At 44.3% G+C, this 63,555-nt stretch overlaps 4 protein-coding genes across 9 annotated transcripts; 3 read left to right on the top strand and 1 right to left on the bottom strand.

Annotated features, from left to right (window-relative positions):
- Positions 1-7,998: 7,998 nt before the first annotated feature.
- On the top strand, positions 7,999-40,261 carry LOC115168119 (FERM domain-containing protein 4B). 3 transcript variants are annotated; one of them, XM_029723053.1, is made up of 23 exons: positions 7,999-8,169; positions 27,416-27,481; positions 27,631-27,725; positions 27,866-27,961; positions 28,185-28,269; positions 28,627-28,683; positions 28,778-28,800; positions 29,970-30,053; positions 30,219-30,284; positions 30,785-30,842; positions 30,960-31,046; positions 32,781-32,857; positions 32,978-33,116; positions 33,338-33,479; positions 33,669-33,802; positions 34,123-34,239; positions 35,099-35,327; positions 35,428-35,484; positions 35,584-35,857; positions 36,063-36,835; positions 37,128-37,266; positions 38,124-38,248; positions 39,303-40,261. In XM_029723053.1, the coding sequence occupies exons 2-22, from the start codon at positions 27,416-27,418 to the stop codon at positions 38,224-38,226; spliced, it is 2,901 nt and encodes a 966-aa protein (XP_029578913.1). In that variant the 5' UTR covers positions 7,999-8,169; the 3' UTR covers positions 38,227-38,248; positions 39,303-40,261. The 3 variants fall into 3 exon arrangements, with proteins under 3 accessions (XP_029578913.1, XP_029578915.1, XP_029578916.1); XM_029723055.1 differs by lacking the exons at positions 38,124-38,248; positions 39,303-40,261 and adding an exon at positions 37,711-38,116; XM_029723056.1 differs by lacking the exon at positions 38,124-38,248 and having other exon boundaries at positions 8,000-8,169.
- Positions 40,262-40,976: 715 nt separating this feature from the next.
- Positions 40,977-47,795, top strand: lmod3 (leiomodin 3 (fetal)). Its single transcript, XM_029723046.1, has 3 exons — positions 40,977-41,844; positions 41,977-43,683; positions 47,192-47,795. Exons 1-3 carry the CDS (start codon positions 41,392-41,394, stop codon positions 47,243-47,245), a joined length of 2,214 nt encoding a protein of 737 aa, XP_029578906.1. The 5' UTR covers positions 40,977-41,391; the 3' UTR covers positions 47,246-47,795.
- A 468-nt stretch (positions 47,796-48,263) lies between these two features.
- Positions 48,264-51,439, bottom strand: LOC115168118 (PRA1 family protein 3). Its single transcript, XM_029723052.1, has 3 exons — positions 51,176-51,439; positions 50,167-50,384; positions 48,264-49,345 (listed from the first exon to the last, which is right to left on the bottom strand). The coding sequence occupies exons 1-3, from the start codon at positions 51,352-51,354 to the stop codon at positions 49,167-49,169; spliced, it is 576 nt and encodes a 191-aa protein (XP_029578912.1). The 5' UTR covers positions 51,355-51,439; the 3' UTR covers positions 48,264-49,166.
- Positions 51,440-51,484: 45 nt separating this feature from the next.
- LOC115168117 (NEDD8-activating enzyme E1 catalytic subunit) lies at positions 51,485-63,242 on the top strand. Of its 4 annotated transcripts, XM_029723048.1 has the most exons (19): positions 51,485-51,572; positions 52,569-52,618; positions 53,082-53,133; positions 53,230-53,268; positions 53,766-53,886; positions 53,970-54,050; positions 54,162-54,244; positions 54,446-54,526; positions 54,660-54,703; positions 54,798-54,862; positions 54,938-55,093; positions 55,275-55,377; positions 55,572-55,685; positions 55,952-56,005; positions 61,951-61,987; positions 62,098-62,179; positions 62,350-62,450; positions 62,592-62,710; positions 62,820-63,242. In XM_029723048.1, exons 3-19 carry the CDS (start codon positions 53,114-53,116, stop codon positions 62,906-62,908), a joined length of 1,389 nt encoding a protein of 462 aa, XP_029578908.1. In that variant the 5' UTR covers positions 51,485-51,572; positions 52,569-52,618; positions 53,082-53,113; the 3' UTR covers positions 62,909-63,242. The 4 variants fall into 4 exon arrangements, with proteins under 4 accessions (XP_029578908.1, XP_029578907.1, XP_029578910.1 ...); XM_029723047.1 differs by lacking the exons at positions 51,485-51,572; positions 52,569-52,618 and having other exon boundaries at positions 52,889-53,133; XM_029723050.1 differs by lacking the exons at positions 51,485-51,572; positions 52,569-52,618; positions 53,230-53,268 and having other exon boundaries at positions 52,889-53,133.
- Positions 63,243-63,555: the final 313 nt, after the last annotated feature.

Here is a 63,555-nt window from a genome sequence, read left to right as displayed (position 1 = left end):
GTAATGTGGTGCGTACTGGTGGCAGAGAAGTCAGGCGCAGGAGAGCGAAAACTGATTTACAACGGTGACGTTTTAATTAACATAAATCACCGTCAACAGAACAATACATGAAATGGGTCAAACAAAACCTGATAAATACCAGCATACCGTGCACAAGCACTACAAGAAACAATTACGGACAAGGACATGGGGTGGAACAGAGGGTTAAATACACAACATGTAATTGATGGAATTGGAACCAGGTGTGATGGAAGACAAAACAAAACCAATGGAAAATAAAAAGTGGATCGGCGATGGCTAGAAGGTCGGTGACGTCGACCGCTGAACGCCACCCACACAAGGAGAGGGACCAACTTCGGCTGAAGTCGTGACAGTACCCCCCACTTGACGCGCGGCTCCAGCAGCGCGTCGACACCGGCCTCGGGGACAACCCGGAGGGCGAGGCGCAGGGCTATCCAGACGAAGACGGTGGAGTTCCCGCAGCATTAAAGGGTCCAACACATCCTCGAACGGAACCCAGCACCTCTCCTCCGGACCGTACCCCTCCCACTCCACGAGATACTGAAGGCCTCTCGCCCGAAGCCTCGGATTCAGTATGGAGCGAACGGAGTACGCCGGGGCCCCCCGATGTCCAGAGGGGGCGGAGGAACCTCCCGCACCTCAGACTCCTGGAGCGGGCCAGCCACCACCGGCCTGAGGAGAGACACATGGAACGAGGGGTTAATATGGTAATCGGGTGGAAGCTGTAACCTATAACAAACCTTGTCCACTTTCCTCAGGACTTTAAATGGCCCTAAAACTGCGGACCCAGCTTCCGGCAGGGCAGGCAGAGGGGCAGGTTTCGGTTCGAGAGCCAGACCCGGTCCCCCGATGCTAACACTGGGGTCTCACTGTGGTGGCGATCTGCATTCTCCTTTTGGCGCATCACGGCCTGCTGAAGGTGAACACGGACAGCTTCCCATGTCTCCTCCGCGCGCCTGAACCAGTCGTCCACCGCAGGAGCCTCGGTCTGACTCTGATGCCAAGGCGCCAGAACCGGCTGGTACCCCAGTACGCACTGGAAGGGAGAGAGGTTAGTGGAGGAGTGGCGGAGCGAGTTCTGTGCCATCTCGGCCCAGGGCACAAACGGCGCCCACTCCCCGGCAGAAACCTACCCACATCCTGGTTCACTCTCTCCACCTGCCCATTACTCTCGGGGTGAAACCCTGAAGTAAGGCTGATCGAGACCCCCAGACGTTCCATGAACGCCTTCCAAACCTTAGACGTGAACTGGGGACCCCTATCAGACACTAAATCCTCAGGCACCCCGTAGTGCCGGAAGACGTGTGTAAACAAGGCCTCCGCAGTCTGTAGGGCCGTAGGGAGACCGGGCAGAGGGAGAAACGATCCACAATGACCAGGATCGCGGTGTTACCCTGTGAGGGTGGAAGATCACTCAGAAAATCCACCAACAGGTGCAAGCAAGGCCGCTGTGGAACGGGTAAGGGGTGTAGCTTACCTCTGGGCAGGTGCCTAGGAGCCTTCCACTGGGTGCACATCGAGCAGGAGGAAACATAAACCCTCACATCCTTAGCCAAGGTAGGCCACCAGTACCTCCCGCTCAAACAGCGCACTGTCCGACCGATCCCAGGATGACCAGAGGAGGATGACGTGTGGGCACAATACATCAACAGGTCACGAACAGCAGACGGGACGTACAGACGCCCAGCGGGACACTGGACGGGAACGGGCTCTGCACGTAACGCCTGCTCTATGTCCATGTCCAGCTCCCACACTACCGGGGCCACCAGGCAGGAAGCGGGGAGTATGGGAGTGGGATCCATGGGCCGCTCCTCTGTGTCATACAGCCGGGACAATGCGTCTGCCTTCACGTTCTGGGAGCCTGGTCTGTAGGAAAAGGTCAACACAAAACGGGTGAAAAACATGGCCTACCTTGCATGGTGAGGGTTCAGTCTCCTCGCTGCCCAGATGTACTCCAGATTGCGGTGGTCAGTCCAAATGAGAAAAGGGTGTCTAGCCCCCTCAAGCCAATGTCTCCACGCCTTCAAGGCCTTGACGACAGCCAACAGCTCCCGGTCCCCCACGTCATAGTTTCGCTCCGCCGGGCTGAGCTTCTTCGAGAAGAAGGCACAGAGGTGGAGCTTCGGTAGCGTACCCGAGCGCTGAGAGAGCACAGCTCCTATCCCAGCCTCGGATGCGTCCACCTCCACTATGAACACCAAAGAGGAATCCGGATGGGCCAGCACAGGAGCCGAGGTAAACAGCCCTCAGGTGACTAAAAGCCCTGTCTGCCTCAGCCGACCACTGCAAACGCACCGGGCCCCCCTTCAGCAGTGAGGTAATGGGAGCCGCTACCTGACCAAAACCTCGGATAAACCTCCGGTAGTAGTTGGCAAACCCTAAGAACCGCTGCACCTCCTTTACCGGGGTGGGAGTTGGCCAATTACGCATGGCTGAAATGCGGTCACTCTCCATCTCCACCCCTGAGGTGGAAATGCGATACCTTAGGAAGGAGACGGACTGCTGGAAAAACAAGCATTTCTCAGCCTTGACGTACAGGTCATGCACCAACAGGTGACCAAGCACCCTGTGCACCAGGGACACATGCTCGGCGCGTGTAGCGGAGTATATCAGAATGTCATCAATATACACCACTACACCCTGCCCGTGCAGGTCCCTGAAAATCTCGTCTACAAAGGCTTGGAAGACTGATGGCGCATTCACCAACCCGTACGGCATGACGAGGTACTCATAGTGCCCTGAGGTGGTACTGAAAGCCGTCTTCCACTCGTCTCCCTCTCGGATACGCACCAGGTTGTAAGCGCTCCTGAGATCTAGTTTCGTGAAGAAGCGCGCCCCGTGCATTGACTCAATCGCTGTGGCTATGAGTGGTAGCGGGTAACTATACCTCACAGTGATCTGGTTCAGACCCCAATAGTCATTACACGGGCGCAGACCTCCCTCCTTCTTCTTCACAAAAGATAAACTTGAGGAGACGGGTGAAGTGGAGGACCGAATGTACCCCTCACGCAGGGATTCGGAGACATATGTTTCCATAGCCTCCGTCTCCGCCTGTGAGAGGGGATACATGTGACTCCTGGGAAGTGCAGCGTCTACCAGGAGATTTATCGCACAATCGCCCCATCGATTGGGTGGTAATTGAGTCGCCTTCTTTTTAGAGAAGGCGAGAGCCAAATCGGAATATTCAGGGGGAATACGCACGGTGGAGACCTGGTCTGGACTTTCCACCATAGTAGCACCAACGGAAACCCCTAAACACCTCCCCGAGCGCTCTCGCGACCACCCCGTGAGAGCCCTCTGTGGACAAGAAACAGTGGGGTCATGACAAACTAACCAGGGTAGGCCTAGCACCACGGGAAACGCAGGAGAGTCAATAAGGAAGAGACTAATTCTCTCCATGTGCCCGCTCTGCGTCACCGTGCCCGCTCTGCGTCAGCATGCCCAGAGGAGCGGTGGCCTCCCTGATCAAACCTGACCCTAATGGTCTACTATCTAAGGCGTGAACGGGGAAGGGCACAGCCACGGGAACAATGGGGATCCCTAAACTATGGGCGAACGATCTATCTATAAAATTCCCAGCCGCGCCTGAATCGACGAGCGCCTTATGCTGGGAATGCGGGGAAAACTCAGAAAAAGTGACATGAGACAAACATATGAGCAACAGAGGGCTCTGGGTGAGAATGGTGCCGGCTCACCTGGGGTGACACCAGAGCGTCCTGCTTGCTGCCTCGATCCCCAGAGGAACCAACCCGGCAACAACCAGCAGTGTGACCTCTGCGGCCACAGATGGTGCACGAGCTGGAACCCCCTCCGGTCTCCCTGCGCACCGCTCCTCCCAGCTCCATGGGTATCGGAGAGGGGGTGATGGAACCACCAGACCCCGATCTGAACGTCTGCAGGTAGCCAGCAGGTTGTCCAGCCGGATGGACAGGTCCACCAGCTGGTCAAACGTGAGGGTGGTGTCTCTGCAGGCCAACTCCCGATGGACGTCCTCGCGCAGACTGCAGCGGTAATGGTCGATCAGGGCCCTGTCATTCCATCCCACGCCGGCAGCCAGGGTCCTAAACTCCAGGGAAAACTCCTGGGCACTCCTCGTCTCCTGCCTCAGATGGAACAGGCGCTCACCCGCCGCTCTACCCTCTGGCAGGTGGTCGAAGACTGCCCGGAAACAGCGGGTGAACTCCTCAAACTGGTCCAACGCCGCATCTCCCTCTCTCCACACGGCGTTGGCCCACTCCAGGGCTTTCCCGGTGAGGCACGAGACGAGGGCAGACACCCTCTCATGGCCCGATGGAGCCGGGTGGATGGTGGCCAGGTAGAGGTCCAGTTGTAAAAGGAACCCCTGGCAGTTCGCAGCCTTCCCATCGTATTCCTGGGGCAGGGAGAGACGAATCCCACTGGGACCAGGAGGAAGAGGGACGCTCAGGGGAGACCCCGGTTGTGCTGGTGGAGGCGCTGGAAGAATTCCCTGTCTCTCCCAGCGGTCCATTGTCTGGACAACGCGGTCCATGGCGGTGCCAAGATGGTGTAGCATTGCTGCGTGCTCCCGGACGTGCTCCTCCACCCCTATACCCGGGGTACCTGCTCCTGCTGACTCCATAGAAGGGTCGGCAATTCTGTAATGTGGTGCGTACTGGCGGCAGAGAAGTCAGGCGCAGGAAAGCGAAAACTGATTTACAACGGTGTCGTTTTAATAAACATAAATCACCGTCAACAGAACAATACATGAAATGGGTCAAACAAAACCCGGTAAATACCAGCATACCGTGCACAAGCACTACAAGAAACAATTACGGACAAGGACATGGGGTGGAACAGAGGGTTAAATACACAACATGTAATTGATGGAATTGGAACCAGGTGTGATGGAAGACAAGACAAAAGCAATGGAAAGTGGATTGGCGATGGCTAGAAGGTTGGTGACGTCGACCGCCGAACGCCACCCGAACAAGGAGAGGGACCAACTTCGGCGGAAGTCGTGACACTGATTTAAGATGAAATCATCAACATTGTTATAGTCAACCTTGTTATGGTCATCCCTGTTTCTTAATTTGCCACTTAATAGGCACTTACTATAGTATTTGTTTTTATTTAACCTCTTGAGATGGAAAAACATGTTTTTTTATTAAGTTGAACATGTACTCTTCATGACAGAATGTTAAAATAAGGTGAACTTGTTCAGTAAGTTACACCACCAAAATGGACTCATTTCGTGGAACAACCCTACTAATACAGTTAAAGGTCTAATGCATACGTTTTTACCTTACTGTGATTGTTTTCAATTAAAATTGTAAAATATATACAGTACCAGTCAAAAGTTTGGACACACCTACTCATTCAAAGGGTTTTCTTTTATTTTTACTATTTTCTACATTGCAGAATAATAGTGAAGATATCAAAACTATGAAATAGCACATATGGAATCATGTAGAAACCAAAAAAGTGTTAAACAAATCAACATATATTTTGGGGTTGAGGTTGGGTGATTGTGGAGGCCAGGTCCTCTGATGCAGCACTAGAGCACTCTCCTTCTTGGTCAAATAGCCCTTACACAGCCTCGAGGTGTGTTGGGTCATTGTCCTGTTGAAAAACAAATGATAGTCCCACTAAGTGTAAACCAGAGGGGATGGCGTATCGATGCAGATTGCTGTGGTAGCCATGCTGGTTAATTGTGCCTTGAATTCTAAATAAATCACTGACAGTGTCACCAGCAAAGCACCCCCACACCATCACACCTCCTTTTCCATGCTTCATGGTGGGAACCACACATGCGGAGATTATCCCTTCACTTTCTCTACGTCTCACAAAGACACAGTTGGTTGGAACCAAAAATCTCAAATTTGGACTCATCACGCCAAAGGACAGATTTCCAGCCATCTAATGTCCATTTTTTGTGTTTCTTGGCCCAAGCAAGTCTCTTCTTATTATTGGTTTCCTTTAGTAGTGGTTTCTTTGCAGCAATTCGCCAATTAAGGCCTGATTCACGTAGTCTCCTCTGAACAGTTGATGTTGAGATGTGTCTGTTTCTTGAACTCTGTGAAGCATTTATTTGGGCTGCAATTTCTGAGATTGGTAACTAATAACCTTATCCTCTGCAGCAGAAGTAACTCTGGGTCTTCCTTTTCTGTGGCGGTCCTCATGAGAGCCAGTTTCATCATAGCACTTGAAGGTTTTTGTGATTCCACTTGAAGGAACGTTCAAAGTTCTTGAAATGTTCCGTATTGACTGACCTTCATGTCTTAAAGTAATGATGGACTGTCATTTATCTTTGCTTATTTGAGCTGTTCTTGCCATAATATGGACTTGGTCTTTTACCAAATAGGGCTGTCTTCTGTATACCACCCCTACCTTGTCACAACACAACACAACTGATTGGCTCGAACGTATTAAGAAGGAAAAAATTCAACACATTAACTTTAAACAAGGCACACCTGTTAATTGAAATGCATTCCAGGTGACTACATCATGAAGCTAGTTGAGAGAATGCCAAGAGTGTGCAAAGCTGTCATCAAGGCAAAAGGTGGCTACTTTGAAGAATCTCAAATATAAAATATATATTGATTTGTTTAACACCTTTTTGGTTACTGTATGTTTCCATATGTGTTATTTTATAGTTGTGATGTCTTCATTATTATTCTACAATGTAGAAAATAGTAAAAAAAATAAAGAAAAACCCTTGAATGAGTAGGTGTCTCCAAACTGTTGACTGGTACTGTATATAAAACACAGGAAACTGCACAGGGCCTTTCACAGGGTGTTTATAGGGTATCCCCCCCAAAAACACAAACTAAACTGCAATCTGTTTGTATAGTTTATGCAGCATAAATATCTAAACAACTCAGATGGTTGGCTCTTGGCTGTGAGAAGGAGATATCCAGAGGACAGATGGTTTTGGGGAATGCTAATGAGATGCTTATTCATGTCTGATGACAGAGACCCTAGAGGGGGGTTTGGGGGGATGGGATGAGGGTTGGAGGGTCACTAGGGGATGAGTGTCCCCGGGGTAAATCGTTTACAGTAGGCTTGGTGAGAATGGTAACAAACCAGCATCTTGGTTCATCAATCAGCAGTTTGAAAAAGTATCTAGGCTAGTTACAATTAACCTGCAGAATATTTTCAGCACAACATTTTTAAATAAGACAACTGTTTGTAAATATTACTTAGGAGGAGACTTAAATTGTGCTTTTGTTCATATACAGTGAAGTTACAGGCCATTGTTTCTTTCGCTGTGTCCTTATGAATCATGAATCCTTCCCTGTAGCTTGGTTATATTCCATATGGTAGCTACATATGTTTTGCCTGTGTTAAGGCAACAATAAATATTTCAGGACCAGGCGCAGTCCTGATCATGGATGAATATTACATATGAAATATACACCAATATTGTTGTCCATTAACTGTATTGTAAATGTCAGTCATGGGATTCAATCCAATTAAGCTCTCAAATGTTCAGTTGCATTTGTTCAAAATAGACAGTGAGATTAATAGATTATATCTGTTTTTTCTTGACAGCATGTTATATCAATACCACTTCACAAACGACCTCAGGTTCACACTTACATGTGATATTTTCTGCAATATTGAGCAGCTTTTGTATGCCACTTTTGTTCAATCTTATTCATTTCTGACTTCTCACTTTTTTTTAAGGTGGTGGGAAGGTGGGGTACATGTCACATGGAAATGCATTAATTTACACAATGTTCAATGCTTACAATTATTATAATTTTTAACACCCTGATAGGCTTGATAGGTTTCCATAATAATACCAGGGTAAAATACAAAATAGGTATTACGAATAGGTCTGCATCATGTCTAAAACACGAACGTTTATCACCAGCAATGAGCAGATTGTGACCCATTGTGTGTACAGTTCAGTACAGTGGCAGTAGCTAAGAGGAGAGCGAGCGCTAGAAGCCCCTGTCACGTAAATGCCCGCGGGGCGAAGGCGTGGTGAGCGTGGATGAAAGCAAGCGTGCACGAATACTGGAGAAGGCTACGAATCGTGGACAGCGATACAGCTCACCGACTCTCTCCTCTGCTGAAAACGAAAGAGGGATGCATTAAATGGGGTTCCAATATGCCAGGGGAGACCTATTTTAGAATCAAGAATCCAACCAGCTGAAATACAAGGAAACGCCCAAACCGAAGGTAAGATTGTCAGGTTACGATGTGACAATAAACGATATGGGTGTATTCTTTGAACTGTGCGGGGGAAAAAGTAGACGGGTTCATTCACGCATCTTTGGGAGTGATACATTAACCGGCTTTATCATATCGTTGTTTTAGGCTTGGCTGTGCCATTGTCGTTTTATTATCAATATCGGCATCAGTGTTTTCTCTTTCAACAAAATAATCGTACGGATTCCATCCATCCATGGGCTTTTTTTTGCTCTAATTGGGGACTCAGGTTTGTCATTTAACAGAAAATAAACCACCATTAGCCATACATGTTCATTGTTCCTCCCTCATTTTGAAAAACGTGTAACTAATAGCATACAACGTTTTAATTTATCATTATCCTACTGTATCAAAATGGTAAATACCATTCTTTATGTGAATGGAAGAAAACAAAAACGAGTTTATAGATGATCAGATAAGATACACAATACATTTGCGTTCTGCCTGACACACCTTGATTGCTATATCCAGTCTAGTCTGCACTGAACAGCAATGTATAGAGAGATAGGGAGGGATAGGGACCTGGGTTTGGTCAGCTGTTACCATACAGTGCAAAAAGAAGGCATCCTTACAGTAATTGGGCTGGGTAGACCTAAAGTAAATAGGCAATGATTATCTAGATTTATTGATGTAGAAAGGTTGTCTTCAGGATTAGAACTGTTCATCTATTAGAATCAGAAACTCAGGGGCCTCAGTTCAGTTGATTCATTCATAGAAACATCAATTTACTCTACAAGTATAAAGTCTCTCCGTTTTGCTGATCTATTTTTGTCCATGCAGAGTACTTAGGCTACATGTAAATAAGATAGTGATGAAGAGTTGTGGATGATTTGCATAATTTATTTTACATTTAGCAGAAGCTCTTCCAGACTTATAGGAGCAATTCGTTTTAAGTGCCTTGCTCAAGGGCACATCAACAGATTTTTCACTGAGTTAGCTCAGGGGTTTGAAGCAGCAACCTTTCGGTTACTGGCCTAACACTTTTAACTGCTAGGCTATCTGCTGGCCATTTTTTGCATTGTATGTTGTTAGTGGCTGCTCTAAAGCAGCTGGCTCACTCCATAATTTCCATAAAAAAATGTCACCTGTGTACTAGCAGCCAAAGCAACAGCAGGACACAGTGGGAGGTCCTTGTTGTACAGGTGGCAGTGCCAGTAGCTAGTGGTTGAAGCAGTGCAAATGTAGGATCTTAATTTGATCACAATGTTTGAGGAGAACTTTCCTGCAATGCAGGAAATTTAAAGCTTGGAGGTTTAAAATGGCTTCTGAAGTTTGTAATTTCCACTTAGAAATTTCAGACCTGATTTTCCCTTTACGAAAAATGTATCAACCCCTACAAAAATCTCAATTAATTGTAATCCACATAATAATTAAAATGTCCTGTTGCTGCAGGATTATTTCCTGCTGTAGCAAACTTGCTCAAATTAAAATCCTACATCTGTAGTGGTAAGAAATAATAATGTTTAATGTCAGTTGTTTTGGCCAGCTCTGGCCTAATGTTACCATTTGCATAGGTTATGTAGTTAACTCATTAAACACTTGTAAAAAAAAGTACACTCATGTCTCAAAACTGCATTATTATTTTTTTTTTTACACTTCTAGATTTAGCAGTGAACAGAACAAAGAAAGAACAGAAACACTACCACTGAATGTTCCACCGACTTTGTCACAAGTGGTCACTATTTGTCATGTTCTCAGTGAGATTCAGAAAAAGACACTGGGTCCTGACATAGTTTCAGGCAGCTGGCATGCTAAACAGGAATGGCCTGTTTTTCAGATATGGAAGTGAACAAACTTCACTATCCTGAGATTTATCCCGTTGTGATGGCCCCTGCAGTTGTTGGTCAGGATATCCTGTTGAAAACAGTGTTGTGACTAATGTGATGTTGCACCACTGGAGATTGTTTAAAACCGAAGTAAAGTAATGACTGACCCCTTGAAAAAGAAAGAGGGGTCGTTACAGACAAGTGTTGTTTAAGTGGGTAACTAAATATATAGTAATTTGAAATAGTAAATCATAGCTATCAAATCAATCAAATGTTATTTGTCACATGCTTCGTAAACAACGGGTGTAGACTAACAGTAAAATGCTTTCTTACGGGCCCTTCCCAACAATGCAGAGAGAAATATATAGAAACAAAGATTAACATGAGGAATAAATACACAATGAGTAACTTGGCTATATACACAGAGTACCAGTACCGAGTCGATGTGCAGGGCTACGAGGTAATTGAGGTAGATATGTACAAATAGGTAGTGGTAAAGTGGGTAGGCAACAGGATAGATAATAAACAGCAGCAGTGTATGTGAAGAGTCAAAAGAGTTAGTGCAAAGACAGACAATGCAGATAGTCCAGGTAGCTATTTGGTTAACTAAATCAAATCAGTTTGATAAATCAAATCAAGCTTATTGGTCACGTATGTTGAATACAACAGGTGAAATGCTTACTTACAGGCCCTAACCAACAGTGCAATTATTAAGTAAAAAATAGGTGAAAAATAACAGTAGTGACACTATATACAGTAGCGAGGCTATATACAGGCACCGGTTAGTCAGGCTAATTGAGGTAGTATGTACAGTTGAACTCTGAAGTTTACATACACTTAGGTTGGAGTCATTAAAACTCGTTTTTCAACCGCTCCACAAATTTCTTGTTAACAAACTATAGTTTTGGCAAGTCAGTTAGGACATCTACTTTGAGCATGACACAAGTCATTTTGTTTACAGATGTTTACAGACAGATTATTTCACTTATAATTCACTGTATCACAATTCCAGTGGGTCAGAAGTTTACATACACTAAGTTGACTGTGCCTTTAAACAGCTTGGAAAATTCCAGAAAATGATGTCATGGCTTTAGAAGCTTCTGATAGGCTAATTGACATCATTTGAGTTAATTTGAGGTGTACCTGTGGATGTATTTCAAGACCTAGCTTCAAACTCAGTGCCTCTTTGCTTGACATCATGGGAGAATCAAAAGAAATCAGCCAAGACCTCAGAAAAAACATTGTAGACCTCCACAAGTCTGGTTCATCCTTGGGAGCAATTTCCAATCGCTGGAACAGACCACGTTCATCTTTACAAACAATTGTATGCAAGTAGAATGTCACGTTCGTCGTAATGATTGGACCAAGGCGCAGCATGAGTAGCATTCCACATCTTTATTATAACGTGAAACTTCAGCAAAATACAAAAACAATAAATTATCAAACGAAATGTGAAGACAGTGGTGCAAATGGGCACCTACATAAAAACAAGATCCCACAAAACACAGTGGGGAAATGGCTGCCTAAATATGATCCTCAATCAGAGACAACGCTAAACAGCTGCCTCTGATTGGGAACCATACCAAGCACACCAACATAGAAATAAACAACATAGAACACCCCCAGTCACGCCCTGACCTACTATACCATAGAGAACCAAGGGCTCTCTATGGTCAGGGCGTGACATAAACACCATGGGACCACACAGCCGTCATACCACTCAGGAAGGAGACGCGTTCTGTCTCTTAGAGATGAACTTACTTTGGTGTGAAAAGTGCAAATCAATCCCAGAACAACAGCAAAGCACCTTGTGAAGATGCTGGAGGAAACAAGACCAAAGACCTCTCCAAGGATGTCAGGGACAAGATTGTAGACCTACACAAGGCTGGAATGGGCTACAAGACCATCGCCAAGCAGCTTGGTGAGAAGGTGACAACATTTGGTGCGATTATTCGTAAATGGAAGAAACACAAAAGAACTGGTAGTATCCCTCGGCCTGGGGCTCCATGCAAGATCTCACCTCGTGGGGTTGCAATGATCATGAGAACGGTGAGGAATCATCCCAGAACTACACGGGAGGATCTTGTCAATGATCTCAAGACAGCTGGGACCATAGTCACCAAGAAAACAATTGGTAACACACTACGCCGTGAAGGACTGAAATCCTGCAGCGCCCGCAAGGTCCCCCTGCTCAAGAATACATATACATGCCCGTCTGAAGTTTGCCAATGAACATCTGAATGATTCAGAGGACAACTGGTGAAAGTGTTATGGTCAGATGAGACCAAAATGGAGCTCTTTGGCATCAACTCAACTCGCCGTGTTTGGAGGAGGAGGAATGCTGCCTCTGACCCCAAGAACACCATCTCCACCGTCAAACATGGAGGTGGAAACATTATGCTTTGGGGGTGTTTTTCTGCTAAGGGGACAGGACAACTTCACCGCATCAAAGGGACGATGGACGGGGCCATGTACCGTCAAATCTTGGGTGAGAACCTCCTTCCCTCAGCCAGGGCATTGAAAATGAGTCGTGGATTGGTATTCCAGCATGACAATGACCCAAAACACACGGCCAAGGCAACAAAGGAGTGGCTCAAGAAGAAGCACATTAAGGTCCTGGAGTGGCCTAGCCAGTCTCCAGACCTTAATCCCATAGAAAATCTGTGGAGGGAGCTGAAGGTTCGAGTTGCCAAACGTCAGCCTCGAAACCTTAATGACTTGGAGAAGATCTGCAAAGAGGAGTGGGACAAAATCCCTCCTGAGATGTGTGCAAACCTGGTGGCCAACTACAAGAAGCGTCTGACCTTTGTGATTGCCAACAAGGGTTTTTCCACCAAGTACTAAGTCATGTTTTGCAGAGGGGTCAAATACTTATTTCCCTCATTAAAATGCAAATCATTTTATAACATTTTTGACATGCATTTTCTTGATTTTTTTGTTGTTATTTTGTCTCTCACTGTTCAAATAAACCTACCATTAAAATTATAGACTGATCATTTCTTTGTAAGTGGGCAAACGTACAAAATCAGCAGGGGATCAAATACTTTCCCCCCCACTGTAGGTATGGTTGAATGACTATGCATATATGATAAACAGAGAGTAGCAGTAGTGTTAAAGAGGGGTTGGCGGATGGTGGGTGGCGGGACACAATGCAGATAGTCCAGGTAGCCAATGTGCGGTGCACCGGTTAGTCGGACTAATTGAGGTAGTATCCTGAATTCTTGAGGTCCTGGATGGCAGGCAGCTTAGCTCCAGTGATGTACTGAGCCGTACGCACTACCCTCTGTAGTGCCTTGCGGTCGGAGCCCGAGCAGTTGCCATACCAGGCAGTGATGCAACCAGTAAGAATGCTCTCGATGTTTCAGCTGTAGAACCTTTTGAGGATCTGAGGACCCATGCCAAATATTTTTTTTTCCTGAGGGGGAATAGGCTTTGTCGTGCCTTCTTCACAACTGTCTTGGTGTGTTTGGACCATTCTAGTTTGTTGGTGATGTGGACACAAAAGAACTTGAAGCTCTCAACCTGCTCCACTACAGCCCCGTCGATGAGATTGGGGGCGTGCTCGGTCCTCTTTTCCTGTAGTCCACAATCATCAGGGAGTACAGGAGGGGACTGAGCATGCACCCCTGAGGGGCTCCAGTGTTGAGGATCAGCATGGCGGATGTGTTGCTACCTACCCTCACTATCTGGGGGCGGCCCGTCAAGAAGTCCAGGATCCAGTTGCAGAGGGAGGTGTTTAGTCCCAGGATCCTTAGCTTAGTGATGAGCTTTGAGGGTACTATGGTGTTGAACGCTGAGCTGTTGTCAATGAATAGCATTCTCACGTAGGTGTTCCTTTTGTCCAGGTGGGAAAGGGCAGTGTGGAGTGCAATAGAGATCTGTTTGGGCGGTATGCATATTGGAGTGGGTCTAGGGTTTCCGGGATAATGGTGTTAATGTGAGCCATTACTAGCCTTTCAAAGCACTTCATTGCTACGGACGTGAGTGCTACAGGTCTGTAGTCATTTAGGCAGGTTGCCTTAGTGTTCTTGGGCACAGGGACTATGGTGGTCTGCTTGAAACATGTTGGTATTACAGACTCAATCAAGGATATGTTGAAAATGTCAGTGAAGACAATTGCCAGTTGGTCAGCACATCTCCGGAGCACACATCCTGGTAATCCGCTTGGCCCCGCGGCCTTGTGAATGTTGACCTGTTTAAAGGTCTTACTCACGTCGGCTACGGAGAGAGTGATCACACAGTCGTCCGGAACAGCTGATGCTCTCATGCATGCCTCAGTGTTGCTTGCCTCGAAGCGAGCATAGAAGTGATTTAGCTCATCTGGTAGGCTCGTATCACTGGGCAGCTCGCAGCTGTGCTTCCCTTTGTAGTCTGTAATAGTTTGCAAGCCCTGCCACATAAGACGAGCGTTGGAGCCGGTGTAGTACGATTCAATCTTAGCCCAGTGTTGGCGCTTTGCCTGTTTGATGGTTCGTCGAAGGGCATAGCAGGATTTCTTATAAGCTTCCGGGTTAGAGTCCCGCACCTTGAAAGCGGCAGCTCTACCCTTTAGCTCAATGCAAATGTTGCCTGTAATCCATGGCTTCTGGTTGGGGTATGTACGTACAGTCACTGTGGGGACGACGTCCTTGATGCACTTATTGATAAAGCCAGTGACTGATGTGGTGTACTCCTCAATGCCATTGGAAGAATCCCGGCCTCTGGGTGAGCGGTTTCCTGTTTGCTTATTTCCTTATACAGCTGCCTGAGTGCAGTCTTAGTGCCAGCATCCATCTGTGGTGGTAAATAAACAGCCACGAAAAGTATGGATGAAAACTCTCTTGGCAAATAGTGTGGTCTACAGTTTATTATAAGATACTCTACTTCAGGCGAGCAAAATCTAGAGACTTCCTTAGATTTCTTGCACCAGCTGTTGTTTACAAATATGCACAGACCGCCCCCCCTCATCTTACCGGAGTGTGCTGTTCTATCTTGCCGGTGCAGTGTATATCCCACAACCTGAATATCCATGTCATCATTCAGCCATGATTCCATGAAACATAAGATGTTACAGTTTCTGATGTGCCATTGGTAGGATATTCGTGATCGCACCTCGTCTAATTTATTGTCCAATGTTGACGGTAATGGCAGCTTTCCCACTCGCTGTTGGCGGATCCTTATGAGGCACTCCGCTCTGTGTCCTCTGTACCTGCGTCTCTTTCTCTTGCCAATGACGGGGATGTTGGCCTTGTCGGGTGTTCGAAGTACATCCTGTGTGTCCTGCTTGTTGAAGAAAAAATCTTTGTCTAATCCGAGGTGAGTGATCGCTGTCCTGATATCCAGAAGCTATTTTTTGCCGTAAGATATGGTGGCAGAAACATTATGTACAAAATAAGTTACAAATAACGCGAAAACCCCCCACATAATAGCACAATTGGTTAGGCGCCTGTAAAACTGCTGCCATTTCTTCCGGTGCCATTTTTCTACTATTTAGTTGTCTTATGGCTTAGGGGTAGAACACTTGGTGCATCGGTACCACTTGCCATTCAGTAGGAGAGAGAACAATCTGTGACTTGGGTGGCTGGAGTCTGACAATTTCTAGGGCCTTCCTCTGACACCGCCTGGTATAGTGGTCCTGGATGGCAGGGAGCTCGGCCCCAGTGATGTACTTGGCCATACGCACTACCCTCTGTAGCACCTTGCGGTCGGATGCCCAACAGTTGCGATACCAAGCGGTGATGTGGCCAGTCAAGATGCTCTCAATGGTGCAGCTGTAGAACATTTTGAGGATCTGAGGGCCCATGCCAAATCTTTTCAGCCTCCTAAAGGGGAAGAGGCGTTGTCATGCCTTCTTCACGACTATGTTGGTGTGCGTGGACCATGTTTAATTCCTTAGTGATGTGGACACCAAGGAACTTTAGCTCTCGACCCGCTCCACTACAGCCCTGTTGATGTACCCCGCCCTCCTTTTCCTGTAGTCCATAATCAGCTCCTTTGTCTTGCTGATATTGAGGGAGAGGTTGTTGTCCTGGCACAACACTGCCAGGTCACTGACCTCCTCTCTATAGACGGTCTCATTGTCGTCGGTGATCAGGCCAACCACTGTCGTGTCGTCAGTAAACTTAATGATGGTGTTGGAGTCGTGAGCGGCCACACAGTTGTGGCTGAACAGGGAGTACAGGATGGGACTAAGCATGCACCCCTGAGGGGCCCACGTGTTGAGGGTCAGCGTGGTGGATGTGTTGTTGCCTACCCTCACCACCTGGGAGCGGCCTGTCAGGATGTCCAGGATTGAGTCCCACAGTACATACATCACTTAGGCCGATACTTCAGCTAGATATCTGCCTCTACACACTAAGAAAAGAGGATTCCTCAAGGGTTCTTTGGGAAGGGTGATGGTTTCTATGTGGAGCCATAATGACTCAAAGAACCCTTTGAGCCGTTCAATGGTTCTTTGCCGTTCACATAAGGGCTTTAAAATGTAGGGCCTGCGGCTCATTCTAATATTTTGGGGTGTGGTTGCGCACAGCTCCTTTTGTGCAACTGTAAGCGAGAGTGTCATTACAGTTTATCTAATATGTTGTATTATGCCATTACATGTTAAACAAGTGTATATGATTAAGGCCAGTGGCTGTGTCTTGTGAAAGACTCACGTATGGCCTTGTGTCAGTTGTCTGTTGTCTAAACCAGTGGTTCTCAATTCTCTCCTCAAGGATTCCCATCTGTTCCAGAGCTAGCGCACCTGATTCAACTTGTCAATTAAAACAATAATTACATCTAAGGAATTTTAACAATATAATATGGCTAACCAGAATAAAAAACCCTATCATGTTCTTCAAAAAGATCTACAAAGAACCTTTGAGATTAACAAAGGTTCTTTATAGACCTTTTTATATAAAGGTTCTATAAAGAACCATAAAAAAAGGGTTCTATATAGCCCCCAAAAGGGTTGAACTATAGCATAAACCTTTTTTGGTGCTATATATAACTTGTGATTGATGGTTCTTTATGGAACCATAGGAAATTGTTATTTATAGCACCATAAAGGTTCCATTTAGAACCTTATGAGCATGTTTTTTTTATAGAAGGTTAAAAAAAAGTGCTATATAGCACCAAAAAGGGATCCACTATGGTTACAAGCCAAAGGGGCAGACGGAGCGGTCTTCTGGTCAGGCTCTGTAGACGGGCACATTGAGCACCGCTCCCGAGCATACTACTCGCCAATGTCCAGTCTCTTGACAACAAGGTAGACGAAATCCGAGCAAGGGTAGCATTCCATAGAGACATCCGAGACTGTAACGTTCTTTGTTTTACGGAAACATGGCTCACTCGAGACACGCTATCGGAGTCAGTACAGCCACTTGGTTTCTTCACGCATCGCGCTGACAGAAACAAGCATCTCTCTGGTAAGAAGAAGGGTGGGGGTGTATGCCTTATGATTAATGAGGTGTGGTGTGATCATAACAGGATACAGGAACTCAAGTCATTTTGTTCACCTGACTTAGAATTCCTCACTATCAAATGCCGACGGCATTATCTACCAAGAGAATTCTCTTCGATCATAATCACAGTCGTGTATATCCCCACCAAGCAGACACATCGACGGCCCTGAAAGAACTTCATTGGACTCTATGTAAACTGGAAACCACATATCCTGAGGCTGCATTTATTGTAGCCGGCGATTTTTTAACAAGGCTAATCTGAAAACAAGGCTCCCCAAATTCTATCAGCATATCGGTTGTGCTACCAGGGCGGGCAAAACCCTAGAGTACTGTTATTCTAACTTCCGCGACGCATATAAGGCCCTCCCCCGCCCTCCCTTTGGAAAAGCTGACCACGACTCCATTTTGTTGCTCCCAGCCTATAGACAGAAGCTAAAACAGGAAGGTCCTGCCCTCAGGTCTGTTCAACGCTGGTCCGACCAATCGGATTCCACGCTTCAAGATTGCTTCGATCACATGGACTGGGATATGTTCCGCATTGCTGCGAACAACAACATTGACGAATACGCTGACTCGGTGTGCGAGTTCATTAACAAGTGCATCGGGGATGTCGTACCAACAGCGTCTATTAAAACATTCCCCAACCAAAAACCATGGATTGATTGCAGCATTCGCGCAAAACTGAACGCGCGAACCACTGCTTTTAATCAGGGCAAAGTGACCGGAAACATGACCGAATACAAACAGTGTAGCTATTCCCTCCGCAAGGCAATCAAACAAGCTAAGCATCAGTACAGAGACAAAGTGGAGTCACAATTCAATGGCTCAGACACGAGAGGTATGTGGCAGGGTCTACAGTCAATCACGGACTACAAAAGAAAAATCAGCCCCGTTGCGGATCACGATGCCTTGCTCCCAGACAGACTAAACAACTTTTTTTGCTCGCTTTGAGCACAATACAGTGCCACTAACACGGCCCTCTACCAAAACCTGCGGGCTCTCCTTCACTGCAGCCAACGTGAGTAAAACATTTAAACGTGTTAACCCTCGCAAGGCTGCAGGCCCAAACGGCATCCCCGGCCGCGTCCTCAGAGCATGCGCAGACCAGCTGGCCGGTGTGTTTACAGACATATTCAATCAATCCTTATCCCAGTCTGCTGTCCCCACATGCTTCAAGATGGCCACAAACAGCTTCTTCCTGTTCCCAAGAAAGCTAAGGTAACTGAGCTAAATGACTACCGCCCTGTAGCACTCACTTCCGTCATCATGAAGTGCTTTGAGAGACAAGTCAAGGACCATATCACCTCCACCCTACCTGACACCCTAGACCCACTCCAATTTGCTTACCGACCCAATAGGTCCACAGACGACGCAATCGCCATCACACTGCACACTGCCCTAACCCATCTGGACAAGAGGAATACCTATGTAAGAATGCTGTTCATCGATTACAGCTCAGCATTTAACACCATAGTACCCTCCAAACTCGTCATTAAGCTCGAGACCAAGGGGCTTGACCCCGCCCTGTGCAACTGGGTACTGGACTTCCTGACGGGCCACCCCCAGGTGGTGAGGGTAGGTAACAACATCTCCACCCCGCTGATCCTCAACACTGGGTCACCACAAGGGTGCGTTCTCAGCTCTCTCCTGTACTCCATGTTCACCCACGACTGTGTGGCCATGCACGCATCCAACTCAATCATCAAGTTTTCAGACGCCACTACAGTGGTAGGCTTGATTACCAACAACGACGAGACGGCCTACAGGGAGGAGGTGAGGGCCCTCGGAGTGTGGTGTCAGGAAAATAACCTTGCACTCAATGTCAACAAAACAAAAGAGATGATCATGGACTTCAGGAAACAGCAGAGGGAGCAGCCCCCTATCTACATTGACAGGACAGTAGTGGAGAGGGTGGAGAGTTTTAAGTTCCTCGGCGTACACATCACGGACAAACTGAAATGGTCCACCCACACAGACAGCGTGGTGAAGAAGGCGCAGGAGTGCCTCTTCAACCTCAGGAGGCTGAAGTAATTCGGCTTGTCACCAAAAACACTCACAAACTTTTACAGATGCACAATCGAGAGCATCCTGTCGGGCTGTATCACCACCTGGTACGGCAGCTGCTTCGCCCATAACCGGAAGGCTCTCCAGAGGGTAGTGAGGTCTGCACAACGCATCACCGGGTGCAAACTACCTGCCCTCCAGGACACCTACACCACCCGATGTCACAGGAAGGTCAAAAAGATCATCAAGGACAGCAACCACCCGAGCCACTGCCTGTTCACCCCGCTACCATCCAGAAGGCGAGGTCAGTACAGGTGCATCAAAGCTGGAACCGAGAGACTGAAAAACAGCTTCTATCTCAAGGCCATCAGACTGTTAAACAGCAATCACTAACATTGAGTGGCTGCTGCCAACATACTGACCCAACACAAGCCACTTTATTAATGGGAAAATTGTATAAATTATATTATTTATATTAGATAATGTTTACATAACCTACATTATTCATCTCATATGTATATACTGTACGCCATGCCATCTACTGCATCTTGCCATCCTGATGTAATTAGATGTATCACTAGCCACCTTAAACAATGCTGCTTTATATATTTTCATACCCTACAATACTCATCTCATTTGTATATACTGTACTCTTACCATCTACTACATCTTGCCTATGCCATTCGGCCATCAGTCATTTATATATTTTTATGTACATATTCGTATTCATTCCTTTACACTTGTGTGTACAAGATAGTTGTTGTGGAATTGGTAGATTACTTGTTAGATATTACTGCATGGTCGGAACTAGAAGCACAAGCATTTTGCTAAACTTGCATTAACACCTGCTAACCATGTGTATGTGACAAATACATTTGATTTGATTTGACATGCCAAAGAATCCTTATTTGGCTCTATATAGATAATTTTTTTGTATGTACATCTCTTCTAGTCCAGTGAATCTACCTCAGTACATGAGAGGCGGTTTGTGAGGCTGTTTGATACTGGTGATGAGCAACACTCAGTTGGCAGCTTTCCCTTCAGGAACCATGAAGTCTCCTGAGGATCTACATGAAACACACTGACTGGAGAGAGGATTATTTTTGGAAAGGCTGGTTATCCTGCATTTAGACATACCATGGAAGACATACTCTAAATCATGTTGTGAAGTCCATAAGTAGGGCAGTATACACTTTCTATGAAACTGTGTGCATAAGATTTTAATCGTCAAACATCCATTTGTATTATACACCTGTTCAACTCCAGAATTCTAAATACTTCAGATTCACGTCTCTTGCTAATACCTGTAATAACAACTGATGACAGTAAATGCTAATTTACGATAAAATGAATAATGCTATGTCAACATACTATTGTTTTGACAGCTAATGTTTTCTTTTGATGATAGAATCTGTAAATTCTTTGCGATTCATAGTTATGTTACCCGCTTCCCAGCTCCCTGTCCCAGCGTTCCTCCATCATTCATAGCCCAATCTCTACCCCGCTCCTCAGTGACTGACTGCTCCTCTCCCTTTCCCATGGCTCTGCAGAAAGTCACTGCAGCTCCTGATAATACAACTCTGCAGTCCCCTTCAGTAGGCAGGCAAACCCCTCACTACAGCACCTGCTACTGACCCTATAGGAGGAGAAAAAGCTTTTCATGCTAGTCGCATAGCAACAGTAACTGGCATTATTACTATTCCTACTACTACTACTGCTACTTCTACTACTACTACCACTGCTGCTGCAGCAACGTGGTCTCAGGGCAATTCGTATTATTCTGTACGTAAATATGTGTACTCCATTTAGTATGATATGTTATGTTAGGTTGCATTATGAATGGAATAGTGGTCGTACAATATCATATGAATGAGAGGACGTATAGTATCATACGTCTCACCCGGTCGTACAATATCATACGAATTGGATGACTTAATATATCATACATCTTGGAGGACATACAATATAGTATTTCACATCTTTATCTGAGGCCAGGTTGCTTGTTGTGCCATAACAACAAAGGAGAATTACGGGGAGAATTTATGTTGGCGGTTAGGGTAACTAATGACAAAGGTTAGGATAATTAACATAAATAGGTTAGGAGAACTTAAATGACAAAGGTTAAGTGAATTTATGTAGCAGGTTAGGTGAACTGGGTTAAGTTTAGAATAAGGGTTAGGGGAAGGGTTATCTAAAATGCTACAGTTGTCGCTGACACGTCGTCAAACATGAAACCTTTGGATTGCTAGACTGATTACGCCTACCCATCATCCCCGACCAACATCCCTTCTTTCGTTTCTGTCTAAAGTAACTAGATCATTAGTAGGTATCATACTTTACGTCTAGGAGGTGCTCAAAAATACAAAAAGTATGTTTCGTATGGCTCTGAGGCCCGGCTGACTACTACTAATGCTGCTACTACTACTACCACTACTACTACTACTCCTGTACTAATACTGCTACTACTACTACTACCACTACTACTACTACTCCTGTACTAATACTGCTACTACTACTACTACCACTACTACTACTACTACTACTACTCCTGTACTAATACTGCTACTACTACTACCACTACTACTACTACTATTCCTGTACTAATACTGCTACTACTACCAATACTACTACTACTCCTGTACTCATACTGCTACTACTACCACTACTACTACTACTACTACTACTACTACTACTACTACTACTACTGTACTAATACTGCTACTACAGCTGTCACGATTAGACAGTGTAGACAGCTTGGTTAGTGTTCAGGGCTTAGTGCTCGTTGATGGCAATAATATCAAATGACATAAATCAAACTTCTTAGATGAAGGCTGTCATCACTTAATTATTTTATTGCAGCAGATATTGCAAAAGCAAAATTAATATTTCAAGCAGTTTTATGCAGCATAATATCCTGTGTTTCATTGTGTCCAATATTAGAATTCTCTCCAACATCAGTAAACGCTTCGAACAGTCTTATAAAGACTGGTAGATGATGGCCAATGGCCATTATATTTGACCAATTAGGCCAAGGGAGAAATCAAATATGGGAGACTTCCCAGCACCACTCTCTTCAGCTCACTGCCTCAGGATCACAGAAGGTGCTAGGCCTAGGTGAACAGGTGTCCCAGCCTCCCCTCAAATAATTCTGCTCCATGTAGTCTTACGTAGATGTTTTCTTTGGGGCTCAACTAGAGTGTCATGACCAGTCACTAGCAGAAGCCAAAGGTGCATTCACATATCAGTAACAAGTTACTGAGGGGAATTCACTTGACTTACGACCATCCAGTCGTTTCGTGTCAAAACACCAGAAAGTGTTCGTGCGATTGTGCTCTGACTGAAAAGAGTGTTGTTGCTGAATGGAAAACTACTACAGTACACGTGATTAGATTAGGTCCTTTTTCAATAACCCTGGCTTGATAGCATGGGAGCAGGGTATCCTGTTTAGTAGGCTGTTTACTGGCACTTGAACTCACAGGAAGACATTGTTTTGACTGCTTAGAGTGTTTGGTTTTCTTTAGGAGTGGGAACCCTGCAACCCTGATATTAACTAGTTCAGATCCTAATGAGTTTTTACTGGTTGTCAAATCCATCCATGACACATTGAGGCTAATTACCACAAAAATATAGACTAAGTCTTATACATTGCTTTGCAGCATGACACCAGGAAATGTGAACCTGATCATAGAAATGTACAAAATGAATCGCAAGCATCTAGCCCTGTGCTACATGTCTTAACCATGTTCAGAGGACATATATGTACAGTAACAGTCTAAAGAGCAGACATGAGCTGGTGTGTGAGACCAGGTTTCATCAATAATGCATAAAAACAGGAAACTGAGATGAGATAGGGTGCAACCAGGACATGACATTAAACCAACATCACATATCTTTAACAAAACCAGACGTTTCATGCAGAAGTCAAAAATTGTTCAGTGTCTGTATGAATCCTTCTGTAGCAATTCATGAAAATGCATGATTGTCGTTCTATTTTCCAGACTGTATAATCTATTGATCATGCACTCAGTTTGGTGATTCTTTGCTAGACTAGCCAGATACTCTAGGTTGTGTGAATTACAATGTGTTATCAACACAAATATCTCCGGAATGACTTGGAGCTTTTCAAGTGAAAGAAGCAGCTAATTAAAACATTATTTCAAATATAAGTACTGTATATGTGTAATTATCGTCCGCTTACCAATTAAAGGGTTCCTCAGTAATGAGGTCACGCACTGCCCAATAGGTTGTTCACCAATATGCTGGAATATTTAGTCAGCCATTAAACATGTCCCTTGTTCTCACATAGTGGATAATCATGTACAGTTTTAAACTGTCACGTGAAAGTGACATTGTTGATAAAGTTATGTGAAACAAGTCATTTACGATGACATGATTCAAGCCAAGCATTATAGAGGGTTATGTGTAGGTCCCCTCAATACAGTTGATATTAGAGCAGTAAAGGGCAAGCTCCAATCAATAACATTAAACCATTTCACTGTAACAAGCTATCTTTACCAACCAGGCCTTCAGGCCCCAGTACTTATAGTCCCTTGCCCATGGCCTGTGGCCCACTTTTCAGACAGCAGAGACAAAAAAAGCCTTTACATTTCTTTCACCATGTCCCGCTACATCTCTGCCGTGTGGGATTATTGCATGTCTCAGCCCTGAAGGCAAGGGGTGTTTTATTGAAAGCTGTTGAATAGACTGTGTTTGGTTGACTGAGCAGTGACAGTGGTCTTGGATAAACATTAATACTGTAGGCCTACTGGAAAATTGGAATCAATATTCCAGTCAATCGATATCAATATACTGTATATCATCATTATCATGCATTAGTATAGATATACGTTTGCATAGTTATACTTCCAAATATTGTTCTTTTTATTTGTCTCTCTCTCAATGAAGCTTGGTGTGAGGTTGACTGTAAACAAGGTCTTTAAAAACCCCCTAGAGTCTATATCTAAGTAACATAATAAAATGATCCCATCAAAATCTGTCTGTTTAAGATAGAGATATCTGTTTTTGCATGGGATGCGTCTCAATCCACCACATTCGCTATGTCTCCCTTCCGCATCTGTGGTGGAAAGTGGCAGAGGTACAGCACTGTTTGTCAGACCAGGAGACATCCCGAAAATCCCCACGGGACTCGTCTGAAGTCGGTAACGCTGATGTGCCAACTTTTGTCTGTAGCGTCCGAACCGTTTGGGCTACAAACTAATATAACCCCACTGTAGAAAGGGGAGACATGAACATGCATTTGGTGTTCTACATTTTGAATATATTATTAAACGCTATAGGCCAAATTCAATATTTGATCAAATCATTTATTTATATTTTTGGGGGATACCTAAAGGGGTCCTAAAATTCTAAATCAAGTAGCTAAATGATCCATGGTATGACCTTCTAAAAACAATTCCACATGTCAGCTTAGAACCCCCCCCCCCCTCTTCTGGAAAAGAGCTTTGTCCAGATGAAAGCTGTGTCCAGATGGATGAAAATAGATAGGCTTTAATGCTGCCCACTGTGCCCAGATGTTAAAAGGGGGCACACCAATCTGATGGTTCATTCAATTAAATTGGCTGATACTGTAAGTACACATTGGAAACAAATCCTCACATGTGCATGCACATGAGGGCCTAAAAGTAAGAAACATTTCTTGACATTTTCTGGCCCACATAGAATTCTGTACTATAGTGGCAAATCACCATGCTCCCCCTAGTGGTCAACATGTAAATGCAACTGTGTCTATTCTTGGCAGCAGGTTTTGAAGAGAATAAACTATGATAGTATTGTCATCACAAAGACACTAGACATCCTGCTGCTATAATACTGGCAGAACAATGTCAATGCACTGTGCCAAATAGTGTAGGTCTTTGTTCGCTGTGCGTTATATGCAGTCACGCAAAATGAATTGAATCCATTGAATGTGCATATTTCACATTCAATCATAAAAATGTTCATTTATCACATTGTCAGTATTGCATGGCCTTTAAGTCAGGGCCCTTAATTGAATGAGTGCTAATTAACATAATCAACAGCGTGTGATACTGTGGGATTGAGTGTTCCACTTCCCTTTCAGTGAGATAACCAATCAATTTAGCCATTACTGTATGGCAGACTGGGAAGTCAGGCCTGTGTGTGTGTGTGTGTGTGTGTGTGTGTGTGTGTGTGTGTGTGTGTGTGTGTGTGTGTGTGTGTGTGTGTGTGTGTGTGTGTGTGTGTGTGTGTGTGGGTGTGTGTGTGGGTGTGGGTGCCTGTGTGCGTGCATCTGGGCCTAAATGAGCCTAAATATGGCAGGTGAAGCAGACATTGATCTCTGTCTGTCCTGGCCATCTAGATGGAGCCAAACTGACTAGACTTGTCTGAGACAGCCCTTAAGGGAGAATACTTAAAGAGGTAGTAGTGCAGTTACTGTCTGGTATCTAACACCATCCATCACCTGTGTTCCCTCATGCACTGTGTTGTCCCTAGAGCCTAAATAATTTGGCCACAATTTAAGTCACCTGCACCAGGTCTCCTGGCTGACCCATGTTCCCTCAGGCTTAGCAGAAGCAGCGTTCTGAAAGCACAGTTTGTAGTCTAGCATCTGAGCCAGACGTGCCCTAGCTCAATGGGTTGGCAGCCCTTAGCACTGATGTTGTTACGCAAACAAACCCAGCCAGACTTGGGTTTGGTACCAGACGTGACAGGGCAGGGACAGCCCAGGCCCGGGTGAGGGTTAGCTAGCGTGCACACCGTGCAGTATGGATAAGCTGGTGGTCAGAGGTGCTCGCTTCGTGCTGGATGTCAGTGTGTGGAAATGGAGGAAGAAGGGCTTCATGCTGAGGATGATGAGCACTGGACTGGGATGTGTTCAGACATGTGTGGTAGTAGTTTTATTACCACAGAGACAGTAGTCCCAGGGGAACCACAAGGCACAGCAGCACTCTATAGATCAGTAGGAGGACTTCATCTGGTCAACCCCATTCTGTCACATACAATAGAGGGCAGTTAGATGGGCTGGTTAAGGTGTGTGTCTTTGTCTGCTGTAGTCTTACCTATTATGTGATATTGTGATGGATGTGTAAGCCATTGTAGGTTGTATGGATGTAGCAGAAACCTATCTTTTAGCAGTACTGTATGAGAAACCTATATTTTAGCAGTACTGTATGAGAAACCTATATTTTAGCAGTCTGTATGAGAAACCTATATTTTAGCAGTACTGTATGAGAAACCTATATTTTAGCAGTACTGTATGAGAAACCTATATTTTAGCAGTACTGTATGAGAAACCTATATTTTAGCAGTACTGTATGAGAAACCTATATTTTAGCAGTACTGTATGAGAAACCTATATTTTAGCAGTACTGTATGAGAAACCTATATTTTAGCAGTACTGTATGAGAAACCTATATTTTAGCAGTCTGTATGAGAAACCTATATTTTAGCAGTACTGTATGAGAAACCTATATTTTAGCAGTACTGTATGAGAAACTTATATTTTAGCAGTACTGTATGAGAAACCTATATCTTAGCATTACTGTATGCTATAATTTGGGAGGTATCAGATGTGATGTTGACAGTTTTGGGAGTACTGTATGTGTATGTATTGTATGTTTTTAAATGCTACAAAAGGCTAGATACTGTGTACAGAATTACTTTAAATCCTTATTGGGTTACCATAGTGCTAAATTCATTAGACAATGGAGTCATTGTAATTAACAACATCAATGATTATTTCCTTAACAGGATTAAGCTCTCTGGACTGTGAATTACTCAATATGGGACTTTGTTAATAAAAAAGACTTGCTTTCTAACCATTTCTAAAACAAAACCGCTCTTTGAAGGCTGATGTTTGATCTTTGCCAATTTGCATTGACAGAGACAAGATTTCTACACAGCTGAAATGTCCTACTAATGTCATGATTTGCATTATCTAAACAGGGTTGATGTTGATTGACCGTGATCAATTCCAATACACCATTTACTACATATACTACAAGTACTGAACTTAATTTGAACCTAACTTCCTGTCCACCATTGTAGATGACGGAGGGGAGACTCTGCCAGGTGCATCTCCTTGACGACAGGAAACTCGAGCTGCTGGTTCAGGTACAATATACTATCTTCATTTTTTCCCCCTGAGATTATTGTAACATTTCATTTAGTTCCTATGAATTTCAAATAGTTTTGACAAAAAATGATAATGCACTGAAATAGATAGGCCTAATGCCCTCTTCAAACAATCTCCTATTCCACAGCCTAAGCTGTTGTCCCGTGAACTGCTAGATCTGGTGTCCTCCCATTTTAACCTCAAAGAGAAGGAATACTTCGGACTAACGTTTGCTGATGACAGGTAAGTCACATTGCTTATTTTGGGTAAGTATATGGGTGTTAGAGTATACAGGGTGTGTGTTTGTGTGTATATACTGTATGTTTGCTTGTATTCACTGTGCTGTTTGTTTATCTAACACTTTTCTTCATTGACTCTTGCAGTGGTCAGTGTAAATACTTGCAGTTGGACCGGAGAGTTCTGGAACATGACTTCTCTAAGAAGGCTACTGGGCCTATCGCCCTCAACTTCCTGGTCAGGTAGCAATGGCACCATCTCCATATCTGTAGCACATACCTTCCAGTAGGGAGCACTCCTGGATTGGTTTGAGATGATGATGAATGGGGTTTTATTACATTAGGGAATGTCTAATAGTGGGGGCTGAGATTAAGGAATGTCTTACTGAGTATGCATGCAATATGTATTTTATCATTAAATTCAACAAATTGTTTTTCAAACCTCTATTTGTGCTTTTCCCCGAAGGTTTTACATCGAGAGTATAACACTGCTGAAAGACAACACGACGGTGGAATTATTCTTCCTGAATGCAAAAGCTGCCGTCTACAATGTAAGCTACTTGTTATTTTATTCTGCTTTGGGTTGATCTAACCAGTGAATCACACTGATAACCTTCAGTTTCTCAAGGGTCAGATTGCTCTGATTCACCGTCTCATTCTCCCTCTTTATAAACCACCGAACCTCAAACAGTCAGACTGGCTGTGAAGCACTGTTTTGTCACAGCTATGTTGGAATGAGATGAGACAGTCAGTAAGGGTAGACTGCTGATCGGTTCAGTCCAAGAGAATTCTATTTCGATGATTATGAGTTAGTCATAGGGACAGAGCTCAGATACAGACACTTGCAAAGTGTCTCAAGAGCCCATATGTACATTTATGCATGTATGATTAACATTTAATTCTTACAGGGGGATATAGAGGTGGAAAGTGAGAATGTCTTCAAATTAGCAGCAAACGCCTTGCAGGTTAGTTCCTTATTTGCTTGGGGCCTTGTACTTTATATTCATTGGCTACTCTAAAGCATACATCTTCTGACATGTTATTTTTATATCTATTCAGGAAGCAAAGGGGGATTTCTCAAGGTAAGGACATACACTGAGTCAACAAAACATTAAGGACATCTGCTCTTTCCATGACATAGACTGACCAGGTGAATCCAGGTGAAAGCTGTGATCCCTTATTGATGTCACTTGTTAAATCCACTTCAATCAGTGTAGATGAAGGGGAGGAGACAGGTTAAAGAAGGATTTTTAAGCCTTGAGACAATTGAGACATGCATTGTGTATGTGTGCCATTCAGAGGGTGAATGGGCAAGACAAAATATTTAAGCACCTCTGAACAGGGTCTAGTAGTAGGTGCCAGGCTCACCGGTTAGTTTCAAGAACTACAACGCTGCTCGGTTTTTCACAGTTTTCCGTGTGTATTAAGAATGCTCCAGCACCTATTGGACATCCAGCTAACTTGACACAACTTTGGGAAGCATTGGAGTCAACATCCCTGTGGAACACTTGAGGCTGTTCTGAGTAAATGTGTTCTTAAGGTGTTAAGGTTTTGTACACTCTATTGAGTATCTAACACAGCAGGTATCTAAGGAACAAGACAACATCACACATTTAACATAGACCTTCAATAATGGAACTGTTTCTCCAGACTTACAGTCAAATCAATGACAGCGAAGTCTGTTATAAGAGGGAAGGCAGTGATGTTGTGTCTTGTGAGGCTGTTAAAAACCTCACAGAGACCTTCTAATGAGTCTCATACCACTGACAGCTCGGCCAAGGCTGAGGTCGGCAGGGCTGGATTCTAACAGTATAGCTCTACCACCTTTAATAAAGCTTCTATTGCAACAGCAGCACCCTCTTTACTGTCAGGGAGCATCCAGGTGGAACCATAGAAAGGGAATTATGGAACACTGTGGACCTTTGTCTGCATTTCCACCTGTCTCCTTACAGAGAATGGGCCTTAAGTTAGGTCATTATCAGGAACTTCCCATGTGGCCATGCACCTGGAGCATGTCTGCCAATTAGGTTTCTGCACCTGTGGGTCAGACAGTCTGACTCAAACTGAATAGGGGTGATATCCATTAGAAGCTCATTCCAGGTTGTTTGGACTTTAGAAGGCCTCATTGCACGGTCATGGTTTCTCTACATAGTTTTCTGTATAGTAATTTTCGAACTGTTATGTACAGCATTAGTTCATGAATTTCACCATCCATATCTTCATAACCATTCTGTTTAATCATTATTCTCAGTGATGAAACCACCAGAACGGAACTGAAGAAACTTCCAACTCTTCCCAACAAGGTGCTAAAGGAGCACCCATCACTTACATACTGGTAAACTAACCTTGGTAACTGGTTAGTTTAGAAAGACTGCTAAATATGAAGTGGTTCAACAGCAATGTTATTGCAGACAATGATTTGATGATGCATTCCTGAGAGGGAGGAGTGATTCAGGCCATAATTTAGGAGTTGAAGGTGTCATCATCATGCTTTTTACAGTGAGGATCGAGTGATAGAGCATTACAAACAGCTGAAAGGAGTCTCCAGAGGACAGGCCATAGTGAAGTGAGTATTAGAAAAACAATGATCCCTCATTCCCTCTCATACACGCCTGTTCACCACAAGTCATCAGATAAAAGACATCAGGCCCTGGCTTCATACATCTTGCTCTCACCCCTCACGCCTCTCTCTTTCCATCTCTCTCTCTCTCTCTCTCTCTCGCTCTCTCGCTCTCTCGCTCTCTCTCTCTCTCTCGCTGTCTTGCACGCTCTCTCCCTCCTTCTCTTTCACACTCTCTCATTCCTCTCTCTCCCTTATTCTCTCACTCACACATACACACCACTCTATCTCCTTTCTCGCAACCAAGGTCTGATAGAAATCAATAACCCACTCCAGTTACTGTCTGGCCAGTGAATCATTGTGATTCACTGTAGGCATCTTTAACAGATCAGGCTCTCATTGTCCTGTGTAAAGTACCATCTATAATATTTATATGGTAAACCACCTTTTGAAAATGAAAGAGGGAATTTGGGATGCTACTGTAATAGAACCTTATTTCAATTCAGGTATTTGACCCTAGTGGAATCCCTACCCACCTATGGTGTCCATTATTATGAAGTAAAGGTAAGAATACAGTATATTGCATTATGCACACAACAGCTATTGCACTTATAAAATCAGATGTCTCTAAGGGAATGGATGTATGCAGTTCAGTCATGGAACTATGCTTTTGCCTCACAGGACAAGCAAGGCATCCCATGGTGGCTTGGGATCAGCTACAAAGGAATTGGCCAGTATGATTTGCAGGACAAATTGAAACCACGGAAGGTACAGTCATTTGTTTGTTCCCATTTGTGTTCTCCTCTACTTACAGTATGGAGGAGTACAGGATTCGTTTTTGCATGAGCTATTTTATTGGCAGTGTACAGCGGTCATTGTGCCATATAGCCTTTATACAGGCATATAGGAGATTCATTCTGCAGATAAGATGTCTGCCTGCTACTGTCGAATTATATCTGAGCTAGGAGCTTCATCAGTCTATTTAAGGAATGATGAAATGACAGGGCAGGGATAAAGATTCCTCTGGCACATAGCACTAGACCTCTCGCACACATTCATCACCTATTCCACTGATCAGGGTTGGGCCCTCATTACAGCTGGAGCAGACAAGGCCAGACTTGAAAATCCAAGTGACAGTCAGTTCATAACCAGACTGTTTGATCGATCCCTTTAGGTAAACATTACTTTGGAGGCCTGCATTTATTATAATTCTGTCTGACAACCTATCACTCATAACCAAATCAATGTCAGGACAGAGGTATGCCTGCACTACTTTGTCCTGACCAGTTAATATATGTAGACTTATTTATCATTCTGAGAATCCTGCATGTAAAGTGTGTAACCCGCTCTTCTGGTTCAGTGGATGTTTTCTAGCTTGGTGTTCTCATGTTAAGAAGAAGAGGAACACCCAGCTTTGTGATCCGTCTGTTCAGTATCACGTTATTAAGTTTATGGTCTATGGGCGTATGAGTCTGAACATGAAGAGAGTAGGAGAGCTGGTCGGGCAGACCTTTAGTGTTGAGAGGAGGGAGGATTGGGTTTCTGTGATGTCAAAGGCAGGGAGGCAGGGTCTGGGTGTTACCATTCGGAGTGCTGAGAATACCTGAGGAGACTTGTTGGAAGCAGAGAGAAAGGGAAAGGAAGGAGTTGTTTGTGTTGTTTGAGCTCGACAGAGAGGATTACAGACAGCAAGGATTTAATTACTGGACCTTTACTGGTAAGAGTCTGAGATGAAGGTACAGTTTTCCATATTGGATGCTGACAATCTAATTTGTTCAACGAAAAACAGCTACAGTGGTGTGAAATTATTGGCACCCTTGATAAAGATGAGCAATAATGATTAAATAATTCAAATACTGAGCTATATTTTGTGCTTAACATTGGGAAATTATATTATTTTATACTAATACAATTGCTTAGAGAAAGAGATTTTGTTTAACAAGCAATAAAAAAAAAGGTACAGGTCAAAATTATTGACACTCCTAAAGATTCTTATAAATAAAGTAGGCAAAAGTTTAGTATTTGGTCCCATTTTCCTTGCATGCAATGACTAAATCAAGCCTGTGACTCTACAAACTTGTTGGATGCATTTGCAGTTCGTTTTGGTTGGGAGGTTAGCATGTTTTGGGGGTATGATCTTTGACCCTCTGTAACTTTCTCACTCATCATTATTCACAATTCATTCAGGATTATTCGTAATCATGGTAGCATCCACATTAATGTAGAAATGTTTAGAAATCTGTTGTGATTCACCATTGATTTAATCATGGTAATTAATCATGGTAATAATTTAATCATGTACCTTAAATGAGTACATATAAAGGTGTCATATGCCGGCTTTTTTTAAATTAGATTTTTATTTGATTTAACCTTTATTTAACTAGGCAAGTCAGTTAAGAACAAATTCTTATTTACAATGGCTTTGACAGTCATAGTTTAAGTGAAAGGTTTCACCAACCCTTAATCAGTAGTTTCTCTGTCTCTCTGTGTTTACCTCCATAGCTGTACCAGTGGAAGCAACTGGAGAACTTGTATTTTCGGGAGAAGAAATTTGCTGTTGAGGTGAATGACCCCCACAGGTGAGGGCAAGTCAAACTATAGATATTTATCACAACTACATGTATTTGAATTCCCTTTAGACAACCGAAGAAGCTCTTCTTCCTGAGTATAATCATGGTGTATGTATTATCTCTATACAGGCGGGCAGTGACGAAGCGTACATTTGGCCAGACTGGCTTAGTCATCCACACATGGTACGCCAGCCACTCATTGATCAAAACCATCTGGGTCATGGCCATAAGTCAGCATCAGTTTTACTTGGACAGAAAGCAAAGCAAGGTAAGGTGTAAGGTACCATGTAATATTATCTATTTTTAGTCCTGACTCAATCACTGTATCTGTGTTCTGTACCTTTATGCATCCCTATACCAACCAAATTGATCAATTTCTTCATGTAGGATTAAATGCTTGTATTTACATGTAGACAGTGTAGGTCTGTAGTATGTATTGACTATATCAATCCCTAATCCTCAATCACCTCAATCTCTCCATCCCAACAGGGTAAAATAAGTGCAGCGAAAAGTTTGGGTGATATTGCCATGGATTTAACAGAACATGGAGGAGGAACCAAGATAACCAGACTGGGAGATAACCTAAAGCACAACCTCATTATGGCTAGCACTGGCAGCCTGGCGTCAACAGGTGGGCCAGTATTCTGGTAGCTCAAAGTCTCTCTTTAGCTAAATGTTTCTCTTTTGAAATACCTGTATATGGAAAGGGATAGGACAAATCTATCCATATGTGTATGCACTTTGTGTTAGAAAATGTGCAACCAAAACAAGCAAATAGACCTAGGGTACATTTACAGTGTAAACAATGTTACCACTACAGGGTCTGCAGATTCAGCAGTGGATGAGGAGCAGAAAAAGGAGAAGATCTCTGAGCTAAAGAAGAAGGAACAAGAGATCCAAGATGTCTTGACCCAGAAAACAAAGGAGCTGAAGAAAATCTGCTTGAGAGAGGCGGTGAGCTAAATCTCATTGTTACTCTCTGCTTGTAGACACTTGCTTACATTGATTTTGCTCGTTACGAGCACCTGGAGGAGCTAAGCTGATACAGTTAAGGAATTCCTTTTTCTTTGCAGCCAGGCTCATTCAGTAGAACACCAGTGAAACTACTATATAAATTGCCTTAGTTTGGTCAGTTGAGACTATTGGAGTAAAACGCTCCGTAACTGTAAGAGCTTGTATGTGATCTCCAGGACCTTTAGTGAAGAGTGTGTCTGTTTTCTCCAGTTGTTTGCTGTAAAGCTAAATTACCTGGATGCTTTGTTGTGTGTTTTCAGGAGCTCACGGGCAAACTGCCCAAAGAGTATCCCCTGTCTGCAGGCGAGAGACCTCCTCAGGTCAGACGGCGAGTTGGCACAGCCTTCAAACTGGATGACCTCTTCCCATACAACGAGGTCTGTATTGAAACGGCACTGTTCAGTATATGTATATATATTTAGCTAATCTTGGCACCCAGAACCAAATGTCACATGCACAATGGCCTTCTTAAGTTTACTGCAGTGGGCTAAATCAGGGTCACACAGAGTGTTTCTTCGTAGTCTTAAACAAATCTACTTTGAAACAAAAGTATACAATCTCACACACATGGTTAGGGACTTAAATTAGATTCTGATTTGATTTGGGGGGAAAACAAGACACCTGTACCATGTCAGATATAGAGTTGAAATGTATTTAATTTTGAGTTTGGATCCAATATTACACTTTATATACATCACAGAAGACTGAAATATAACAGAATTGCGTTAAAAAAAGAAAAAAAGTTCATTATGAAATTATTAAAAATATGAATAACATTCACCCATGAGACCACTAGAGGGCGATTTGGTCATTCAACTGCAGGAAAAGGATTATATATGTTTGTCACGAGAGACTAATATTTTGTAGAATATGACATGACATGAATTCCATGATTTCCTCATAGAGGGTTATGAACCGGGTTGTTAGAATATTATTCTAAGCAGAGTAACATCTGTACCGTACACTGAAAGATTGTTTTTGTGTGATGAATGGAATGTGATTGGATTGCATTCATGTTCTGTCCTGTTTCGTATAGATCACGTGTTGATGAGTTGTCTTCTGTATTTTCCAACACGTACACAAACTACTGCAAAATATTACCTTGTTGTTATGGCTACATTGTGTTGTAATTTTCAACTGGATATGCATGTCAATTGCTCAGTTGAAATTGAAATGGATCTGCCGTTCTCTGCTGCAATATTGTCTATAATGATGTATGTATACTCTGATCTGTAGGACCCTTATCTGAGGAACCTGGAGAGCAGGTTTGCTCTGCAGCGGAAGATCGTGGAAGCAGCTAAGAAACTGGCCTCGGAGGCAGAGATCTGTAAGACGGTGAAGAGGAAGAGGAGGAGGAACTGTCAGGACGCCATGAGGAAACTGCAGCAGGTCGAGGATGAGATGAACAAGTACAGAATCAAGAAAGGCAAGAAGCCTACCCAAAGAGCCTCTGTGATTATCGCAGGTACTGGAGATAAAAGTAGACACACACATTCCACTGTATGAGTTTATTGATTTGTACTATAATCTTTCATTTATAATGTGCTTTCGTCCTTCATCCCTAGATGAGCTTCTCCGTTCAGAGACTAGCTCGCTGTCAGACAGTCAGATTCTGGATGACGGTGAGTGGGACAAATTTCAGTCATACATTAGCTACATGACCTTTGTTGCAACAGCGCCTTTACCAATCCCATCTGACCATGAGTTTTGTGTCTGTCCAGATGACTCTGATGGTGCTCCGAGGCCCCGGTCACGGTCGGTCCAGTGCTCCCCTCAGGTCAGCCCTGCACGTTCCCTGGATCACCAACACAACAAGAGTCTCAGCAGGTTAGCAGCATTTGACGGCCAGGATGCTTCACATCATTTTCACCCCAGAGAGGTGTCATCTGCACACAGCAGCCCCGCCATAACGTTACCCAGATCTCCACGGGACCCACGCAGCATGCCGTCCACCCCCGTTATGACCCGCAACGCCTACAGCAGCAGCCATCTCAGGTGAGACCCCCCCCTCTCAGACCAGCCTACCCAAACCCTTACCCGGTCACTACATCAGCAATATCTGCATCCAAACGTTTAACAGAAAACTATTGTAATCATAAGTATTTAGAACTTTATGCTGTATGTCCGGATTTCTTAACACTATTTGCTTGATAACCGTCTAACAACACGCTTATGTGACAATAACACATGTATGTTGCAGGTCGGATGGGAACTCCCAGTCCTTCAGGCACCGCAGTGGCAGTCTGGAGTCCCAGCAACAGATACTAAAGGATACCGACTCAGAGAAGCCAGTCTTCACCCTGTCCCCTGCCCGCAGGAGCAACAGCACAGAGGCACTGGAGGACTGCTCCTCCTTCACCAGTCAGTCCAGCCTGGACTACCCAGGCAACCCCCACTACTGCACCTTGGACTCTCGAACCCGCAACCATCAGCTGCACAGGAGGGTGGAGGTCTATGGAAACACAGGCAGTATGCCTAATCTGGTCCAGAATCATATTGGCTGTAGTTATTTGTACGAGCCCCCAGCGCACTATGCACCGACTGCTTACTACGTGGCAGGCTACCCCTGTCCAGACATGGAGCCCTACTCCAACGGTGCTTACGTGTATGAGAATGAGATGGAGGGCCACTACAATGTCAACCCTTCCTACCAAGTACACAATTATCACAGACACGAGTACTACAGGACCTATAGTAGTGATCGAGCGGACAGCCTTGCTCAGAACCCATACGCCACCATGAGATTGCCCCGGACCAGACAGGGGCCCCGCAACGAGCCCTTGCAGAAGAACATGCAGAAGGCTCTGGTGGCTGAGCACCTGAGAGGCTGGTACCACCGCAGCGGTGGCCACAGAGAGGCAGGCAGGGGTCTGGCTGGGTATGACTATGACAACGGCTCTCAGCTCAGCCTGGGATACCAGACCATGCCAGCCCCCTTCAGCCACTCCAGCCGAACCACCTCCTACTCCTCAGGTAGGAATAGATCCTGCTTCTCCTCATACTGCAACAGGTCACCTCAGAATAACATATTCTGTCTGTTCACCCTCAGTAACACAGAGGCACACGTTTTTTTCTGATCAATATAATGCATACATTCCTAACATACTGTATGACATTATAGGCTGTATTGTTTGTTAGGGTTAGGGTTGAGGGTTAGGGTTGGACCGGGATGTGGACATGAAACTAAGGTTAGGGTGTCATTGTCTGAGACTCCCCAGTATGTGTCTGTTTCTTTAGTCCAACTAAAAAGTACCTCTGTTTCTAGTTTCCTCATCAACCAGCACAGGAAACTGGTGCAGCCAGTTGGCTGTGGGTGTAACAGACTATGAGAACATGACAGAGTCACCACAGCACCCTCACCCAGGAGCCCATGGCAATTACAACCGCAGCCCCACCCATACCAGGTGATAACCAGTAACCTACCACAGCACAACACCTACATTTTCCATACCATACAGGCTATTATAAACTGGGTGGTTTGAGCCCTGAATGCTGATTGGTTGACAGCCGTGGTATATCAAACCATTTATGTCTACTGCTCTAATTTTGTTGGTAACCAGTTTATAATAGTAATAAGGCACCTTGAAGGTTTGTGGTATGTGGCCAATATACAGTATCACGGCTAAGGGCTGTATCCAGGCACTCCATATTGTGTCGTGCAGAAGAACTGCCCTTAGCCGTGGTATATTGGCCAAATGCCACACCCCCTCGGGCCTTACTGCTTAAATATAGAATTGACAACAGTATCACTAAGTATGGGAAATGAAGTGGTTCACTCAAGACTATGACCACTCTTATAATTAGCTGTCTGTCTGCTAATGTTTTCTCCTCCCCATGCTCAATGGCAGGTACTCTTGTGGATGTCACCTCTGTCTCTGTGTGTGCCTGTCACGATATTGAGCCTCAGGACCTTCCTAGCATTTTCACCACTTGCCACTGTCCTTCCACTTGCTCTTACTCCTCCTGCATCCTCTACTCTTCTCCACCTTCCTCCTCCTGTTCCTCCAGCTCTTCTCATGATTGGACAGGTTATTTTGGCTGTCATATAGACATTTACAGAGATTCAAATGCTATCCTTATCTATTAACAGTCTTTGCTAGTAAGTGACATCATGTTCAGTTTGTTTGGTCTGTTGGTGTGAAACTAAACCTCAATAATGAAGTAGTCTCAAATGAGTGTATATGAACTGGTGATCTTTTCACTTTCTTTCTATCTTTCTCTCCTTTCACTAACTGTCCATCCTCAATCGTCATGTACATAGATTTCCCCCAGAATGCAATGTGTTGAAGAGGTCTGATACAATGCCAGTAGAGTCAGTAGATGTGTTTGGTGCTGTGGCCAATAGCACTGAGGAAGACCATTAGGCAACTATTCAAACACAGAAGGGTGAGATGAGATGCAAATAGGCTGTCGTAGTGGTAATCCATTTCCACCAGTGCCACTGTTGTCAGTTTCCATCTGTGTCTCATCATTTGTCATATTGATCAATATACTGTAGCTCATTTAGTGGCGTCCACCACAGGTTCAATCAAGGTGAAATCAATATGTAGACCATTCATTAAATGTACAGCCAGAGGAGTGGTAACACATACTGCCAATTCCTAGTTGGCCACATTCCACTCCATTCCAGATACTTATAGCTCATGAGTGGCCATGCCTTACCCGGTTGACCAAAGGTTTTGCCAAATGATCTTCGACTTTAAACATCCTCAGAAATTCAGCATGGACGCATGTGGAGAAAATGTTGTGTTCATTACATCCTGTAGCTAAAAACCACACTTTCACAGTGTCTAGCTTCACATCTACAGTTAAAACACTTTCACAGTGTCCAGCTTCACATCCACAGTTAAAACACTTTCACAGTGTCTAGCTTCACATCCAGTTAAAACACTTTCACAGTGTCTAGCTTCACATCCAGTTAAAACACTTTCACAGTGTCTAGCTTCACATCCACAGATAAAACATTTTCACAGTGTCTAGCTTCACATCCACAGTTAAACCACTTTCACAGGGTCTAGCTTCACATCCAGTTAAAACACTTTCACAGTGTCTAGCTTCACATCCACAGTTAAAACACCACATCCTCCTCATAACTCATAGAACCCGTAGTAGAGTTGACCTACTTTTGCTTGCCTCTCATTACTGTAAGTTGTGATCATATTAAGTGGAAAAATCTCATTTCAAATGTTGCATTCCTTTTTTATTGCATGGCATGCTTGACAAGACAGTAGCATGTTTGCTTTTGTTCAGTAGTCTTCTTTCTAATATAACATCATGTTTTCATAGAGTGTATCCATGGTTTGTTGTGTTCGATTTTCATGCCTCTAGATAATAATCTCCAGCTGTTGCAGCATGCAGGGGGTTTCATGAAGTACTATGCTGTCCTACAGTATGGGAGACTTTTATATTGACCTTGTTTGTTTTCATCTCTTCATTACAGAAGAGTATACATGGATGGAAATTATATGGGCATGCACTGAAGATAAGAGGACCAAAATAATCACTGGCACAATGACCCCAACATTGGAAGCACAGTTCTCTGGAAGGATACCAACTAACCTCTGGACATACTCTATTATGGCACTCTTGAATGACCATGTGCCTTGGATTAGATGGAGATGGATATTATTCAGGAAGACATGGGATGTGGTGATGGCACAAATGCAAGGTTTTGGTGATCTGGAAAACCAGCTTCATCATTGTGAATATTGTGAAGGATCTACAAACAGCATTTCAAACCCTGGGATACCTTTGACCCAAATATATTACCCTATTGTATTATGACAAAAATAAGTCTTTAAAAAAAGTTATTGTCTTTATGATAATCAGTAAACTGTGTGTTTGGAGTGTATGAATAAGGAGTTAAAGCAGGATACCTCCAAAGTGTTGTGCCATACAGTACACACAGAGCACTATTTAGTGAGCTACTCATTATACATGTTGTAAATCAACTTGAATATCTTTGTAAAACATTTAGGTATACATTTGAGTTACTATTCACAAAGTGTGATAACAAAATAATAAACCAACCCTTCCTTACTGCAGTCTTTGCGTCCCAGGTTTGTCAGTCAATGGACTGATGCGCTCTCTCCTCTCCCAAGTATGAATCTGAATGTACATGTTGATATTGTTTAAAGATTATTCATATTTTCCTTTTTGTGATCGTGTTAATGTGGTGTAAATTGCTTGCATGTGAACATAAACTTTTGATAAGCAGCTTTTTTGTATATTGTAAAAAGATATGCCTTAAAATAATGTTTCTTTATTGTTTTTCTTTGGTCTTTCTCTACACATTTGTACATTGTCCACATATTGTTAGGCTTTGTCATCTCCTACTCTAAGTGAAATATCTCCCATTTGGATTTGGGACATCAATAAAAAACCAGTGTGAGACACACAGCATGTGGTGTGACTTCTTTAGTCCTTGTCATAGGCGTCGTAAGGATAGGACCAAGGCGCAGCGGGTATAGTGATCATCTTCTTAATTTATTTAAAGATAACACTTAAACAAAACGACGAAACAGTTCCGTAAGGCAACACAGGCTATACAGGAAAACAACCACCCACAAAACACAAGTGAAACAAACACAACTAAATATGGCCTCCAATTAGAGACACCGACAACCAGCTGCCTCTAATTGGAGGTCATTGCCAAAAACCCAACATAGAAATAGAAAAATAGATATAAACATAGAAATAGAGAACATAGAACCTAAACCCCAAAACACCGAAACACACAAAACAAACACCCCCTGCCACGCCCTGACCAAACTACAATGACAAATAACCCCTTTTACTGGTCAGGACGTGACAGCCCTCAACAAGACTAGATTTATCCATTGGTGGGCGGCAGGTAGCCTAGCGGTTAGTGCGTCGAGCAAGTTACTGAGCTGACAAGGTAAAAAATATTTTGATGTGCCCTTAAGCAAGACACTAATTTACTGTAAAACAACAAGCACATTGCACTGCACCTATCTGGTGTATGTGACAATAAAACATTATTATTCTTTTTTTTTTTACATTCCAAGTGAGTGTAGTGACCCCCTACACAAAATCTGATCTCTTCTGGTTTTACATCAGCTGTCAGTTGTTGTGCACCACTTCAGGGAGATATTATTACACTTTCCTGGAAGCTCTGGGGGATTGGGCGGAGCCCTGTGCGTAATGGACCGTGGAATCCTTCCCAGGCCTGTAAAAAAACTGTCCACCTGTTCCTGTCGATCTCCCCCTTTTCCTGTCTCCCAATCAACTGCCATACTGAAAGATCATACAGCCTGTCCATCTGACTCAAGCTACTGAAAAAAGAACATGTTAGTATGTCTCTCCTGGCCCTCTTGCACCATAAATATCTTCCATGAGGTCCTATGTGTTTAATTTTAGACTTTGCCTAGGGTGTGAGCAGACCATTTACCAGCTAGAGACAGAGCCAATAGCACTGTCCACTCAGCTCTAGAACTGTGTAGTCATCGTGGATATACTTTTTACCCTTTAGGTTGAAAATAAACTCTTAATACAAATACTATTCAAATATGTCCAGCCAAAGGGACCAGGACATGGAGGACATACATGAGGAAGACATTGATGAAGATGATATCCTAGCCAGCTTGTCTCCTGAGGAGCTTCAAGAACTCCAGAAAGAGATGGATGTTTTAGCGCCAGATGAGAGAGTACCGCTTGGTCAGAGACAGAAGGATCAGAAGAAAGAGAAGCCATCCACCGACTCTGATGATGAAGAAGACATTGATGAAGATGATATCCTGGCAAAATTGTCTCCTGAGGAGCTCAAAGAGCTCCAGAAAGAGATGGACGTTATAGCCCCGGATGAGAGGGTACCTGTGGGTCAAAGGCAGAAGAGCCAGACAGAGAAGGCGCCCACAGGTTCGTTTGACCACAGGGGCCTTGTGGATTATCTGTACTGGGAGAAGGAGTCCAAACGCATGCTGGAGGAGGAGAGGGTCCCCGTCACTCTACTGCCCAGTAAGGTAAGAGACTACATAATCAATGGTCAATAGATTGTGCCTATAGTCTTCAATATATCATACATTATACAGTATGCCATTGTATGTTCTACAAAGCTACGTTTATTAAATGATTGTACTACTTGTCTTCGTCAGAAAACTATGGAAGAGGATACTGAAAAGAAAGAAATTGCTGAAGACTTGGAGATTGTGTATGAGGTGGTAGAAGAAGTCATCGAAGCTACAGACGGTGTTGAAGGAGAGGAAGCGATAGAGGAGATTATAGAGGTAATGCCTGTGGAGGAGGAGGAGGAGGAAGAGGATGTGAAGAAGGAGAAAGAGGAACAGGAAAAAAAGGACATACCCGTAAAAGATGAAAGGGTCATAGAAAAACATGAACACCCAGTGAATGAGCATCTAAAAGAGTCATCGGATGATAACAGCACTAACACTGTAAACACTACCAGTCCTCTGCAACCCCCACCAGAGTTCGCAGACATGAAAGAAAATAAAGAGATTGAGAGAACAGAGCAAAAGAGTACATCACAAATACCTGAGAAAGTAAATAATGACACCACAGACGCTCCCGCTCCTGAAGAAATAGAGATGACTCCAGAGGAGAAGAGGGCCTGTTTTGTTCCAGAGAAAGAGGTGAGGGTAATTAACAAACTAAATATTCCAAAGCTGGCCCTTGGTGGGGGCCTTGGTGGCCTTGGTGGGGCCAAGAAGACATCAAGACCCTCAGGGAACGAGACAAACCTGGACACCACTCTGGATAAGATCCGCAACAACAACCCCGCTATCACAGACGTAAACCTGAATAACATAGAAAACATTCCCAAAGAAATGCTAATAGAATACGTTGATGCCTTGAAGAAGAACAAACACGTCAAGACCTTCAGCATAGCCAACACCGGCGCAGACGAAAACATTGCCTTCTACCTGGCCAACATGCTGAGAGAGAACCGTAGCATCACCACACTGAACATAGAGTCTAACTTCATAACAGGGAAAGGCATCATCGCCATTATCCGCTGCCTACAGTTCAACGAGACGCTCACTGAGCTCCGCTTCCACAACCAGAGACACATGCTGGGCCACCACGCAGAGATGGAGGTGTCACGCCTGCTCAAGGCCAACAATACCCTCCTGAAGATGGGCTACCACTTTGAGCAGGCGGGCCCCAGAATGGTGGTAACCAACCTGCTGACAAGGAACCTGGACCGCCAGAGACAGCAGAGGAACGAGGAGCAGAGCAAGCAGCAGCAGCAGCAGCAGAAGGAGGTGTTTGAGATGTACGAACGGGCTCTGAACTTGCCTCCAGGGCTGCTAGCGATGCTGGGCTATGTCCCTCCCGAAATCGCGGCCCTCATGCCGCATCTTCCCAAGGGTCCCCAGGGTCCCATGGAACCCAAACCAGAGCCCTCCTCCAGATTCCAGCAGAACAGTCCTCTACAGCAGCCGCAAAAGCAGCAGAACACTTCTCCACAGTATCAACACAAGCAGCTTAAACACAAGCAATGCAACCCCATTCCACAACAACCCCCCTGCACGGACTCCTCTGGTAACCTTCTGAAGGACATCCAGCTGAAGAGGACCCCCAAAAAGCGTGACCCTTTCCTGGACATTGACCTTAGGGAGGACAGGAGAGCAGAGAGGCTGAATGTCCAGCTCAGGAAGACATCAGAAAAAACGAGGGACACAGGCGTTGATGAGATGGTAGAACTGAAGGCCACTCTGAAAGATGTGATGAAGACACTGAAGCCTGTCCCTCGGAGGCGGCAGCCGGCCAAGGTGGATGTGACGCCCCGCGATGAACTTCTTAATGAGATCAAAAAGAGCAACGTGGCCTATCTCAAAGCTGTGAGTAAAACTGATGATTCTCAGATTAGCACAAGGTCACTTACAGTCATATTGTTGGCTAATTTTATTTTACCAGCAATCACATTGTTTAGTTAGATGTCAGAAGTTGGTGGATTTTTTTTTAAGATGCATTGTGGAACTACCTTGAACTGGAGAGCACATACCGTCTAATCAAGCTTGTTAGCTTTAACCCATATTAGACATGCACTAGCAAATATGTAGACTAGATTAGTGTGAAATTAAAATGATGTAAGGGAGTGAACGTTAATTATAATACGGGGTTACATGGAGAAAATGGGACCTTCTGAAATGTTTGGCCTTCCCTTCTGACCTAAACCCTCCCTGAATGCTTAAAAAATAAAAGAAATGACCCTCCCTTATACCCCAAATAATAATTAAAACAAAGTGGATAGCAGAGAACATGTCTACCAGAGCCTTAGCCTTATTCCAGTAAACATTACATGGAAACGTTTGAATTTTTATAATGCACAGGGCTGAGAGCCAGAAGGTTGTGGGTTGATAGTCCACTGTGGCCGCACAAGAGTAGGCGTGGAAAGATAACCTTTATAGTAAAAGTATTGCATGAATCTATCATCGTATTTGCAGGTTCGAGAAAATGTTTCCTTTTTTAAACATTTCCTGCAATTCTACATAATTTGACATATTATCAGAATATTTTTTAATACTACACAAATGACAGGCTAAGAACAGACAGAGAGATAGGCCTATGTGTTCATCTTATCATACTTTACTTCCCCAATGCCACAGTGTGTCTTGTTTGGAACGAAACTGTCCGTTTGCAAATCATTTAATCTGAGACATCATTAGGAATCTGAGAATGGTACTTTCAAAAGTTAGACCTACCTTTCCACCCCAGACAGAGTAGGTCCTACCTTTCCACCCCAGACAGACTAGGTCCTACCTTTCCACCCCAGACAGAGTAGACTACCTTTCCACCCCAGACAGAGTAGGTCCTACCTTTCCACCACAGACTAGGTCCTACCTTTCCACCCCAGACAGAGTAGACTACCTTTCCACCCCAGACAGAGTAGGTCCTACCTTTCCACCACAGACTAGGTCCTACCTTTCCACCCCAGACAGAGTAGACTACCTTTCCACCCCAGACAGAGTAGTCCTACCTTTCCACCACAGACTAGGTCCTACCTTTCCACCCCAGACAGAGTAGACTACCTTTCCACCCCAGACAGAGTAGACTACCTTTCCACCCCAGACAGAGTAGACTACCTTTCCACCCCAGACAGAGTAGGTCCTACCTTTCCACCCAAGACAGACTAGGTCCTACCTTTCCACCCCAGACAGAGTAGACTACCTTTGCACCCCAGACAGAGTAGACTACCTTTCCACCCCAGACAGAGTAGTCCTACCTTTCCACCCCAGACAGAGTAGTCCTACCTTTCCACCCCAGACAGAGTAGTCCTACCTTTCCACCTCAGACAGAGTAGTCCTACCTTTCCACCCCAGACAGAGTAGTCCTACCTTTCCACCCCAGACAGAGTAGTCCTACCTTTCCACCTCAGACAGAGTAGTCCTACCTTTCCACCTCAGACAGAGTAGTCCTACCTTTCCACCCCAGACAGAGTAGTCCTACCTTTCCACCCCAGACAGAGTAGACTACCTTTCCACCCCAGACAGAGTAGTCCTACCTTTCCACCCCAGACAGAGTAGTCCTACCTTTCCACCCCAGACAGAGTAGTCCTACCTTTCCACCCCAGACAGAGTAGTCCTACCTTTCCACCCCAGACAGAGTAGTCCTACCTTTCCACCCCAGACAGAGTAGGTCCTACCTTTCCACCCCAGACAGAGTAGTCCTACCTTTCCACCCCAGACAGAGTAGTCCTACCTTTCCACCCCAGACAGAGTAGGCCTACCTTTCCACAACATACAGAGTAGTCCTACCTTTCCACCCCAGACAGAGTAGGTCTACCGACGCAGAAACATTTAAGCTTTAACTGCTGGCTACTCTTTTTCTGTGGCTTAACCCAACGAGAGGTCACAAATGTCTGGATTTAAACATCTTCTATTGTACAGAAAGTGAATTGCTTAATCAATTGATAGTGACAGAATTAGATTACTTCCCAAGCAAAGTCTGCTTCTGAATGTCAAAGAAGATAAACAATGATATCCCCATATGCACTGTTATAGATCACTATATAATCAGATCCGTTTTTTCTTCAAAATCTTAAGCTAACAAGGGTTATACCTGTACTTTTTCAATTTTCTTTAATAAAAGGTAAGCCTATGTCATACCTTCTCAATTCAAGTCTTGGTTTTAACTGAACTGCCCTTCACTGACATGGATGTAGGCTATTTAAAGAGTGCATGGTGGGTGGAGGAATTGATCTACAAATCTATGGACATAGCAGCCTATTGCCTAATTTCGTCTATCAAACAGGTAGGCCTACCTTTGGTTTTTAAATAGGAAGAAATAGGCTCCAACACAAACCATTCTTGTGGTTACTAAAGTCTAATTACAATGCCTACATTATGCCTACATTCAGCACCATGAGCTGTCCATTTCTAATTGATTTTGCCGCTGCTGATGCTTCAAGTTTCAGCACCACAATGTAAGTTGCTATGTAAGTTACTTGAATCTGGCTTATTGGGAGGTCAATAACTCTGATAAATAAATCACGGGCAAGAAACATTGTTTTTGATCAAATCAATTACAAAATCAATCATCTTAACACTCCTTTTCAAACTGAACAGAACATAGGCTAGTCTTTTATTTTATTTTTTAATCTTCATTTAGACAGGTTTTTCTCATTGAGATAACATTTCTTTTCCAAGAGAGACCTGGTCCAATAGCAGCATGGGGAACAATGCAGCAGGGGGAACAAGTTTGCGCACAAGGAAGTACATTTTTGGGATTATCTCTAATCAAAAATAATTTTAGGAAGAAGCCTTTGACTCCCCTCCTGAACTGCCACCGTAGCCCTACACAGCGCAGCCATTGGTTAGGCAGCACACACATTTTTTTTGGATCAGCAAGAGCAGAGCAGGCCAGGGCTCAGGGTTGGAATATCCATTGCAATGTGTAATGCAGCCTAGTTGTATTTACACCACCCCAGCAGCTATCTTAGGGATGTAACGGTGCTCTGTGCTTCTATAGGCTATGGATCATTTGATTGAGACCGCACTAAATAGCCTATAGGGGCACTTGATATTGCGCGCCCAGCAGAGAATCAGAGATGAGGGGCGGCATCGGTAACACATCGATATATAGCCTAATAAGCAACTAATTCTAAAACACTGAGAAATATATACATTTAATCAATTACAAATTACATAACTCGCCCCTGGACTAGATGTAAAAAAAATACCAAACCCTCGCCTTGACTGAAATTTTAAAAGCAGGACCCTCCCCCATTTCCCTCCAGGTAGCTATTCTGTACATTTCCATCCATCCCTTATACCTGTGTGTATCCTCTACTGCCAATCAAATCTTTCTCACAGCTGTTTATGTTTGTGTAATGTATTACTCCTACAGGTGCCACTCCCCAAAGAATTGGAATCAAGAGAAACCAGTCTCTTCAATCTCTGAGGAATCTACAATACCTTTATTTCTGTGTTTGTTTAACATGTTTAATCTCTTCATTAACAATAATCTGCTTGCACTTGTAACACTAGTTTGCCTCAGTACTCCTGTTCAGGCAGAAGACCTTTTGTTCCTTGAGGCTTGGAAGAACTAGTATGGTATTTGGATATGAGTCTACAGCTGGAAAATGCACCATACAATGTGCATAGTATAAGTAGTCTCAATTAATAATTATGTTTGTTTGTGTAAAATTTATTTACTTTGAACACTCCCAAATGAGTGTGGGCAAATCCATAATGCATCATCTACTGATGACAGGTCTTTCATCTATAGATTTTCAAAACCACTCTGGTGTCTGCTGTCCGCTTTGCAATGGCAAACAGCTGAACCCCAGAATATAGAGTATAGGATTTGTCTTTTATTGTGTGAAACACTGTACGCCAGTGGTCCAGAAGCTAGATTTCAAATCAGACTTATTTGTTTCACGGAACAGTCCATCTTAACAAGTCATAATTCTAACGACTGTTGACATTAAAAATCAGTGTACAATCAAAATGTCTAATATTTCAATGGTTCCTTCATTAACATAGTTACAAGACTATTTGGATTCCTTAAAGTTTTGTTATGGTGGAACACAGTGCTCTGCTTCCAATTCTGTAGTTATGTTATCACTACTCATACACAAAAAAAGCAGTTATAACATCCTTATAATAGAACCTTCTCTGAACTCGTCTGTGAAACTGTAACCATAGTATTAGCGTGCACTCCTTTTTCCTAAAAGCAATTTGGCTATGTCCGATATAAACTGTGATTCTCCTTAGTTCTTTGGAAGACTGCATCTGTGTCAGTCCTAAACAACACAAATAGCTCATAAAATCTTCATAAAAGAAATGTCATCATTTTCATATTACTAATGGTGATCCCTGGAATTGGATAGGCTATTTATTATGGTGGATTTAGAATAAAATCTCAGATCATCTGCTACTGAGGGGAAATAATCATAACCCCAATGCACAATCAGGCATTCATAATGGGTGTGATATTTAATAGTACAGAGGTAACATTCATGCATTGATTCTTTATCCAGCAATACTTTGGTGCCTTACACTGTTTTTTATAATGCAAACATTTGTTTTCTGCTGAATACACAAGTAGAGAAGATTCAATGACACATGAAAGCACAAAGTAAACATATACACCATGATTACTTGAATGAATAGAGCTGCATTTGCCATTCATTTTCCTATATTGCATAGCCATGAGCTGAAAATGTTCATCTCAAGCCCAACCCACAGGGTCTGAAGTAACAAGAGGGATATTATTGCTACTTGTTAATATGCAGTCACTGGTCCAGTGAATAGAAGGGGAGCCCAGTGACACTAGTTCAGCATTAGGAGAGGAAATAGAGTTGTTTATCTTTTGAGGTAGCAAATAAATTGATTCTGATTAAATTATTAGCTTTTTAAAAAAAATTTAGATAATAAATCAAGAAGCTATGCTACTGAACACAATTGTTTTAACGTGCAATAGTTATTACATTCTGGCATGCAGCTTTATATATATATATATATATATATTGCAATTACATAATGACAACATGTGTATTGTGTTCCTTTGAACATTATTGGGCAAATATACAGAAACACTCATGCCTCATTTCATTGTGCCGAGTGCCTTCCCCCCAACACATGATCCATACAGGACTGTACAAATCTTTCTGAAATGCTCTAAAGAAATCAGGTACTTTGACACAAAATGTATAAAAAAAGTGTTCATTCAATATAACAAAATGGAGTGAGAATGACAAATGAAGGGAATGTGACAGCACTGACATTATGCGGGGTAAAAATCAACACTTGATTTTAGTGTTAAAGGAAAAAGCAAACCATGTTGAATTGAATGAGGGTGCCATTTTTGCTCTCTCCCCTCACTCCTTGTTTAGCTTAGACTCCAGGAAGTCCTGGATCTTGTTGATCTTCTCCTCCTGTTGGTCTAGTAGATCCAGGATGATGCCCATTGGGGACTTCTTCATGCCCACTCCCTCGATCTTATTCTCCAGCCTGTTCTTCATGTTGCGCAGCCTCAGAGACGCATGGACCAGGATCACTACAGGGAAGAAAGGCTGGATTAGTTTCCTACCCGCTCACGATGCGCTACTCTCAATGGAGATAGCATTTTCCTATTCTGGCCCATGGAAACATGACGTGTGTGCCTTAATCTAAAATTATGCAGCTTCAACCGAGAAGGTTAATTAGTTTCCAGGTATATGTGATGAAATACAATGCACACGTACGGTTAAGGAGAGGCATCTTTACTCCCCTCGTCAGAGATGCTGACTGCATGATGTAAGCCAGTAAATGTAGTCGAGTATTGTACAGACAGTACATAGCAACCAGTCACACGCAGGCAGCCACAGGACAGCCCTCTTGGGAAGGGCTCCGTCACTGACTGACTGCCTCCTGATCCCCACCACAATGTGGCAGCTGTTGCCTGCACTCCTTTTCTCAGAACCACCAATTGCCCTAAACATTGTGTTCTGTAATGTGCATTTCAGAATCCAGCAGTTAGTCTATACTATTTATTTCCAAAACAATGTTCTTTAAAGTTTAACTGAAGGGGAAAAACGTTCTTAAGGTGGAGAACCACACACATTCCCCATATTGAACCCATACAATGAGTCAGAATGAGAGTGGTTGAAAAAAACAGTTTGCTCCTCCTCCTGTGACTAATCCGCCACGCTTGCACCATATTCCAATGGAGGTTGCCACTGGAAAAAGGCCTGAAAGCTACACTAAATCTATATGCTAGTTACTGTGTGCATTGTGTGACTAACAAAAATCAAACATTAAGGGTCAGATTCTTCAGACACAGATAAAGCCTCTGTGTCCAAGAAACTGTCCAAGAGTGTGGAATATACTGAGACTCACACAGCAAGGGAAAAGTAATTCCAAAGATGAAGACCATCACTCCACCACATAGTGACAGCAGGAAGTAGCTCGTTCCCATGACAGCAATGACAAACAGGGAGGGGTTTTTCTTCTTGAAGTTCTTGATGAAATTCTTGTTCTCTCCTGCCCACACCGAAACCATGAAGACCAGAGAAACCACTGCCCCGCCCAGAAACATGCCAAGAGGGTTCAGAAATCTACACAGATGGGAAACACATTACACAAAACATCTTCATCCACTCAAATTCTGTATGGCAATGCAAAACAATTAATTGGGCATCTGTAAAACACAATAAAAGCAACAAACAGCATAACCTGGTGGCTGGAATAAGAGCAACACCTTTCCTTTTTTTGCCATTTTCAAAAATAATCTGAGAGTTTTCAAACTATCGTAGCTGCAAGTTAGCAATTAGGACACATACAAAACTGCTCCTCGGGTATTATCAGTACACTTCTTCATTGTACATGCCGTGTGTGGCTGAGATAAGGATCCAACTGCTTGGACAACTTTTAGCATTCATGTGTTAAATAGTTTCTTTAGCCTATTATAAAAATATATTTAGAAAACATTGGAAACTCATCTGTCAGATGGTTATTTCAAAATATAAAAAAAGGTACTCAAATGACAATTTGTAGATAAATTGGTTACAAGCAGGCCTAAACTACCTAACGTTAGTAATTATGTTCACCGTTCACAGTTGCAGGCAGCTGAATCAGGAAAAGTGGAGCAAATAGCTACATTTGTTTTTAGCAGGCCAGCTAGTACCACACCATTCCATCACATGATGATGACTGCATCTCTTATTTCGTCGTTGTGAGGAGAATATGAAAAGATAGGGAAATCTTGCTCACTGCTATAAATAAAATGTCCGTGCATGACAATTACGTAGCCATGACTTGGTGTGAATCGGACTGCAGACAAATCAAATAAGATAGCTAGCAGCTGGGTGGAAAATGCTAGCAAGCTCGCGCTGTCATGCTGACTTACCCCACGACCAGGAAAACCACGATGGCCACTGCGAAGTAATTGGTCTGATAGTATAACAAGTTGCTGATCACCCTGTTGTTCCATTTAGCTAAATCTCCGAAATCGGGTTTAGCAAAACGATCAGCTCCTGGGAAGAAGTCGTCCCATGGTCTGAGCGGTGCAAGCTCCATTCTTGCCATCTCCGAGTTCAGTGCTCGGATATGTTTTAACAGATCAGCTGGACAGTAATACCAGACTAGCTACCAAAGTAATTTATAGGATGGGCTCCGGCAGAGAGGGAGAGGCGAAGCGAGAGGGTTTACTTCGCCACAAATCTGTTAACGAAAATAAGACCACGAATTGGGGATGTTTTTTTTAATGGAGGTTAATACGAGTGTCACATTTGGTCAACCAAAATGTGAGGCTTATTATAATATAATCTCTAATATACATTTCGTAATGGTTGGGTTCAGTGGTGTAGTGTAGTGTAGTGTAGGGTAGACACTTTTTTCCAGTGGGCACTAATACGTACCAAAGTAGTGTAGTGTAGTGTAGGTATACGCCATTTCAATTAATAAGGCTGATGGAACAGATCAGAATGTTGAGTTTATATTTTGGATAAAATATTATTTAACATTTTAGGCGCAGCTATGTACAGATGGCTGTAGACCTTCGCGTGAATGTTCCAGAATTGTGTTTGCAGTAAGACGCCGTTCTAAAATGTGCAGAGATGGAAATATCCGTCAGAAATTTAGAAAGAGGGGTGATTGAAATATGCCTCAACTATCATGGGCTGCTAATATGACTACGATGCCTTTGGCTGCTAGACAATGATATAAAGGTGAAAGAAAATCAATAGAACAGGAGAAAAGCATATGAGTAAGTCTTTATAAAAATAATTGCCTCCACGATTATGTGGAGGGATTTTGGCTATAGTCTACTTTCAAGTAAGGTAAGACAAGCCTCATAATGAAGTAAAACGTTCAGGTTTCAAACAATTAAGGAATAGAAAAAAATAGCTATATTAATGATAGGCCGTATTCTGGTAAATGGAAAGGTTTTCCCAAAAACCTTCTCAATTAAATGTTAACTAGCTACAAAGTAGCCTACCTGTCAGAATGATATTATGATTATTTGCTTCAATCCAGTAGCCATTTTCTTTGCATACCCTACAGAAACACTGCTAATCAATTGAAATGTAATTAGAAAGGCTAACTACACTTCTGTTGACGTGTGGCATTGAGTGGAAAAATAAGGAAAACTCTAATGTGAATTTAACATTTATCTGTTTCTATGGTAGACTTACTATTACTGTAGCCTACTTGCACAGTACAGGTTGGACTGACTGTTAAAGACCAATATGGGATTTATCATTTTAGGTAATTCAGAGTGTATGTCACTTTTTCTCTTTTAGTTTTGTAAACCACCAGGACCGCCTTTCCTTCGTGGGGCGTTTGGAAAAATGTGAGTATCCTTACTTCTCCAGTCATCACTACACCCCTGGTTAGGTTGTTACAAATGCACTGATATTAGTGGACGCGCGTGGTATTTCGGCAACTTTGGGGGGGAAACTACTTTATATCGGACTTGTACCTGTTCTTCACACGTGTATCCGCCCTCTCGTTAGCCTAAATGGTCCCATCTGATCTTACCTGCTTTCCATCTTTGAGGACATGTATTTCCATTGTTAGAGCAGTCACTCGACTATCTTGTCAATATAATAGAACATCTTTGAGTCGGCTCGGGTTCTTGTTGTCGTCAGTTTAGCTTCTCGCGGGAGTAAGACAAGTGCAGTAATGTTGATGGAAGTCACAATTGCGCTGTGCTGCACATAATGCGCAGAACATCCTTCATGTACAGTCATTGCAAATCCCTGTGAACTTTGTGCACATATGCTAACGCAGGTTTGATTTTCGTGAGTATATAGTACAGCCAGTGAGGACATGGAACCTTGAAAGTATGGCGGATGCTGAGGAGCCGTAAGTACAAACAATGATATTTATTGTCGCTAGCTGACAGAATCGACATTATGCTGCTGTTAAGCATTGAACCTTCTTTTATTCTCTCCTCTTTAGGGAGAAGAAAAGAAGGAAAATAGAGGAGCTGACTGAGAAGTTAGTGACATAATGCTTGAAACTGGCAGCAGGTTTGAGTTGCATAGTTAGTGAGCTAGCTAACTAAGTTAGTCTGTTAGCATGGAGTGTGGATCATTAATTCAACAATTTCACACAGGAAATTGGCCTAATTCGAGTAGACAACTAGCTAATTCTAAGAACCAGGCACATGAACAGGCCTAGTCGAAGTGTGCCCAATTCAACATCAAAGGAAACCAGTTTACCTTAGCTAATGTGGTATCTAGCTAGTTAGCTAATATGATTGGTAGCTAACGTTAGTTAGCAGCAGCATCCGCTGTCTGAATTTTCACATATATAATGATTGATTAACGTGAGCTATTCTAGGGAAATCATCCTGACGTTAATTGACATGCTACAGACCTATATTTATCTACGTAACTAGCCATCTATTTTTGACTCGCCATCACACTTGTGATAAAGGTTTGAGTGATTGCTGGTTGATATGTGCAGCAGAGCATCTTGTTTTCTGTGTGCAGAATGGCTGTAGATGGAGGACATGGGGATAGTGGAGACTGGGATGGCCGATGGAACCACGTGAAGAAGTTCCTGGAAAGACCCGGCCCATTCACTCATCCTGACTTTGAGCCAAGCATTGAGGTAAGGAATCAGATAATAACATGTCCTTTTATTTAGGGGATAGATAGATGCATTCTCCACACCAACTCTGATATTACTTTCAGTCCCTTGGGTTCTTATTGGAGACATGCAAAATCCTGGCCATTGGAGCTGGAGGACTTGGATGTGAGCTGCTCAAAAATCTGGTATGTGAGAGAATGTCCAGTTTCCAGGTGCAAATGCATGAAAGGGTTTTGTTATCTTGTTCTATTTCTGCTCTGTATCTTAATGTGTGGTTTTTCCTTATTCTGATCTAGGCTCTGTCAGGATTTCGTCACATTCATGTTGTTGACATGGATACCATCGATATTTCCAACCTCAACAGGCAGTTCCTTTTCAGGTTTGGCTCGCCTTTCCCACCTTCTCCCATGACCCTTACTCTATCAATAGCAACCTTATTGTGTTCACGTTTGATAGAAGAAACAAAGTGAAAGTGTCTTTAAAAGTTTACTTTTCAACACACACCTCAATCAATCAAATGTATTTATAAAGCCATTTTTACATCAGCAGATGTCAGTGCTCACCTCTATACTTTGTTTAGGACCAAAGATGTTGGACGGCCAAAAGCAGATGTGGCTGCTGACTTTGTCAATAATCGCATCCCTGGATGTAAAGTCGTCCCGTATCCTTTGCAACTGACGTGTAGAATACCGGAGTGTAGGCTTACCCCGTACAAATGACTGCATTACTTAGCTTGAGCATGTGAAGTACTAGAAGTATGTTCTATTCTTTTTCTTAATTCATATTCTGCTTAGACACTTCAACAAAATACAAGACTTTGATGAATCTTTCTACAGACGTAAGTGCAAACTTTGTTAACTTTATGGAGTTTTCTAAAAACATTTGTACTTAACAATGGTGCTGACACGCTTTTTTTTTTATTGTATTTGTAGAATTCCACATTATTGTTTGTGGATTAGATTCGATCATCGCCAGGCGTTGGATGAATGGCATGCTGGTATGTATGTCTTAATATGAACTATAGGCTATGTGGATTGTGTGTATGTAAAATGTCAGATCACCCCATTTACAGATATCCCTTCTGAGCTACAAGGATGGTGTTCTGGACCCCAGTTCTATCATCCCCCTCATTGACGGAGGGACGGAGGGTTTCAAAGGCAATGCTCGGGTCATTCTGCCTGGCATGACTGCGTGCATCGACTGCACTCTGGCGCTTTACCCACCACAGGTGCTACAATTTCTCTGACCTGCCAAATATAATATTTTTAGTGTACTGCTTCAGTAGCCCACTACTTCTTTGTTAAGTTGGACAGTGATTTGTGTACTGCAGCTGTTTTGTGTTACTTATAAGTGACCGCTTTGGTGTATGTGTTGTATAGCCTAATGTGTTGTATTATTTTGGTCCCTAGATTAATTTCCCCATGTGCACCATTGCGTCTATGCCGCGGTTGCCAGAGCACTGCGTTGAGTATGTCAGAATGCTACAGTGGCCCAAAGACGAGCCTTTTGGAGGTACGCCCATGAATAACACTTCTTATTCTCTATCACCTCTTGATTGCAATCAAAAAGCTCAACAAATGATTGTTGAATTGCTCACTGTACCCTTAGGTGGCCATAATCCCTTCATAACGCTCATTAAGATCAACATAATACCTATAATAACAGATCATTACAGATAATGACACAGGCTCTTGTCTGTCCCTCAGAGGGTGTTGGTTTGGATGGGGATAACCCTGAGCACATCCAGTGGGTGTTCCAGAGGGCCCATGAGAGGGCTGCTGACTACAGCATCACAGGAGTCACATACAGACTCACACAAGGTGAGGAGCCCCATACTGTAACAACCTGTCTTGCAGGGATGGTAAAACTCTCATGCTATATCAGCTTTTGGCTATAGATACTATATAGTACAAGCAACATTTTGGTTCTGCTCCATTTTCAATGAGGATGAGAAAAAAAAGCAATGTAGGCCTATTACAATTCTAAGTTGAAATTGTATTAACCTGAACACCCCCACTTACAAGTATTGGTTGTAAAAATCTGGGAACAGTGTGGTTAGATTTCTTTTCACATGGTTTTGCCTCAGGCGTCGTGAAGAGGATCATCCCTGCTGTCGCGTCAACTAATGCTGTAATAGCTGGTAGGAAACCCTTTCTGACCGTCATTGTGTTATGTTTCACTATATTGGTATCACTCTGCGGCGGAGGGATATATCCGAGGTGAGGATTTACAGATTTACTCCCGTGTACACCTGTGTCACGGCTGGGGTCTGCCGCTATATACAGACCCCCATGGCCGCGACACATGTTGTCTTTCATTTTCTCGGCGGATGTCCGTATGGTTTGAGGTTCAAACTTTCTGAAGTTCGCTTGGTAAGTCACTGGTAAGTGTGTAATATCTTGCGTGGAGGTATACTCACTGGCTGTTTGCAGCCTGGAGCAGCAGGCCACATGGCCAGCCCCTCCTCTTGAGTGCTCCACTCGCTGCGTGCGATTGATCTGTGTCTTCCGCCCGTTGTTTGTCGTACTTGTGTTTCGTTAGCGTTACACTACGTCTCCATGTGCCTCCATTAGTACGATGGCTCTTGCTGCCACAAACTGTAATTTACCTTACACAACTTGCCGACTGGCTTGTTCTATGTGTGTTTTGTGAATTGCTTTAACATGCTGCTCATGTGGGTTCTCTGCAAATTACCCTGCAGGGTTTTTTTTCTTGTTCTTTCTCCTGTAGAGTGTAAGAATATCATGGTGGGCTTTCCACTACGTTGCGACATTAACTTTGGAGTTCCTTAATGGAGTTTTTACTGCTTGGATATTAAACCGGCTAGGTAATATTGCAGTTGGTGTAAAACTGAAATTATTATAATTATTTTTGTATTAAAAATACATTACCTGGTTGTTTTTGTTTTGTCTGCCTGCTTTTCCCACATGGGTCTTCCCTGTTTTTTGCAGAGGTACTGGGTAATTTATCCCTCACCGAGTTCCTATTCTTCCAAGTGGGTCACGACATAAGCTCTCCCAGGGCGTTGGACCCCTCTGTGGCCTTGTTGGCTTGGCTGAGCTTATGGCTTCCCTTTGTGACAGGTGTGATGGTGGCACCCCCTGGGGATCCACATACCTTGTTTATGCACTGACCTGGGTTTGAGAGAGCGGTGGAGTGCCATACTGGATGTATGTTTTGTGTGGTGTTCTCAGAACGCTTGCGCCTCGCGCGATTGGAGGCCATACGCGAGTGGGTCGGCCAGGCTTGGGCTCCGGCTGGGGACAAGTGGTGCGCCAGCGAGCTGTTATTCCCTCTACTAGGCAGTCATGGACTGCCAGTCATGGATGGGGGCAGGAGTCGGACCGCTGGGACCACCTTGGAACGGAGGGCGCATGCCCTGCGTCAGGAGGTTGATAGCTTCAATGGCGACGACAGCTGTTCCCTGTTGGCCAGTGATTGCATCATCCCCCAGGAACAGCCTAGCACTGTTCACCGTGAGCGGGGCTGACAGGCCATCAGAAGCCTGCAGCGGGGCTTCAGCGCCCCCAGCAGCTCGAGAGGCTATGAGGAGCCTACTCACTCGGGTAGCCACTGCACTGGACATCAAACTGGTGGACAGTGATGACTCTCCCTCTGTCCCCATCCCTGCTGAGTTCGACAAGGCCTTGCAGGAGAGCTGGGCCTCTGCCAGGGGGTGCTTCCGACTCGCAGCAGAGACTAGACCATGGATTTATGCTGCGGGTGCAGTGTCACTCGACCTCTGGGAGTACCTGACCATGGACACCATGATAGCTACCATGGTCCTCCCGGACCGGGAGATTATACGGCAGAACCCGCGACTGAAGCCGGGACCCCCCAGAGTCTTTGGTGCAGACTTGAAAGCCACATATTGGTCCCTCTGCTCTCTTGGCCACCTTACCACCGTGGCCAAGCTGCTGCAGGCCTACCTGTAGCCTCTGTTGCCCCGGATGCAGGAGGGCACAGAGGAAGTGATGGAGGTGTCTCACCTGTTTTCCCTGCACCAGAGGGATGTGGCCAACGGATGGACCATGGCGCAGGTGGTTATCTCCCAGCGCCATCCCTGGCTGGCCTAATCCCGCCTGCCAGCTGCTCTCCAGAGCACATTTGCCACTCTCCCCATCACCCCAGGGCTGACGTTTGGCCCAGGGGTTGATGATATTCTGGAGCAGACCAATAAGGATCTTAGGGACCGGGAGACCCTGAGATGGTTCATGTCCCCTCTTCAAGCCCCGAGTCCAAGGCAGACGCACCGTCGCCAACCAACTGCACCCGAACGACGGTGGGGTCCCCCTCCTGCCCAATCTCTTCGTGCTGAGGCACGACAGAGGAGGGTCACAGTGTGTGGTGGAGCAACAACCTGTCAACCGTCACCGCCATAGGAACGTGCCTGGGTAACCCAGGCACTCGGGGCGCCAGAGGAAAGGCTGGCCCCGGCAAGACCCCTGACACACCCTTCCTCGGCCGCTTCTCTCGGTCTCAAAGGGCAAAGTGGGAGGAGGGTGTGGAGTCCCCTTGTGTGTTGTCCGCAATGCTTGAAGGGTACCAATTCCGGTGCCGGCCTCCGTCCTTCAGGGGCTTTTGTGTCACCACGTTGGCCAACTCCCTGAAGAAAACCCTGCGGCTGGAGAGCTCCTCACTCCTGGACAAGGGTGCCATCCGCAGGATCGAGACATCAGAAAGGATAGGTGGGTTCTTCTCCACTTATTTTGTGGTCCTAAAAAAAGAGAGAGGGTTTCGACCGATTCTGGACCTCCGCAACCTCAATGGGTACTGAGGTTCTACCTGCTGCCCCCAGCCCACGTGTTGCAGGCTGTGTCCAGGGACCAGTGGTTTGTGAAGCTGGACCTGAAGGATGCGTTCTTCCATGTTCCTGTTCACCCAGCTTATTGGCAGTACCTCCGATTTGCTTTTGAAGGGAATTCATGGTTCTTCCCTTCGGCCTCCCCTTGGCAACCCGCACTTTCACAAAGTGCATGGATGCTGTCCTGGCACCTCTCACGTCCTGAGGATTGTTGATCCTCAATTACCTGGACGATCCTGACACGCATCGGTGGGCTGGGCATTACTGTAAACAACGAGGAGTCGTCTGACGCCCACCCAGAGGGTGGCCTTCATTGGCATTGAACTGGACTCAGTCCTCATGAGAGCACACCTGCCACCAGAAGGGTTCAGGCAATCTTATCTTGCCTCGACCACTTTCGGCAGAGGTGGGTGGTATCTACCCTGACCTGCCAACGCCTGTTGGGCTTGCTGCCGGCAGCCTCGTTGCTGATTCTCCTGGGCCTGCGCCATCTCCGGCCTCTTAAATGGTGGTTCAACTCCCACCGGTTGCACCCGAAGCACCACTGTCACCGCTAGCAGCGGGTGACCGCACAGTGCCTCAGGGCATTGTTGAGGTGGTGCTGTCGCTCCTTTCTCTCAGGTGGGGTGGAGATGCTGAGGATGTGCCGCCGGAGCTGGTCAGCACAGACGCCTCCCAGATTGGCTGGGGGGGTGTGACCAACGGCTGTTGGCCAGCGGCTGTTGGCTACCCCCTTGGAGCGGCAGGCACATCAATACACTAGTGCTCCGAGCTGTACTGCTGGCCCTGTGGTCTTTCCTTCCACATCAGGGAAGACATGTCCTTGTGAGAAAGGTGGCTTACATCAACCATCAGGGTGGACTGAGGTCCCACTGCCTCCATCTTATGGCACGGGAGCTCCTTCTCTGGGCCCAGGGATGTATAGCGTCTCTACGTGCAGCACACATACCTGGCATCCTGAATGTGACAGCGGATATGCTCTCGAGGAAGGGCCCGCCACCTTGGGACTGGAGCCTACATCCCCAGGTGGAGCAGCACCTGTGAGACAAGATTGGGAGGGTGCAAGTGGACCTGTTTGCCGCCTTGGACAATGCACACTGCCCCCTGTGGTACTCCATGTCGGATCCACCAGGGCCTCTTGGGTTGGATGCTCTGGCTCACAATTGGCCAGGGCTGGAGCTTTACGTATTCCCCCTTTTCCCCTGATCCAGGCTGTGCTGGACAGGAACATCGTCTGCTGCTGGTGGCCCCATACTGGGACACCTTGGCAACTGCTCCTGAGACCCGACTGTCTCAGGCCGGGGGAACTCTGTGGCATCCGTGACCGCACCATCTCAGTCTTTGGGCTTGGCCGCAGAACAGCACCAATGGTCCATGTTACGACTACAGGATGGCTTAATGAACACCATCCAGAGCACAAGGGCACCGGCTACAACCGCGGCATACCAGTTGCGCTGGTGGTTGTTCTGCTCTTGATGCACTGGTATTGAGGTTGTGTCCGAGTCATGTGGGGTGCAGTATGTCCTCCAATACCTGCAGTCTCGCTTGGATGAGGGCTTGGCAGTCTCTACACTGAGAAGGTATTTGGCCGCTATATCTGCCTGCCATGTGGGGTGGATGGACAGGCCAGTGGGGCACCATCCCTTGGTCTCCAGGTTTATGAAGGGAGTTCGTCGCCTGCGTCCAGCTAGGACCCACTCAATGGCAAGCTGGGATCTGGATGTGGTCTTGGCAGCTTTGGCAAAGCTGCCTTTCGAATCGTTGGAGTCTGCCTTAATGAAACACCTCTCTATATCTCTCCGCCCCAACCCTTCATTCCTCCCAAAGGTTCTGTCAGACAGGCATGTGAACATCCCTTTTATCCTGTCTGCTTACAACCCCCCCCCCCCCCCCCAGCAGTGGCGGGGGAGTCTGGCCCTCCCTCCGGCATGATGTACCCTGTGCAGTTACTGGCTGCTTATGTGGAGCGGACACGGTCAGTGAGAACAACAGACCAGCTCTTTGTCTGCTATGGTGAGAAAGTCCTGCGGGCTGGGCTATCAAAGCAGAGGCGCTCTCACAGGATCGTGGACACGATTATGACAGCATACTGCCTTGCTGGCAGGCCAGTGCTGGGATCTGTGGTGGCACATTCAACACGAGGTGTGGCTGTGTCCTAGGCTCTACTGAGAGGAGTGCCCCCTCGCTGATATCTGTGCTGCGGCCAGCTGGGCTTCCTCTTGCACCTTTGCTAGGTACTATCGGGTAAATGTGGCACCTCCCTCTGCGGTTGGTTTAGTGGTCCTGGGCGTCGCCTCCCATTCCGGGGACTTTATTTATTTATTAATTCATCTTTATTTAACCAGGGAGGCCAGTTGAGAACAAGTTCTCATTTACAACTGCGACCTGGCAAAGCAAAGCAGTGCGACACAAACGACAACCCAGAGTTACACATGGAATAAACAAACGTACAGTCAATAACAATAGAAAAAAAGTCTATACTGTGTGTGCAAATGGCGTGAGGTAAGTTAATAAATAGGCCGTATAGTAGCGAAGTAATTACTATTTAGCTAATTAACACTGGAGTGATGGATGTGCAGATGATGATGTGCAAGTAGAAATACTGGTGTGCAAAAAAGTAAATAAAAACAATATGGGGATGAGGTCGGTAGATTGGATGGGCTCTTTACAGATTGGGTGTGTACAGCTGCAGCGATCGGTTAACTGCTCAGATAGCTGATGTTTAAAGTTAGTGAGGGAGATATGTCTCCAACTTCAGTGATTTTTGCAATTCGTTCCAGTCATTGTGCCGGGACCCCTGCTTCCACATTGACGGCCCCTGTGTCTCGGTCCCGCGCTGGGATTTCGCCACTGGCTGGCCAGGTCCCTCTAGCACTGGCTAAATCTGGTACAGGTATACCAATATATTGGAGTGATCCAGTATAGTGAAACATAAAAGGTTATGTATGTAACCATGGTTATGTGAGCTATATGGATTACTCCAATCCTCTACGGTGCTAGAGGCGCCTCAAAAATGATGTAGAGAGCGTGTGTCGTGGCCATGGGGTCTATATATAGGGGCGGACCCCAGCCGTGACACAGGTGTACACGGGAGTAAATCTGTAAATTCTCATCTCTGATGTATCCCTCCGCCGCTGTGTGATACCAATATATTGGAGTGATCCATATTACTCACATAAAACGAAGCTTACGTATGTAACCACGGTTATCTTGATGGATTCTAACTTGATTACAAGTAGCTACTTTTGTACATTTCAAGTAACTTTTTTGTTGCTCTGTAGCTGCCTGCTCCACTGAAGTTTTTAAAATGGCTTCAAGGTTAGTACTGTGAATTAATCATTCTGTTTTCACATGATGCACTCACTGTAGAGAAAAGGTCAGTTTCATACCAGGTATCAAATTCAAATTACTTTTCTCTGACTTTGCAGTGCTTATATTCCACTGAATAATTATCTGGTATTTAATGATGTGGATGGACTGTACACCTACACCTTCGAGGCAGAGCGAAAGGTTAGTAATGTCTCAAGAGTACCCAGATGAGTATCCTTAATGGATATATATTTGCCCATTTTATTAAGGAGTACTGTACCAATGTTACTGACAGTGCTATTGACACAAGGCTGTAAGGGGGTGGCGTGATGTCCGAAGCTACTTTGTCTTCATGCTGTGTTGTCTGACAGGAGAACTGCCCAGCTTGTAGCCAGGTGCCCCAGGATCTACAGTTCCCACCCTCTGCCAAGCTACAGGAGGTCTTGGAGTACCTGACTGAGAATGCCTCCCTGTGAGTACATCTGCTAGTAACCAGATTGACTGACTGATATTGATGTCTGTCATGTCTTCATACAGGAGAGGCTGTTTTTTTTTAATCGTTACTGAAAAGTGCAATTGTGAAGTTGGCATTGTTAACATTCATCTTTTCCAGGCAAATGAAGTCCCCAGCCATCACAGCAACCCTGGAAGGGAAAAATAAGACACTATATTTACAGACTGTAGCTTCAATTGAAGAAAGAACTAGACCAAATCTTTGCAAAACCTTGAAAGGTAAGATGTTTTTTTTCTTCAAATATGTGCATGGTATGTGTATGGTAGACTACATAAACCTATGTGTTTGTTTCGGCCATCTTGTACATGTAATGTTGTGTTGTTTCAGAACTGGGATTGTCTGATGGACAGGAACTAGCAGTGGCAGATATCACCACACCTCAGACTGTCCTCTTCAAGCTGAAACTCACCTCTTAAACCGTCAAAGTACACATACAGAATCTATCAAGACATTTGACAACCTTTGGGGAAAGTGATACAGCGTGGTATTGTTTTAATATATTTGAGACTGATAATGTATGTAAGATCGATTTTTCTCTCATATTGGCCCATTATGGCGGGTAGTGTGGAAGGTCAACAACTTTATATCATTAGTGTAATCAATTGGAACGTTTTCCTTAACAATTGTGTTTTACTTCTTAATGTTTGCTCCAAATGGTTGTCTTCTTTCCCCCACTCAAAATAACAGTAGTTTCTCCTTATATACATAATAATGACAGCTGTGCTGCAATAAAGTGTTTTGTTAATGAAAGTTGGTGCAAAGTGGGTTTCCTTAGTCTGTGCACTAGATGGCGCTATACAACTAACACCACTAGATATCATTTTTATTACAGTTGGTGCTATCAGGGGACCTTGTATGGAGCGACATACCTGCCAAAAGGTTGAGCGTACGTATTGTTAGGATTGTAAGAAAATCCATCCGTAAATTGTTAGGATCATAAGAAAAGCCATGTGTGAAACACGCAAAATTTCATCTGTGAACATACAAACACCATGTTATAATTACGGACTAACATTTTAGTGTTCAGATGGAAGCCACTCCTTTGTAAAAGGCACATGATAGC

This window comes from Salmo trutta, chromosome 30 (assembly GCF_901001165.1).
Source record: "Salmo trutta chromosome 30, fSalTru1.1, whole genome shotgun sequence".
In the NCBI taxonomy this organism is placed as follows: Eukaryota; Metazoa; Chordata; class Actinopteri; order Salmoniformes; family Salmonidae; genus Salmo; species Salmo trutta.
This window is presented reverse-complemented; position numbering and strand designations above follow the sequence as displayed.

Bases quoted from the DNA above. Each gene is read 5' to 3' on its own strand.
- LOC115168119 (XM_029723053.1), top strand. From the start codon at position 27,416: ATGACGGAGGGGAGACTCTGCCAGGTGCATCTCCTTGACGACAGGAAA. The intron at 27,726-27,865 runs GTAAGTCACATT...TGACTCTTGCAG, and splicing joins CTAACGTTTGCTGATGACAG to TGGTCAGTGTAAATACTTGC. The intron at 28,270-28,626 runs GTAAGCTACTTG...TAATTCTTACAG, and splicing joins CAAAAGCTGCCGTCTACAAT to GGGGATATAGAGGTGGAAAG.
- lmod3 (XM_029723046.1), top strand. From the start codon at position 41,392: ATGTCCAGCCAAAGGGACCAGGACATGGAGGACATACATGAGGAAGAC. The intron at 41,845-41,976 runs GTAAGAGACTAC...TGTCTTCGTCAG, and splicing joins TCACTCTACTGCCCAGTAAG to AAAACTATGGAAGAGGATAC. The intron at 43,684-47,191 runs GTGAGTAAAACT...TTACTCCTACAG, and splicing joins ACGTGGCCTATCTCAAAGCT to GTGCCACTCCCCAAAGAATT.
- LOC115168118 (XM_029723052.1), bottom strand. From the start codon at position 51,354: ATGGCAAGAATGGAGCTTGCACCGCTCAGACCATGGGACGACTTCTTC. The intron at 50,385-51,175 runs GTAAGTCAGCAT...CCATCTGTGTAG, and splicing joins GTGGTTTTCCTGGTCGTGGG to ATTTCTGAACCCTCTTGGCA. The intron at 49,346-50,166 runs GTGAGTCTCAGT...TCTTCCCTGTAG, and splicing joins AATTACTTTTCCCTTGCTGT to TGATCCTGGTCCATGCGTCT.
- LOC115168117 (XM_029723048.1), top strand. From the start codon at position 53,114: ATGGCGGATGCTGAGGAGCC. The intron at 54,863-54,937 runs GTATGTATGTCT...CCCCATTTACAG, and splicing joins GTTGGATGAATGGCATGCTG to ATATCCCTTCTGAGCTACAA. The intron at 62,180-62,349 runs GTTAGTAATGTC...GTTGTCTGACAG, and splicing joins CCTTCGAGGCAGAGCGAAAG to GAGAACTGCCCAGCTTGTAG.